Source organism: Primulina eburnea, chromosome 4 (assembly GCF_022965805.1).
Source record: "Primulina eburnea isolate SZY01 chromosome 4, ASM2296580v1, whole genome shotgun sequence".
NCBI classification, from domain to species: domain Eukaryota; kingdom Viridiplantae; phylum Streptophyta; class Magnoliopsida; order Lamiales; family Gesneriaceae; genus Primulina; species Primulina eburnea.
Genome location: NC_133104.1, coordinates 21,327,659 through 21,399,747, shown reverse-complemented (window position 1 = coordinate 21,399,747; position 72,089 = coordinate 21,327,659). Strand labels below are relative to the sequence as shown.

Below are 72,089 nucleotides of genomic sequence, written 5' to 3'. Positions count from 1 at the left end.
TTGAATAACTTGAGATATTGGGTTCTTCTATGCTTAAGGTTTATGTTAGTATATTTGGGATATAAGGTAGTTTGTTGTGCTAACGTCTCTCAGGAAATATTTTCATAAAGAGATTAGCCAACGGCACTGATAGATTCAGGAGCCACTCACTCCTTTATCTCGGAGACTTTTGCTAACCATCTGGACATTAAGTCCATTGGCCTAGACATGAATTTTTCGGTGACAGTCCCATCTGGGGAAGAGCTGTTAGCAACCAGCATGATCAGGGATATCGATATGGAATTGCAGGGCCATCTAGTATATGCTGATTTGATTCTACTGCCGATACCAGAGTTCGACATTATTTTGGGAATGGACTGGCTGACAAAGAACAGGGTTCTGATTGACTTCCAGAAATGATCAGTATTGTTTATGCCGCTGGGCATGGAACAGTTTCTATTTGAGCTAGACAGATGGAGAAGCTTCCCTCTCGCATGATTCCGTGCATGCAGGTGAGGAGGCTGATTTCCAAGGGGTGTCAGGCCTTCTTGTCCAGTATTATTTCAGCGCCTGATGTGCCCACTCCATCTTTATCTGATGTGCTAGTAGTCAGTGAATTCCCAGACGATGTTTCAGGTCTTCCACCAGAGAGAGAGGTGGAGTTTGCTATTGATCTCATGCCAGGCACAATGCCAATCTCTAAGGCACCGTACCGATTAGCTCCAGCTGAGATGTTAGAGCTCAAGCAGCAGATTCTGAGCTCCTCGACAAGGAATTTATTCGCCCCAGTTTCTCACCGTGGGGCGCGCCGGTACTCTTTGTGAAAAAGAAGGATGGAATCATGAGACTTTGCATCGATTACCGTGAGTTGAACAAGGTGACGATCAAGAATAATTACCCACTCCCTAGAATCGAAGACTTGTTTGATCAGTTGCAGGGAGCTACAGTGTTCTCTAAGATAGATCTTCGATCAGGTTATCACCAGCTGAAGGTGAAGGATGCAGATGTTCACAAGACGGCCTTCAGGACCAGGTATGGGCATTACGAGTTCTTAGTAATGCCATTTGGGTTGACGAATGCTCCAGCAATTTTCATGGATTTAATGAATCGAGTATTTCAGCCCTACCTTGATCAGCTCGTCATAGCGTTTATTGACGACATTCTCATTTACTCGAAGAGCCATGAGGAGCATAGCCAGCACTTGAGGACAGTGTTGCAGGTTTTGCAGAGTCTCAAGTTGTTTGCGAAGTTCGGTAAGTGCGAGTTTTGGTTGCAGAAAGTAGAGTTTTTGGGGCATATAGTGTCTAGCAGTGGTATTGAAGTGGATCCAGCAAAGGTAGCAACCGATAAGGAATGGGTTGAGCCAAAGAATGCATCAGAAATCCGCAGTTTTCTGGGTTTAGCAGGTTACTACCGTAAGTTCATTCAGGGATTTTCATCCATAGCAGTGTCACTCACTTCACTGACCAAGAAGAATGCTAAGTTCGTGTGGAGTAAAGAATGCCAGAAGAGCTTCGATACTCTGAAGCAAGCTCTTATTTCGGCGCCAGTTCTAGCCATGCCAACAGGGCAGGGTGAATTTATGCTTTATACCGATGCATCTAAGCTCGGATTAGGCGCAATGTTGATGCAGGAAGGTCGGGTTATAGCTTATGTGTGACACCTCGACCCGTTTATAATAAAATACAGCGGAATTTAAAATTTTCTTACAACTGGAAGGAGTTTCAAAATACATTTCCAAATATCATCAAAAGTATCAACATGATCAACTAAATGATACATCAAAATACAAAACATCATTTTAATGATCATGTCCAAAAATATTGCTTGCAAAACAAACTTCTTCCTTCCAATCTTCGTATGCATATGACTCCGGGCCACAATCAACGTCCTGGTCCGTCACTCTTATCTGCATCACATGAAATAACTGAAATGAGTATAAAACTCAGCAAGTGGAACTCTTACATAGCAATGATACATAGTATACTCTGTAAAACATGGCTTTGAAAAACATTAAATACCATCAACTCTGAAACATGAATATTATAACAATAGCGTAACAATGAGATGGTATTTCTCTTTACTATGGTGGATTGATATCAATAGTAACTCTGTCTGTGGTGCTCGTATCCCATCGATATAAATCTACAACTCTGAGGGATATAAGCCTATGGTCGTTGATCAACTAATTGCCTGCAATCTCTGACTATGTATCTATCAATCCATAAAACATTTAAACTCTTTCTTTGGGACATTTCATCAAACACTTTGATATTCTTTCTCTTTTATATTCCCTTCTCATAGTTGAGACATCAATTGTCTCCACAATATACAACAAAGGTATCAATACATAATAGTGAATCAAATGAAGGGAATAACACAATAAAATCGTTGAAACACAATACATATATAATCATGTGAGCACAAGGGATGAAATTCCACTTACAAACCACTAGAACACCTTGAATCTAACTCATTGGTTGAAATCCGACAACAATAATCCATAAATAACACAATCATCAACTCAATAATCAAGAACCCTTGCCAATTAATCCATAAATCCAACATAAACAACAAACCCATATCATCTCTCCTCCAAAACCAAGAAATAACAACACCAAAAGCTTACCTTAGCTTCTTAGAACCAAGAAGAACTTCAATCTCAACTCCAATCACCAACTAAAAGCTTGAATCAAAGATAGGAATGAAAGGAAATGAGAAAACCCTAGCATCTAGAGAGAAATATCGAAAAGAAGGAGAAAGGAATGAGTAAAGTCAAGTCAACCACCCCAAAAAGCACTTAAAAATCTCGAACATGCGCGACCGCGGGTGCGCTACTCCTTGTACCACGGGTGCGGTAAGCTCACGGCACTCCACCAAAAATTCCGAAATCGACGACCGCGGGTGCGGTCCTGCAATCACCGCGGTTGCGGTGCTACACCGCGGGTGCGGTGTCCTTTATACCGCGGGTGCGGAGTCGCTACGGGAAAAACACCAAAATCCAAGAATTACGACCGCGGGTGCGGTCCTTACACTGAGCGCGGGTGCGGTCTGGTCACGGCCAAGACAAAATCTAAGGCAACCAAAATCGAACCAACACACTGAAACGACGCAACTACCATCAACTAACAATATCAACCACACCTCAAGACAATAATAACCAACAATACTATGGCCCATAATCACAACTCTTAACATCACAACTAAACTTAAACTTAATCAATAAATCCATAACATACGAAAACTTAAACCGTACCGTTCACCAGGCTTGGCTATTACATTCTCCCCTCCTTAGAGGAATTTTGAGACGTCTGCTTATTCGTTTTGCTTAAAAAGTACTAGAATGATTTTTTTTTTCAAACCTCACTAAATTGGCCGAACCCTTACCATTCATAAAAAATATTTTTATAAAATATTTTGCTCCATTTTAAAATAAAACATCAACCAACTAGTATTTGAAAACCAAAGGAAATAGCCCATACTATAACCTCTCAAAAACCACTCATAAATAATTAAAAGTCATAAAAATATTCTTAACATAACTTAAAATCATAAATAATAACTAGTGCGGAAAACTAGCGTCGGTCCTCGGGTTATGTGCACCTTTAGTCCAGTCAGATCAACCATCAAGTCCTCCATTATCATAATTATCATAATCACCTGCATCAATCACACCTAGTGAGTCTAAAGACTCAATACGTCATATTCTTGATAACGAGTAATACGTAATACAATTAACATATAACAGTGAAAAATACTTATACTTAAAATATCGTTTTCATGAAGATGCATAAACATAAACATTTTCGTAAATATTTTCATGATGCAGAAAACTTTAAACAATGACACTTTCGTAAAATTAATCATATCATCCTCAACATATTCATATTATCATCAATATATACGTGTTCTTTTTTCCTTTCGTTGAATTCAGATCGTTAATTGTGACTTTCGTGTTCATCTACGTCTACGTCTACGTGTTGGGCGATGGATCCATCTACATGTAACCACAGTACTGGACGGCGGGGACACCAGCGACACTCTCACCGGTCAACTGGGCCTTGGCCTTACGTATTAACATATCATCATATACATCTACATGTCCGTATCCAAGGAAACACGATCGTCGGGCTCCCACTGGGACCATAACCCTCACGAAATTTCCAACATATCATCGTATTAGTCACAATTACATCACTTCCTTCAACGTTTCATATTCTCATCACTTTAGAAAAAATTAAACATGCGTATAACGTTTTTCTTTTAAACCAAGCATGCAACATCTCTTTTAAATGTCCATAATTAAACCATAAAATCCATAAACGTTTTAAAAATAACATTTTAACATATAAATAACCGAGAACATTTAAAATAACATTTTAAATCATAAACCTTTAAAATAAATCTTTCGTCATAAAAATCCCTAAACATATAAAATTCCATCAACATTTAAAATAATCATTTTAACATATAAAATCCCATAAACATCCATAACCATTGAAAATAATCATATTAGCACATAAAACAGTAATCAGGGCACTGCCATGACGTTTACAAATTTCTAGGTGTAAAAAGACCGATTTACCCCTGGACGTAAAATTTCACGTTTTCGAAATTTTCTTAATAACATTGACTCTAACATGTCTCAAATAATCATTTAAGCCTACCTGAATTTTTTCATATTTTTATTTGACTTAAATCGATGACTTTTAATTTATTCTTTAAATAAGTCGTATTACTGCGTTTTAATCCCGAATTAAACCAAACCTTAATATAAAATTCCCAAATTTAAAACTTAGGCTTCTAATAATTATTTAATCTTAAACCTAAATTTTCATAATTTTACGAAGCCTAAAACTAGACTTTTCAATTAACTCGTTAGTTAGCGTTTCGTGCGGCGATTAAGTCCCGAATAAATCCAAAACTCATTATTTTGATCCCAAATTTTTAACATAACATGTTTAAGATTTATTATACCCTTCCAAGTTATGAGCCACACCCGTGGACCCATGGATTCATTTTTTGTTCTTAAAATCTCGTTTTTGACACGTTATCGAACCACCCGAGCCATCTCTCGATTTACTCGAGTTACCCCCGAACCATGTTGATACAAAACTTGACTAACATCTTAAAGTACCCTACTGGACCCTTAGACCACTAAGAAACCTTCCTAAACAACAAAACCGAAGCCCCCAAATCCCTGACATAAGCTGGCCGAGAGTTTCATAAGGACTAGGACTCTTGTTCTAGCTTCAAGGACTCTACCAACGAACCCAACCACTGAACCCACCTGATGTGCACCCTCTAAGGACCATAAGGACACCCCATGACCCATCCCAGGCCCCCTGTATCGAGCCCACAAGTCTGCGCAAGAGACAGAACCTGTGCGCCCCTCCTAGATTCTCTTGGGTAGGAGTCCTTGCTGTCAAGGACTCCTCCCAAGCCCCTTAGCTCGAGTCCTAGCATGGCTAGGACTCTACCCTGGACTCCCCCATGACCCTGGCTATCCCCTGGACAGGAGCTGCACCAAGCCCAGCCGTGAAGATAAAAAACCGAACCTTTCATGATAAATTTTTGCACAGTAAAGTTTTTTCCCTTCTTGTTTGATTTGGTGCAGCGTGTGTGCGCATGGTTGGTATCCATATTCACGTGATAGCATGATGGTCTGATCCTATATCATGGCAGCCCCTTATTCCATACAAATACATGTTTTTTTGCAAACAAAACTCATGTTAATGCAATTTCGAAAATAATTATCATGGCCCTTGATTTTTCATTCAAAATATGCAATAAATCATAATATGGTGTGATGATGAGTAAAAAGAGAATATGGCGTGCCTTTGCGTTATATATGCACGAAATATCATTGACGTCGAAGAACGGAACGAGGAGACGAAGGCTAGGCGGTTCCTTTGAAGTTATCACAATTTTCCTTCAATATTTGAGTGTGTGGGCGTCGTGTATTGGGGGTGGGGGAAGAGTTTTCTTTTTTACAAATTGAGTGGCCGAGAGTTTACTTGAATTGTGTAGGGTTTTTTGTTTAATAAATACTTTAAATACTAATTAAACAACTAAATAGGCTTTAGGCCTTTTAAGCTTCAAAATTAAGCCCAATAGTCCTACTTAGGATTTAATAAAAATAATTACAAAGTTTTTGTTTAAATAGATTTGTGAATTTATTAGCCGGGTTGCCCGAAAGCTCGTATTTTATTTGAAAATCCAACACCGATAAAAATTACGTCCCGGCGTATAAAATCACCTCAAAACCTCATATTTTCAAAAATGATAAAAAAAAAACAACACCCATAATTTAAATAATTAAAAACAATTATTTAATAAAAACATTTTACAATTTTTCAGCCCTCGGTCTCCGTTCCTCGATCGCAACTCGAATAACCTTTAAAATTACAGTTTTATGCATGATGTAGAAAATATATTTTAAACATGTAAATATGCACAACATAACTAATTCATGCAATTAAAACAGTTATTTAAAATGCAAGAGAATTTAATAATTGCATGCACGTGGTTCGCGTGGACTTTTAAATTTTCGGGGCGTTACAAATTTCGTCCTCGAAATTGACGTCACTGCACGAACAACTCAGGATACTTCTCTCTCATCTCATCCTCTGGTTACCACGTAGCCTCTTCGATCAAATGATTCCTCCAAAGGACTTTAACGATGCCGATCTATTTGTTCCTCAAAACTTTAACTTTGCAGTCCAGTATCTGAACCGGAATCTCTTGGTACGTCAAATTCGGCGTCAAGTCCAATGGCTCGTGGCGAAGAACATGGGAAGGATTCGCAATATACTTCCTGAGCATTGACACATGAAAAATGTTATGGACTCTGTCAAGATTTGGCGGTAGGGCTAACCTGTAGTGTTGGAAACTGAATTCTGGAGTTTGACAAAACATAAACCAATCAACTAAATCAACTAATACATGAAAGCATATTCGGCAGCTGAACATTCAACTAAAATCAGTTGACACAAACTGATCAGTTGAGAACTGATCAGTAAAACATTCAGCCGAATATATTAAAGCTTCTCGACTGAAGATACCTTGGGAAAGATCATTCAAACAGACAAAAAGACATATCAGACAGCAACTGAATGTGGAAAGCCGCACCGCATAGAACAATGTGTTTCGGCTATCAAGATTTATACGCCGTCTTGCAATAAATGATGAAGCAGGCAATCAAGAACATTGTCCAAGAAATAATAAAGTGGCAATCAACGGATACGAGAATTCAAAATTACCGTTGGAAGAGAAGTCTATAAATATGACTAAAGAGCAGTTGACAACGATCATTGACCAATCTTAAACTTGCCATTACTCTGTCAAAATATCTGCTCACTCGTATCAGATCTATTCGTAGCAATCAAGGCTACACATTGAGCAAATTAGCACTGTGAAATATTGAAAATTCAATTAAGTGCTAAGTTTAGTTACTTACAGAGATCATTGTATTATACTAAGAGTTTCAGATTCAGGCAATAGATAAGTCCTAACTGAAGTGGGTCTGTACAAGCGTTGTACTCGATCAAAGTCTTTTAGTAAATATCCTATCTTTGAGATAGAAGGGGTGACGTAGGAGTTATTCAATTCTCCGAACATCCATAAACATACCGTGTTACCTTTACTTCAGCTTTTCATTTTTCAGTTAGATATTCTATCTATCAAACAGTTTATTTTCCGCAACTGCTTATTCAGTTTAACTGGTTGATATTGACTGACGGGATACTTAGTTCAGTTTGTAACAAGACTGAACTATCTTTTTCGAAAAACATTTAAATTCCTATTAGTGTTTATTCAACCCCCCCTTCTAAACACTAATTAGCCAATAACCGATCCTAACAAGTGGTATCAGAGCAAGACATATCCTGTCAAAGATTATCTATTCTCAATCTAATCATTATGTCTTCATTCAATAAGATTCCAATGTTCTCCAGGGAAGATTTTGATAATTGGAAAATCAGAATGCAGGCTCATCTAGCTGCACAAGACGACGACATGTGGTACGTCATAACTGATGGACCCATGAAAATTTTGAAAGCAAACACATCTGTTGCTATTACTGAAGGGGCACCTCACCGAATTGAAAAGCCTCGAGATGAGTGGACTACAGAGGACAAGAGAAAGGCAAATCTAGACAACGTTGCAAAAGACATACTGTATAAGACACTGGACAAAGTAACGTTCAGTAAGATCAAAATGTGCAAAACCGCCAAAGAAATTTGGGAAAAGTTAATTCAACTCTGCGAAGGAAATGATCAAACTAAAGAAAACAAACTTTCAGTTTCTATGCAGAAGTTCGACAACATCAGAATGAAGATGGGTGAAACAATGGATGAGTATGATGAAAGAACAAGCTGTATTATCAACGAACTAAATGCACTTGGAAAGGTGTATACAAATAAAGAAGTAGTGTTGAAAGTAATCAGAGGACTTCCCAAAGAATGGGATGTCAAAACTATGGCAATGAGGGAATCCAAAGATCTTAACAAAGTTGAACTTCATGATTTATTTGCAGATCTAAAAGCATATGAGTTTGAACTTCAAACTCGAGAAGGTGAACCATCCACTCCAGCAGCAACTACTGCCTTGACTGCTGTTAGAAATGAATCAACTGGTTCAGTTGAGAAAACTGCTGATCAGATGAGTAATGATGCCATGTCTCTATTCATTAAGAAATTTGGAAGATTCATGAGGAAAAATCAAGGAAATTTTCAGAAGAATTATCAAAGAAACAACTCCAGAGAAGAATCTAATGTATGTTTCAACTGTGGCAAATCCGGTCACTTTATTGCCAACTGCACAAAGCCTAAAAAGGACAATCAAATCTCAACTGAAAGAAAGAAGAAGATATATGAGCACAAAAGAAGATCTAAAGACGAAAAGAAGCCTTACAAGAAGAAACATGAAGTACTGCTAGCTGAAGACAGCAAAGCCAAATGGGCAGAAACTGACAGTGAAGAGTCAGATCCAGAAAGCTCTTGCAGTTCAAGTGATGAGGAAGAAGTAACATGCTTAATGGCAGATAACATAGAAGATCAATCAAGCTGTGAGCAGGTATTTGATTTTAGCTCTATTGATTTTACACGAGAAGAACTCATTTCCACTCTTCATGACATGGTCAATGAGTATCAAAAGCTTGCTTCATCATTTGAAAAACTCAGAGCAAAGCAAGATGATCCCAAAGACGATAAAACAAAAACTGATGAATCAGTTGAAATCTTGAGTCTAAGAAGGGAGATTGCTGAACTAACTGATGAAAGAAGCAGGAATCAATCAATGATTCAAAAATTGTTGCTTGAAAATACAAAGCTCAATGAGCTCATTCAAGTCTGGAACAAATCATCAAAAGCTCTAACTAATATACAGAATTCTCAGAAATCAGTTGATGATAAAACTGGTTTAGGATTCTGTAGTAACGATTATTTGTCTTCCCAAGATACTCAACCAAAACTGGATACGAACAAAGGGAAATATATTCACTTTGTAAAATCAGTTATGGTACAAAATCAAGAAGAGTCGAGCAAACCGATTGAACAGCCATCTCAGAATATAAATAAAGGCATGAGATGTGGCATTGGATATACTCCAAAGGGTAAGACTGATTCATGGAATCAGCAACCAAAAATTCTCAGCAGAAAATATTCATATGGCTATTCAAACTATCACAACTGTAAGCCGGTTCAGAAAAGATATCGACTGAACAATCAGTTGAAGAAGAACAAAACACATGTAAAATCATCCACACAATATACACCAAGCACACACAGACAGGGAAGGACCATATGGAATACAGCAACAGGACAGTCAGTTAAACTGATTCAAGTCTGGATTCCAAAAGGACTAATCAACTATGGACCCAAATAAAAAAAGGGTACCAGAATCTTATTTTGTGTTTAATTGCAGACAATAGGAACAAGCACTGAATCAATATGGTACCTGGACAGTGGATGCTCTCGACACATGACAGGAGATTCAAACTTATTGTCCCAACTGGTCAAATACAATGGTCCAAACATCAGTTTTGGGGATAACTCCAAAGGTAAAACCGTGGGTAAGGGTAAGCTTATCCATGGTAATTTCACCATTAATGACATTTTATTAGTCGAGAATCTTAAGTATAATCTGATAAGCATTAGTCAGTTATGCGATAATGGATTCTCAGCTCAGTTTGACAAACATTCTTGTTCAGTCAAAAACTCAACTAAAGAGATTATTCTAACTGGCAAAAGGTGTGGAAACACTTACAAAGTCAGTTGGAATGATCAACCTTATACACCAGTATGCTTTATTGCGTCTAAATCATCTCAAAACTGGTTATGGCATAAACGATTAAATCATTTAAATTTTAAATCTCTTGCCTATCTGAGTAGGCATGAACTTGTAACTGGTTTGCCCAAAATAAATTTTTCAAAAGAAAAACTTTGTTCAGCATGTCAGTATGGAAAACAAGTTAGATCCTCTTTTAAAAACAAAGGTTGTAAATCTTCATCCCGATGCTTAGAACTATTGCACATGGATCTCTTTGGTCCAATACCAGTCATGATCTTAGGGGGAATGAAATACACCTTAGTGGTCATAGATGACTTTTCAAGATTTACTTGGGTTATATTTCTCAAATCCAAAGACCATACTGCTGCACAACTGATTAAACTTTTCAAAAGACTTTTAAATGAAAAATCAGTTGGGATTGATCGAATCAGAACTGATCGAGGAACTGAATTCATCAATCAAACACTTTCAAACTTTTTAGAAAATGCCGGAATCAAGCATGAGCTCTCAGCAGCAAGAACACCTCAGCAAAACGGTGTAGCTGAGAGAAGAAATCGAACTCTTAAGGAAGCTGCTAGAACAATGCTTGCTGATTCAGGTATTTCTCAAAGATTTTGGGCAGAAGCAGTAAACACTGCATGCTACACTCAGAACAGATCGATGATTAACAAAAATCACATGAAAACACCATATGAGATCTGGCATGGAAGAAAAAGCGTAATCACTTATTTCAAAATATTTGGCTGTAGATGTTTCATGCACAACAATGGTAAAAATTATCTAAAAGCATTTGATGTCAAATCAGCAGAAGGAATATTCCTTGGATATTCATCAGTTAGCATAGCTTACAGAGTATTTAATAAGAAAACTTTGAATGTTGAAGAATCCGCACATGTTGAGTTTGATGAAACTGCACTAATTGATAAGCCAACTGATCAAGTTGAGCTAGCTGATCGTTTTACAGATATCAGCCTGGAAGATGATGACTCAGACGAAAATCGTAATAATCAGAATATCTTTCATACACCTGAACCTGAGATATTGGATCAACCAGCTGAATTAGAAGCAAATCTTGACAATCAGCTCATGGAACAAACTAATGGAAATCAATTATCAGCTGAATCAGTTCCAAATGAAACTGAGAACATTCAGTTACCCAACGAAGAATTTGCTGGCTGTGAAGAAACAAATGCTGAATATAGATGGAAGAAATCACACCCTCCAGAACTGGTAATAGGTAACCCATCTGATCCAGTAAGAACCAGAAATCAGATGCTCAATCTATTTATTCATTCAGCATTTGTATCTCAATTAGAACCAAAGAAAACTGACGAAGCTCTTGCTGATCCAAATTAGATTAATGCAATGCAAGAAGAGCTAAATCAGTTTGTTCATAACAATGTCTGGAACTTAGTTCCAAGACCAATTTCTAAAACTGTTATAGGTACAAAGTTGGTATACAGGAACAAACTGAACGAAGACGGTTCAGTTGTGCGCAACAAAGCCAGGCTCGTAGCACAAGGCTATAGACAAGAAGAAGGGATCGATTATGATGAGACTTTTGCACCAGTTGCAAGACTGGAGGCAATAAGAATATTTCTTGCTTATGCATCTTTCCAGAACTTTAAAGTCTATCAAATGGATGTGAAAAGTGCATTTCTAAATGGCCAATTGCAAGAAGAAGTTTACGTAGAGCAACCCCCAGGTTTTATCAATCATAATTTTCCTAATCACGTTTATCATTTGAACAAAGCACTATATGGTCTCAAACAAGCCCCACGGGCTTGGTATGACACCCTCTCAAAATTCCTAACTGATCATGATTTTACTGTTGGATCAGTTGATAAGGCTTTGTTTAAATTCTCGAAAAATGATCATATCTTACTTGTTCAAATTTACGTTGATGATATTATATTTGGGTCAACTAACCCCAAATTATGCAAGAAATTTGCTAAGTTGATGCAGGAAAAGTTCGAGATGAGCATGATGGGTGAGCTGACATTTTTTCTTGGTTTGCAAGTGAAACAACTGGATTCAGGAACATTTATTAGTCAAACCAAATACACCAAGGAATTACTAAGAAAATTTGGCATGGAATCTTGTTCAGCAGCAAGCACTCCAATGAGTTCATCAATTAAATTAGACACTGATCAAGGGGGAATATCAGTTGAGACGACACTATACAGAGGATTAATAGGTTCTTTATTGTACCTAACTGCTAGTCGCCCTGATATTATGTTTGCTGTATGTATATGTGCAAGATTTCAAGCTAACCCCAAGCAATCACATTTTTCTGCGGCCAAACGTATTTTAAGATATCTTAAAGGCACAGAAAATGTTGGTTGATGGTATTCAAAAGAATCATCTTTCAACTTAGTTGGCTATTCAGATGCAGATTATGCAGGATGCAAGCTTGATCGGAAAAGCACAAGTGGATCATGTCAGTTTCTAGGAGACAGACTGATCTCTTGGTTTAGTAAGAAGCAAACATCTATAGCAACTTCCACAACTGAAGCAGAATATCTTGCTGCTGGAAGCTGCTGCGCACAACTGCTTTGGATTCAGCAACAACTGAAAGATTATGATGTCGATGCAAAGGAGTCACCGATATTTTGTGACAACACAAGTACAATCGCTATAACATATAACCCAGTTCTTCATTCCAGAACCAAGCACATAGATGTCAGACATCACTTCATCAGGGATCATGCACTGAAGAAGAACATCAGATTGGAGCATGTTTCAACAGAACAGCAAGCAGCAGATATCTTCACAAAATCGCTACCAGAGGCTAAGTTTTCTTATTTTCGAAACATTCTTGGTTTAATTGATATATCTTCTATAACAGAATTAAATACAGAAAATAAGAACACAACAAATTAAGCACAATATTTTATTAAGAATACCATCGTTCCAAATTTGCAGCAGAAATCATAGATCCAACTATATCTAGCCATTCTCTAACCCAATCATTCAACTCATAGATTCGAACTCTGGCAAATGCCCTAGACTTCGAAATCTTGTCAACAACATGCCACTCCTTCCACAGCAGTGCCTCTAAAAGACATTTATCTTCTACCAAATCTCTAACATGGCTAATCTCAAAACGAGCAAGAAATTTTTGTGCTCTTCTTTCCTGAGCACGAGTAGGAATGACACCACTGTCACTCACATTCTTCAAATCTTGAATCTTCTCCCAGGTTGTCAACACCTTGTGAAAGACATATTTCTCCATTTTTATTTTAATCTCAGCTAAACGATGGGCTGACTGTTCAGTCACATGAACATGAGTGCTACTGCCCGTATCAGAATCAGACATATTGAAAGTTTAACTAATAATATATTACATTGTGATCACTACTTATAGGAAAAATGAAGAAGCCGAAGCGTTTTAAGTCATTAAATATGTCTTTCCTATTTACCAATGACTTTAAGTTATTAGTTAATAATTAATAACTTGTAACCAAATTATTAAAATTAATCCTTTATCAGTTTATCTATTTATCACAACTGATATCAGTTAGCGTTTAAGCGTTTATATCTCATACCAGATCATTGTGCTCAAAAACAAAAAGATACATTAATCTAAATAAATATTTCATTTATCCATAAATATTGGACAAGATTACATGATCAATAAGTTTCTTGCACACTATTTATCCACATTCTCATCCAAACAGCTAGTGCTGAGGATGAAGTTTTGCAGAAATTATGAGAAGATGCGATGCTGTTAAGAGTCTCCAACTCCTTACGCAGCATCAACTCATAAAGGTGGCCCTCCTTGAAAGCATCCACCTCAGCAGAAATTTTTAAGTGCTTTCGCACTTCTCTTAACTGGGCCATCCGCCTAAAGGTGGTGACCCTTCCTGAGTTGTACAGGAGCTCTAGCTCCAGTAACTCTTCCCAGTAGGGAAGATTAGCATAGAAGATCTCGTCTTCTATCGCAGCTTTTTGTGCCTCAAGTGTAACTGGAACGACGCTTGAACTACTTGCTCCTGCCATTTCTTCTTAAAAGTTTTCTGCTGATACTTGTGACTAACTTTTCAGTCTTATTTATAGGCCAGGACAAGGAAAACGAAAGGACACTTCTCTTTGTGACGTTTGATATGCCAAGAACTATACTCATCATTACTGTCTACTGCCGTCATTTTTTTATGCATTTATTTAGGGGGAATGATTGTTTAAGAAATTAACTGAGAAGACAGTTGTTAGTGAATTCCTAACTGAAAAGAGTCAGTTTTTCCTAACTGATCGTTCAGTTGAAAATTCTACTAATCTTCTCATCAAAGTTAATAAATTAAACCTATTATATTCCAAATCATATGACGTGACTATCTGCTAAATCATGATGAATATTAAGTTTACAACGTGTACACGTTTTTAACCGCTCAAAATTGCACACACATGGCACGCGTACACTATTTTGAAAAACACAAATTACTTCGGACTAACACGTGTCCAAAAATTTGAATAGTCACAAACATATGTACAATTGCCCGCCTCATTTCAGTTTTACTTTTTGATTATTCACGAACTGCCGAAAGAAAGAACATATATCTTCTCTAAATTTCTCTTTCAGCAAATTACTCAGTACGAAATGACAACTCAGATTCCCGCTTACATGCTTAATGCTATGACAATCAATTTTGGATCCATTTTATCTGTCGGAGATGAAGAGGTCAAAAAGGTGTTTCAAAAACTCGAAAAGGCTGGTCTGAGAAAATTTCTGGGACAATCATTGCAGGATATATCCAAAAGAACTTCAAGATTTCTATTCCTCTGGCAAAGTTGACTCAGAAGGTATCATAAATTCTACTGTCAATAATCAGTCGCTGACTATATCTGAAGATTCTTTTGGGGAATTATTTTCTTTACCTTGTGAGGGATTAGCACAACTGACGGATGTCAAAGCATCTGATATTGATGAAATGCAAATACTTTTATCTGCTGATGGACGGAAAATTAAAGTTTCCGATCCTAAGAAGGAACTGAAACATGAAATTCAGTTGCTTGCTGATATAATTGCTAAAGGGCTCTTAGCAAAAGCAGGATCATTTGCTGCTCTTACATTGGAAAAGTTTCAAGCTATTACCGCTATTATGACTGATCAAAAATTCAACTGGAAACGGATCATCTTCAACATACTGAAGAATATGTTTTTATCGTCAAAACAATCCAAGGGTTTTGCCTTACAAATCAGTTATCTTTTAAAAATAAGAGGTTTAGTTGATGCTGATTCTGAAAGATTATCGAAATTCAAGGTGTTCAATGCAAAGAATACCATGCCACCAAAAATCACCATGGATATTTCTCCTGCCAAATTCGTCAAGATTAAGAAGGAGATTGGAATTGATCAAGCGACTACAAAATCAGAAAAGAAAGTCAAAAATCTACCTCCACGGAAGATCACTAAAAGAAAATTGATTCTGAGTACAACTGATTCAGAGAGAACCCCATCACCTCAGATTGTCAAGAGAACAAGAACTCAAAGAGTGAGGTCACTTGCTGAAGTCACCATTGTTGCTGATCAGTCAATGACCACAGAGAGTCAACAACCGATAGAAGCTGTTCCCTTGAACATCATTCCACCTGATGATTCAGCTAGCACAAAGAGGGAATCAGTTAGGACCAAAGCTCCCTTAACTCAGATATCTCGACCAATTGGTGTCGCACCTGCACGCCCCAAAGTCATCAAGTTTGTAGAAGTGGTGGATTCAACTCGAACTGGATTAGAAATTCCACACCTCATGAGTTCTGACAAAGGAAAAGGGAAGATGATTGAAAAATCCCGACCAACAAATCCGATTCAGACCCACATTGACCTTGTTTGGGCAAAGTTTAATGATTTTGCAGCTTCAAAAATCCAAGTCTATGATGATTGGAAGGCCTACCGAACTGAAATTTTTGCCAAGAAACTGAAGAACAAATCTCAACTGAATAAATTTATTAAACTGGAAGATTATGTTCTGAAGACAGTGAAAGCAGCCTCCATTACTTTGGCTATGCAAAGGAAAAACTACTTATTTGATCAAGTGCGAGCAAAGAAGTTGGCTCAAATTATCAGCAAATTGAAGAACAACTATATTCCCACAAATCCAACTGCCTATGCTGATCAAGCAGTGATCACTCAACTAGATTCTGATCTGGTTGGGTTGCTATCTCAGATAAAATTTTGGGAAATGAATCAGGAATTAGTTATTCATCAAGGAAACTCAGACACTGATGATGAAAACGAAGATGACGAATCACTTACTGAACAGCAGCAACCATCGTCTGAACTGACCCTTGTTACAACTGACGTACCAATTATAGAAAAACTTCCATCACCTCCGACTGAACAACAACTATACACCGAAGCTGAGCTTTCTTTTGCTCCCATTGACGAGATCATTTCAGTAATCGTTCAGGATTCTCACTTGAATAAATCTACACATGATAAAAGTGATCATCCAGTTGATCAAACTGATGAAGAGATCCCTATCTCTGCAAAAGAACCAATTCAGCAAGCTTCATCTGCTGACATGAATACTCCAACGGAAAACCCTCATGCTTGTCAAGATCCTCCGATACAAGAACCAGTGCTCAATTCTCCATCTGCTGTTCTTCAAACCAGTCTTTCTACTGAACAGAATTCATCTCCTCCACTTACAGTTCCAGGAGAAATAATTGAAACTGATGTTTCAATTCAAAATGTTGATGATCCAGTCTCAACTGATCACACACTAGTCGTTTCTGAACAAATCACCAAATAAACAGGATCATCCTATCAATCTCCTCCTCAAAATGCTTCAGATATTGATCTTATTCTGGAAGAAGTCCAGCATTTACACAATAATATGGAGCAAATGATCTCTGCTATCTCTAAAATTCAGAACACCCAATTATCTCATACTTTAAAATTGGATCATCTAAATGAGTCCAATTTAGAGAAAATGAATGCTCTTAGAGTCAAAATGGACTCTCTTGTCACAACTATGGATCAAACAAAGAAGGGGTTACTCGATTCCTTATCTACAGATCAAAATGTAAACAGTCAACGATTTCAGCGACTGGAAACCTTTGTTTCAAAGCAAATGGAGTTACTACAGATCTCCTTCAACACTGTTACTTCAAGCCTCACATCAGACGTCAAAATTCTCTCCCTTCACGTTCAAAAGCTAACGGACAAAATGGAGGTATTTGACAAAAAGGGGGAAAACAGCTAAAGAATTATCAGAACTTATCAGATTATTATCAACTGATGTTATTTTCTTCAACTGATGTTATTCTCTCAGAATTTATATTATCTACAAGGAATTCTGTTATCTTATGATTCAGTCGCACAATCCATTATTAACAAAGAGCTGAGTCAAATCTCTTGGTTTTGTCAAACACCATAAAGGGGGAAATTGTTGGAAACTGAATTCTGGAGTTTGACAAAACATAAACCAATCAACTAAATCAACTAATACAAGAAAGCATATTCGGCAGCTGAACATTCAACTAAAATCAGTTGACACAAACTAATCAGTTGAGAACTGATCAGTAAAACATTCAGCCGAATATATTAAAGCTTCTCGACTGAAGATACCTTGGGAAAGATCATTCAAACAGACAAAAAGACATATCAGACAGCAACTGAATGTGGAAAGCCGCACCGCATAGAACAATGTGTTTCGGCTATCAAGATTTATACGCCGTCTTGCAATAAATGATGAAGCAGGCAATCAAGAACATTGTCCAAGAAATAATAAAGTGGCAATCAACGGATACGAGAATTCAAAATTACCGTTGGAAGAGAAGTCTATAAATATGACTAAAGAGCAGTTGACAACGATCATTGACCAATCTTAAACTTGCCATTACTCTGTCAAAATCTCTGCTCACTCGTATCAGATCTATTCGTAGCAATCAAGGCTACACATTGAGCAAATTAGCACTGTGAAATATTGAAAATTCAATTAAGTGCTAAGTTCAGTTACTTACAGAGATCATTGTATTATACTAAGAGTTTCAGTTCAGGCAATAGATAAGTCCTAACTGAAGTGGGTCTGTACAAGCGTTGTACTCGATCAAAGTCTTTTAGTAAATATCCTATCTTTGAGATAGAAGGGGTGACGTAGGAGTTATTCAATTCTCCGAACATCCATAAACATACCGTGTTACCTTTACTTCAGCTTTTCATTTTTCAGTTAGATATTCTATCTATCAAACAGTTTATTTTCCGCAACTGCTTATTCAGTTTAACTGGTTGATATTGACTGACGGGATACTTAGTTCAGTTTGTAACAAGACTGAACTATCTTTTTCGAAAAACATTTAAATTCATATTAGTGTTTATTCAACCCCCCCTTCTAAACACTAATTAGCCAATAACCGATCCTAACATGTAGGCTCGATCACCAACTCTGTCCAAGATCTCACAGGGGCCAATAAATCTCGGACTCAACTTGCCCTTCTTGCCAAACCGCATCACACCCTTGAGAGGTGCTACCTTCAGAAACACGTGATCGCCAACCTCAAACTGCAACGGCCTACGACACACATCCGCATAGCTCTTTTGTCTCGACTGCGCTGTCTTCATCCTCTCTCTAATAACAGCAACAACATCAGCAGTCTGTTGGACCAACTCTGGACCCAACATCTTCTTCTCGCCAACCTCATCCCAATACAAGGGAGATCTACACTTCCTGCCATAAAGTGCTTCGTACGGTGCCATCCCAATCGTCGCCTGGTAACTGTTATTGTACGTGAAGTCCACAAGAGGAAATTTAGAATCCCAGCTGCTAGAATAGTCAATAGTGCAAGCTCTGAGCATATCCTCTAGAATCTGAATAACTCTCTCTGATTGGCCGTCGCTTTGAGGGTGATAAGCTGTACTAAACGCTAACCGTGAACCCATAGCTCTGTGCAAACTCTTCCAAAACTCTGAAGTAAATATATGGTCACGATCAGACACAATCGACACAGGGACACCGTGAAGTCTAACAATCTCTGCTATATAATCCTCGGCATACTGGTTCATGGAATACGTCGTCTTGACTGGGAGAAAATGTGCTGACTTGGTCAATCGATCAACAATAACCCAAATAGAGTTAAAACCTTTCTGCATTCTGGGAAGACCAGTCACGAAATCCATCGTAATATGCTCCTACTTCCACTGAGGAATCGGCAAAGATAGCAATGTCCCAGCAGGGCTCTGGTGCTCAATCTTCACCTGCTAACAAGTTAGGCACTGAGAAATAAACATGGCAATATCTTTCTTCATACCTGGCCACCAGTAGAGTCTACGAAGATCCTGATACATCTTAGTGCTGCCTGGATGTATCGAATATTGCGCGGTATGAGCCTTTGTCAAGACGTCTCGCCGAATATCATCACCAGCGGGAACACAAATACAGCCTCTGAAAGTCACCAAACCATCTCTATTCGATCCAAACTCTGAGTTACCTCTCTCCTCTGCTCTGGCTCTCAACTCTGTCAACTGAACATCGTCAGTCTGCTCTCTACGGATCTTGTCCGTCAATGTAGCCCGAATGACCAGCGCTGAAAGGCGAGCAATGGTTCCAGGGACTAGCAAAGAAATCTCCTCTCGCTGCAATTCCATCAACAATGGCTTCTGAATCATCGAACTCAAGGAAGAACTCGGCTTACGGCTCAAAGCATCCGCTACAACATTCGCTTTCCCTGGGTGGTAAATAATCGTCACATCATAGTCTTTGACAAGCTCTAACCACCGTCTCTGTCGCATGTTGAGCACTTTCTGGGAAAACAGATACTTCAAACTCTTGTGGTCCGTGAAAATTGATGAAACTTAAAATTAATAATTTATTATATGTTAAAACCTGTATTTTAAAATTTTAAGTTTCATTAAAATTATAAATTATGTTATTTTAGTATTGTTTGTTTATATTTAAATGTCTTACTAAATTTGTTTTATTTTCAGGTTTTTTTACGTGTTGGTAAAATAATGATAACTCAACCTAGAAAATTCAAATGGAGGTGACTCAAACATGGTTGGAATCATTGAGAAGTTATCTACAACTTTGCAGAAGACATGATTGCCTAAAAAGCTCATTAAGATGATCAAATATTGCAAAGATCAAAAGGAAGACACATTTACTTTTACTATGACCATCATTTAGTAAAAAATTCATAACTATTTCAATATTTATCCAAATGAGGTGAATCAAGTGGCCAAACTCATCTACACAAAATTCCCCACATGTTTGTGGCCTTAATCAGAGTCAAAGTTGTGACACCTCTGACCTCTTTAAATAAAATACACAGCGGAAATTAAAATTTTCTTTAAAATACGGAAGGAGTTTCAAAATACATTTCTTTAAACATCTTTACAAAATAACAATACATGATCATTTGAATGACATAACAAAATACAAAACATCATTCCTATGATCATGCCAAAATCTTCCTTCCAACGGTGTATGCATATGACCCCCTGTCCCCAGTCAACGTCCCGGGCCGCCACTCTGATCTGCATCACAAGAAATAACTTAAATGAGAATAAATCTCAGCAAGTGGAACTCTTACATAGCAATGACAATAAACTCTGTAAAACATAGCTTTGAAATCATAAATACCATCCACTTTGAATCATAAACTCTGAACATGAATATCATAGCAATAGCATATAAATGAGATGGTATTTCTCTTTACTCTGGTTGGATTGATATCAATAGTATCTCTGCTCTGGGGTGCTCGTATCCCAAATCGATATAAACCGATAACTCTGAGGGATATAAGCCTATGGTCGTTGATCAACTAATTGCATGCAATCTCTGACTTTGTATCTATCAATCCAATAAAACATTTAAACTCTTTCTCTTTGGCATTTAAACAAAACTTTAGAAACTATACTCTTTGTATTCCCTTTGAACAATTGAGACATCAAATGCCTCCAATATATATAACAATTGAATCAATACAAACTATGGATCAAATGGAAGGGAAAATCACAATAAAACCTTTGAAACACAATACATATTTATACATGTGAGCACAAGGGATGAAATTCCACTTACAAACCAATAGAACACCTCAATCAAAGCTCTTGAACACCACCTACAACAATAATCCATAAATAACACCAACATCAACTCTATATCCAAGGATCCAAGCTAAATAATCTATAAATCCACAAGAACAACAAACCCAAGTCAACTCTTAACTCAAAACCTTAAAAGAATCGCACCAAAAGCTTACCTTAGCTTCCTAGCACCAAGGAGAACCACGATCTCAAGTGGAAACGCAAACTAAACGCTTGAATCGAAGATAGAAAGTGAAAGAAATGGATGAAAACCCTTGCTAGAAGAGAGAAAATCGGAAATGAGAAGAAAGGAAAAGGGAAAGTATGGCCAACCACTCCCAAAAAGTAACTAAATATCTCGCCCATACCTAGACCGCGGGTGCGCTGCCACAAGCACCGCGGGTGCTCCTAGCTCACGGCACAACACAAAATTCTGGAACACTCGGACCGCGGGTGCGGCGCTGCAGACACCGTGGGTGCGGCCCTTGCACTACCGCAGGTGCGGTCCTGCCACGGCTTCCCAACTCCAAAATCATGAATAGTACACCGCGGGGGCACTCCTCTAATAGCGCGGGTGCACTCTGGTCACGGCCAAGATCAAAACTCAACCAAATAAAATCGATCCGAAACTCTGAAACGAACAACCAACAACAACTAATACCTCATGACAATAATAACCAATAATACTATGGCCCAAAACACAACTCTAAACATCTAATCACATAACCCAAATAACAAGCAAAGCTTAAACCGTACCGTACACCGGGCTCAGCTATTACAATCTCCCCTCCTTAGAGGAATTTCGTCCGCGAAATTGACGTCACAGAACGAACAACTCAGGATACTTCTCTCTCATCTCATCCTCTGGTTCCCACGTAGCCTCTTCGATCAAATGGTTCCTCCAAAGGACTTTAACGATGCCGATCTCTTTGTTCCTCAAAACACTAACTCTGCGATCCAGAATCTGAATCGGAATCTCTTGGTAAGTCAAATTCGGCGTCAAGTCCAATGGCTCGTGGTGAAGAACATGGGAAGGATTCGCAATATACTTCCTGAGCATCGAAACATGAAACACATTGTGAACTCTGTCAAGATTTGGCGGTAAGGCTAACCTGTAGGCTCGATCACCAACTCTGTCCAAAATCTCAAATGGACCAATAAACCTCGGACTCAGCTTACCCTTCTTGCCAAACCTCATCACACCCTTGAGAGGTGCTATCTTCAGAAACACATGATCGCCAACCTCGAACTGCAATGGCCTACGACGAACATCTGCATAGCTCTTCTGTCTCGACTGCGCTGTCTTCATCCTCTCTCGGATCACAGCAACAACATCAGCAGTCTGCTGGACCAACTCTGGTCCTAAAATCTTCCTCTCGCCAATCTCATCCCAATACAAGGGAGATCTGCACTTCCTGCCATAAAGTGCCTCATACGGTGCCATGCCAATCGTCACCTGGTAACTGTTATTATACGTGAACTCAACCAAAGGAAACTTAGAATCCCAGCTACCTGGATAATCGATAGTACAAGCTCTGAGCATATCCTCAAGAATCTGAATGACTCTCTCTGACTGACCGTCGCTCTGAGGGTGATAAGCTGTACTAAATGCTAACCGCGAACCCATAGCTCTGTGCAAACTCTTCCAAAACTCTGAAGTAAACCTGGGGTCACGATCAGACACGATCGACACAGGAACACCATGAAGTCTAACAATCTCTGCAATATAGTCCTCAGCATACTGGTTCATGGAATACGTCGTCTTGACTGGAAGAAAGTGCGCTGACTTGGTCAATCGATCAACGATAACCCAAATGGAATTGAAACCTCTCTGCACTCTGGGAAGACCAGTCACGAAATCCATAGTAATATGCTCCCACTTCCACTGAGGAATCGGCAATGATAGCAATGTCCCAGCAGGTCTCTGATGCTCGATCTTCACCTGCTGACAAGTAAGGCACTGAGAAATGAACATGGCAATATCTTTCTTCATACCTGGCCACCAGTAAAGTCGACGAAGATCCTGATACATCTTCGTACTGCCTGGATGAATCGAATATGGCGCAGTATGAGCCTCTGTCAGAATGTCTCGTCGAATATCATCGCCAATAGGAACACAGATACGGCCTCTGAAAGTCACCAAACCCTCTCCATTCAGCCCAAACTCTGAGTTACCTCTCTCCTCTGCTCTAGCTCTCATCTCTGTCAACTGAACATCAACAGTCTGCTCTCTACGGATCCTGTCCGTCAATGTAGCCCGAATAACCAACGCTGAAAGGCGAGCAATGGTCCCCGGAACTACCAAAGCAATCTCCTCTCTCTGCAAATCCATCAACAATGGCCTCTGAATCAAAGAATTCAAGGAAGAACTCGACTTACGACTCAACGCATCAGCACAACGTTCGCCTTCCCTGGGTGGTAACTGATAGCCACATCATAATCTTTGACAAGTTCTAACCACCTCCTCTGCCGCATGTTGAGCTCTCTCTGAGAAAACAGATACTTCAAACTCTTGTGGTCCGTGAAGATCTCACATTTTTTGCCATACAAATAATGTCTCCAGATTTTCAGGGCGAAAACCACAGCTGCCAGCTCTAAATCATGCGTCGGATAATTCCTCTCGTAATCCTTCAACTGGCGAGAAGCATAAGCAATGACCTTACCTCGCTGCATCAGCACTGCACCAAGGCCTTTCTTCGACGCATCTGTATAGACAACAAAATCCTCAGAACCACTGGGCAATGAAAGAACAGGAGCTGTCGTCAATCTATCCTTCAACTCCTGAAATCCACTCTGGCAATCAATGGACCACTCGAACTTCACAGTCTTCCTCATCAATTTGGACAATGGCAGGGCAATCTTGGAAAAATCTGAAATGAAACGACTATAATAACCCGCCAAACCAAGGAAACTGCGTACCTCTGAGACAGTGGTAGGAATAGGCCACTTCTGAATTGCCTCAATCTTCACTGGATCAACGGCAATGCCATCTTTCGAAACAACATGGCCTAAGAAAGAAATCTGATCCAGCCAAAACTCACACTTCTTCAACTTGGCAAACAACCTCTTCTCCCTCAACAAACGGAGAACAACTCTGAGATGCTCTGCATGAAGCTCTCTGGTCTTGGAATAGATCAAGATGTCGTCGATGAAAACAATGACGAAGCTATCCAAGAACGGCTTGAACACACGGTTCATCAGGTCCATGAAAACTGAAGGGGCATTGGTCAGACCAAAAGACATCACAAGAAACTCATAGTGACCATACCTGGTCCTGAATGCCGTCTTAGGGATATCGGACTCCCTAACCTTCAACTGATAATAGCCAGACCGAAGATCAATCTTTGAAAAGACAGTAGCACCATGCAATTGGTCAAACAAATCATCAATCCGTGGCAACGGATACTTATTCTTGACAGTCACTTTGTTAAGCTCTCGGTAGTCGATACACAGCCGCAACGACCCATCTTTCTTCTTGACAAATAGAACCGGAGCTCCCCAAGGCGAAGAACTCGGACGAATAAAACCCTTGTCCAAAAGATCCTGCAACTGCGTCTTCAACTCCTTCATCTCGGTAGGGGCCATTCGGTACGGAGCCTTAGAAATAGGAACCGTACCTGGAGCTAAATCAATAACGAACTCAACATCTCTGTCCGGCGGCAAACCCGGAACATCATCCTCAAACACATCGGCAAACTCCCTCACAACATCAATATCATCAATATTCAACTTAACCACACCATCCACATCCACAATAGAAGCAAGAAACCCATCGCAACCTCTACACAGCAATCTCTCAGCCTCAAGACATGAAATAAAAGGAAGGACCAGCGAAGTACCTGCACTGGCGAGCGAACCTCCCTTATTGCTATCATCTGCAAAACTCACCGTCTTAGCAACGCAATCGATCACTGCACGATAAGTCGATAGCCAATCCATGCCAAGAATAACATCAAAATCAACCATCGGGATCACAATCAAATCAGCAAAGATCTCTCTATCATCAATACGAACAGGGCATGCATACACAATAGACGTCGGGCACAACACGTCCCCCGAAGGCAATAAGACATTCAACTGGAGGGGAAGAATAGAAGGAACTATACCCAAAGATCTCAAAAACAATTCAGACATAAAAGAATGAGTAGCACCAGTATCAATCAAAGTCGTAGCTACTCTGCCTGAAATTAAAATAGTGCTAGAGATCACAGAAGAATCATGATTAATACCTTCCTTGGTCATCGCAAAGATGCGACCCTGAACCTTCTCTTGGCTAGCTCCTCTTGGACAATCTCGGGCAATGTGGCCTGCCGTGTCACAACGATAGCACGAATGAGTGCCAAATCTGCACTCTCCCCTATGATGTCTCCCACACTTGGGACATAAAGGCTTCTCGGGATCAGATGGAGCAACTGGAACTGTCGGTGGTCTAGGATTCGAGTCCATCTTACCTTTCCCCTTGAATCGATCTCTGCCACGCTGACTCGAACTCTGTCCCCTCTGAGCAATGGCCTGATGCCTCGCCTGCCTCTCCCTACCAATGTCCTTCTCGTCCTGCTCGGCCAACTAAGCCTTGGACATGATCTCCTTGAAAGTCACAGCCTTGGACATATTGATATCTCGACGAATCTCAGCTCTAAGGCCTCGAATGAAATGAGCACCTTTGTCTTTGTCGTTGGAAGCAATGTACGGAGCAAACAAGCAACCCTCTTCAAACTTCCGAATATACTCATCCACATTCAAGCTCCCCTGTCGAAGCTCCAAGAACTCCGAAACCTTCCTCGCTCGAAGCGCGTCGGGGAAATACTTGTCATAGAACAACTCATTAAACTCTGACCACTTCAATGTCGAGACATCAACTCCAACCTTGGTCGCGTTCCACCATATGCGAGCAGCTTTAACCAACATGAATACAGCACAGCTGATACGGTCTCTGTCCTCGTAGTGGAGATGATCGAAGATCGCCTCTAAAGCCTTGACCCACTCGATTGCAACTAAAGGATCGGTGCTCCCTGAAAATTCCGGCGGATCCATCCTCTTAAAAGCAGAAATTATGGCATCAGTGCCAACAACCTGAGCAAATTGCCCTCTTGCTTGACCTCTGCCCTGACCTGCTCCTTGCAATCGGAGCAACTGCTGGATCTGCTCACTATGGACCTTGGCCTGCTCTTTCAATAACTTGCCGAACTCATCGACAACTCTCGAGGAAGAACTATCCTCACCCTCTACTGCTTTCCTCTTAGGTGGCATCCTCTACTCTACAATGGGCTCACAAAAGACATATCAATATATAACAATGGATAGATGCAAGAAAACATACCCGGACAGTTGAAAGTAGACGAAGTCATATGAATTGGTCCGAAGAACACCGCTCTGATACCACTAAATGTGACACCTCTGACCTCTTTAAATAAAATACACAGCGGAAATTAAAATTTTCTTTAAAATACGGAAGGAGTTTCAAAATACATTTCTTTTAACATCTTTACAAAATAACAATACATGATCATTTGAATGACATAACAAAATACAAAACATCATTCCTATGATCATGCCAAAATCTTCCTTCCAACGGTGTATGCATATGACCCCATGTCCACAGTCAACGTCCCGGGCCGCCACTCTGATCTGCATCACAAGAAATAACTGAAATGAGAATAAATCTCAACAAGTGGAACTCTTAGATAGCAATGACAATAAACTCTGTAAAACATAGCTTTGAAATCATAAATACCATCCACTTTGAATCATAAACTCTGAACATGAATATCATAGTAATAGCATATAAATGAGATGGTATTTCTCTTTACTCTGGTTGGATTGATATCAATAGTATCTCTGCTCTGGGGTGCTCGTATCCCAAATCGATATAAACCGATAACTCTGAGGGATATAAGCCTATGGTCGTTGATCAACTAATTGCATGCAATCTCTGACTATGTATCTATCAATCCAATAAAATATTTAAACTCTTTCTCTTTGGCATTTAAACAACACTTTAGAAACTATACTCTTTGTATTCCCTTTGAACAATTGAGACATCAAATGCCTCCAATATATATAACAATTGAATCAATACATACTATGGATCAAATGGAAAGGAATATCACAATAAAACCTTTGAAACACAATACATATATATACATGTGAGCACAAGGGATGAAATTCCACTTACAAACCAATAGAACACCTCAATCAAAGCTCTTGAACACCACCTACAACAATAATCCATAAATAACACCAACATCAACTCTATATCCAAGGATCTAAGCTAAATAATCCATAAATCTGTTAGAGTAGGTGCCCGTCGAGCCAAGTGTTGGCCGAGTGTTCACAATGAAACTCTATGTATAAGCAATCTTTATTTTAGTAATATTTGATATAATTATTTTGGCACATCTTTATCTGTATACCCATGCTAGTTGCATAGATAAAGCCCTTGAATATACAAATAGTAGAAAGAATATGAGATGCTCATATGATGAGTATCATGAAACTCATATTTGTAATACTGTATATTCTAAACGGTTCCTAGTCGATTCAGCCGCCACTAAGAAGGATATAGGCCGCTCGAGTTAGAGACTAGTATCTGCGATGTGAGTACCATGTTTCATTGGTAGGGAACATTGTGATGTCCGAGCATGCAGATAGGTGCTCCTGGTAGAGTGCACTGAACAACCCTCCATTAAAGGACTTTCCAAGTGGTTCTCACTTATCGAGTGGAAACGTCCTAGTTTATGGTTGTACACCATTAGTCCTTATGACCCGGGACAACATTGAGACTCTATGTGCTAGCATTTCATTTTGACTTGTTTACCGACTCTTATGGGGTCATCAGGTGGCAAGGTTGGGTGTCATGTCGAAACATATAGGAGTCGATGCATTGTCGTCGGGGATTCACCGCTTACCTTCGGGTATGGATATTCTATGTGTTATCATGTGTATGTAGGTTGAAATCTCTGGCCAGAGTATGGTGGTAATTATGAAAGGGGTTTCATAGATTACACCATCGATGCAACTACGACATGTGACATTGTATCGATTCAATGACAACTCTCGATAAACCAATGGTTGTCGAATCGATCGGGATATATGAGTTGAAGGGACCGTACTGTACGCTAACCATAATTGAATGGTTCTTGCAGGCACTATCATTTGATACCTAGGGAATCATGTAAGCGATGCTGCTAGGCGTTTAACATGATTGGTTGGGTACTATCAGACTTGAGTTCTGACGTTCTTATTATCAAGGAGTTGATAAGTAAGAATGGAGCAATTGGGGTATGCTCATATAAGGATATGTTTAGTCCGAATCACATAGAGATGTGAACCCACGGCTAGTTGTATCAATGAACCATTGAGGGCCACACAAGTACTAGCTTTCTAGATCCCGTTGAGAAGTAAAATAGTTCAATGTGTTGAACGGCTTATAAAGGAGTTTATAAGCGTAAGGAAAATTAGAAGTATGACTTCTATAAAGGAGAAAATAGTTCAATGTGTTGAACGACTTATAAATGAGTTTATAAGTGTAAAGAAAAATAGAAGTATGACTTCTATGAGAGAAATGTAAATTTTGATTTATGGAAGTGTTCCTAAATTAAAATTTGGCCAAGTGAATAATATATTTGAAAATTGTGATTTTCATAAGCATTATGATGGACTAAATTAAATTAATTCAAGTGTTGAATTAATTAAACACTAGTGGACCTAGTAGAGTCCAAATAATTAAAGTAATTCAAGTGTTGAATTAATTAAATTATATTGAGTCTTGTAGAGCTCAATTTAAATTAATTATTGAACTAGTGGGACTTGGGTAAATTCAAGTAATGTTTAATTAGTCTCAAATATGTTTGAGATAATTAAATTTAGTCCATGGTTTTTAATTTGTTAAAAACCATATAATATGCATGCATGGGAGGTGAAAGGTTGGGAGACTACTTTTTGATTTTTCAAGGCATAGCATGCACCTTTTTGACTCTACTTTTCCTACAACCAAAAAAATGTCTCTCCTTCTCTCCAAGGATGAATAGTGCCGAAAATACTATTCACTTTCTCTCCAATTTTTCTTTCTTCAATGGTTGAAGAAAAACTCTCTTCTCAAATGAAAAATCCTCATATTTTTCTAGTGCAAAATATGAGGGGATCTACCTAGTTGGTGGTGGGCTTAATTTGAAGGAAAGATTCAAGGTAGGAGGAAGCTTGTAGATTTCTTCATGCCATTCAAGAGCTTTGTTGTTTAACAACAAAGTTGGAGCCATACATCAATCCTTGTGATTGATAGGTAAAACTTCTAAACACCCTATGTATGACATTATTTGGTGTTTGTTGTATTTGCTACACATTATCATGAGGTGGCCGAATTTTTGATGAAAAATTAAAATTTTTAAACTTCCGTTGCGCTTCCGGTCACCGTAACCGATCCCCTTTCAAGTGGTATCCGAGCTATGGTTACGTTTTTGTGTAGCAATTACAAGATATTATATTGAGGTCGATTTCTAACCGCATGAGAATGAAATTTTGCAACAAAATTCAAGGTTTGATGGGGATTTTTTCGTCGGGCAGCTCGGGCTGCCCGAGGGGCTGCTTGTTTCGGGCAGCAAGGGCAGCCCGAGGGGCTGCCCGAACAGCCCCATAAATTTAATAAAAAAAAAATTTTTTTTTGCATGTTGGCCGGAATCCGTCGACGGAGATCCGGCGACGGCGATGACGACTAGGGTTTCCAAAAGTGTTTTGGAATATCAAAGTGTCATGGGCCTTGAGTTGTTGGGCCATTAGATGGCTAACATGTTTGTGAATTTTAAATGGGCCAAAATATTTTTGGTGAAAAATAAGTTTTTGGGCCCTTAAGTTTAAAATTACAAAAGTTGCAAATTTTTCTCATGAAATAAATAATCGAAGTTGGACTTTAATTATTTATAGTAAATTGTGATTTACAAGAAATTCGGTTATAAATAAATTAATTTGAAAGTAGACAAAGGTGTTTGTATACTTTGTTAATTTAGTTTATAATCGTGGCGGTTAGTGATTGGATCAAGATATATAATATTGGATCAATTAATTATTGTGATAATTAATTGATGGTGTATGATATGTGATATTATGCATGAAGGATGATCAAAAGCCCAAGCCCAATTTGCTAGGTGTATGCTAGGATATTTTGTGTTGAATGATTGTTATAATTATCTAATTTAAAGTGGGCTTGGTTTATGGCCCGTTCCCACCTCATGAGATGTATCCCTATTTGCCATGGATATTTATTTGTAAATATTAGTATAGTGGATGATCAAGATTGGAAGATGGTGGCCATGATGATTATGAAGATCGAAGACATGTAAATATTGGAAGCTTATGTAATAGTTGCATTTGCATCCCATGCATTTCCCTAGGATTGGACCTAGGCCCGTGTTTAGCTTACACGGTCCATTAGTATTGGGGCGATTGATCATTCTTGTTTGTTTACTGTTTATAATATATGGATGATATGTTATAAATAATGAGTATGTGCGTTATTATTATGATAATAACAAAGTTGCATGAATCCGGCAAACATACGATCAAACATGGCGAGCTTTTAAAATAAAATTAATTATGAGACCTTTCAAAATTAAAAACCCTCATTTTGAATAAGATTCAAAATTAATATCAAGCCCGAAAAGGGGAATTATAAATTTGTTTATAATTTTCTTGTCTTCCATCGAAAATGGGTGCATGATGAACGCTACCCGTACTCGGGGCTCGGCTCATATTATTGGGGGAGCTTTGGGTGCCGGAAAGCTGTGACATCCATTGACATGGTGATGTGAACTACGTGGAACTCCCATGATTTCGGCTCATATTATTGGGGGAACTCATGGCGACCGTCCATTAAGGTTCAACATCGATGGGTAAGGCTTGACACGTGAAGATGAACGACGTCATATTATTGGGTCCTAATCAAACGTGAGACAAAAGTTTACGTAGAGGGTTGCATTGTGATGCAATTGGAAACTACCTTTTATGAATTGTGATTGGCTGATATTATTCGGGATCATAATTCGCTAATTGGACCTTACGTACCTACTGAGGAAAGGAGTTTCCCGTTTTCACTAGAGGGTAGTGAAAAATGTCAAAACAGTGGGAGCACATATTTATGAAGTAAAAGTCCAAACTTCATATCTTACTAAATATTTAAAATAGTCATCAACATTTATCTGTTTTACTTTTCAATACAAATTGACAATGTCTTCAATGCGCAATCCGATATCTGTAATACTCGACAAACACATATTAACTGGACCTAATTACTTCACTTGGCTAAGAAACCTGAAAATCGTCTTGAATTCGGAAAGGGTAGCATATACACTGACTGAGTCGCCCCCTGTTGAGGCTCCGACTGACTGCACTCCTGAGGAATTGTAGACTTACAAGGAATGGTGTGACCATGACTTGATAGCCAGGTGTTATATGCTGACTTCTATGAATGATGAGCTGCAGAGGCGTTTTGAGGATGCAAAGAATGCTGCTGACATTCATAAGCACCTCAAATAGCTGTTTTGTGAGCAGGCTCGGCCTCTTAGGCATGCTACCGTCAAGGAGCTGATCACTATGCGCATGCGAAATGGGGCCTCGGTCCATGAGCATGGCCTGAAGATGATTGGGCTTGTAGACAAGCTCGTTGGCATGGATATGATCTTGCCTTCGGAGTTGACCACCGACGTGTTGCTCTTATCGCAGCCTAGCTCATTTGATTCTTTTGTGGTGAACTTCAACATGAACAAGATGGAGCCGATTCTTGAGGAGTTGGTGAATATGCTTGTTACGTTTGAATCAACCAACAAGAAAGAGAAGTTGGTTCTTTATGTGGGTTCTTCATCTGGTACGAAGATTGATTTATATGGGAAGGGAAAGAAGCGTTCTTTCCAACGTCCCAAGAAGAACATGCCCTTGTTGAGGCAATCTCCGAATCCCGTTGAGGCAGCCATACCAGTTAGGGCTGACAAGACTAGTGATGTTTGTCATCACTGCAAGAAGCCTGGACATTGGAGGCGTAATTGCAAAGAATATCTTGCCCAGAAAAGTTCTGGAAATGGTATGTTCTACATTGAAGTAAACATTTCAGTTAACTCTACTTCTTGGATATTGGATACCAAATGTTGATCACATCTCTGTAATGAGTTACAGGTGATGGGAAGAAGTAAGAGGATTTGAGAAGGTGAGACCTTATTGGGAATGGCTATGGAGCAAGAGTTGCTGCCAAGACCTTAAGAAATGTTTACTTATTGTTGAACAATGATTTTAAGTTAATTTTAAGAGATGTTTTGTTTGTACCTTTTTGGTGAAAAACAATGTTTCCATTTCTATGGTGATAAAAATGGATATTCTTGTTTATTGAGCAAAGGTGTTTGCAACATTTACAAGAATGAATGTTTAATTGGTACTTGAGAACTTGAAAACGATCTCTATAACTTAAAATTGAAAGATATTCCATTAAATGTCCATTCAAAGGCATACACCATATGAGATATGGATGGGTAAACCTCCTAAGTATTCTTATCTTAGAATATGGGAGTGCCCTGCTTATGAAGCAGGTAGTGGGAGATAAATTGGATAGTCGATCCATTTTATGTTACTTTGTGGGATATCCAAGGAATTCAGTTGGATATCACTTCTATCATCCCCAAGACACAAAGGTGTTTGTTTCTAGGAATGCAACCTTTTTGGAAAAGAAATTTCTATTGGATAGAAAATGGGAGATGATAGAACTCGAAGAGGTTCAAGAGACACCCACAATTATAGAACCCACACCCGAAGAGACAAGTGAGGAGATACAAGCTCCTAAAAGATCCGAGAGAGTCTCGAGACCACCTATGAGGTATGGTCTGCTTCTTGAAGAGGGCCATGATGAGCCTATCCATGGATGTGATCCAAGGACCTTCAAGGAAGCATTATCTGATGCCGATTCATCCTAAATGGCTTGAAGCAATGGAATCTGAGATGAATTCCATGCATTCGAACCAAGTGTGGAATCTCGTGGATCCACCTGAGGGAAAGGTTCCCATAGGGACTTGGGACGGATGGGAAGGTATTGACCTTCAAGGCGCGATTGGTGGCAAAAGGATATACTCAAAGACAAGGAGTTGACTTTGAGGAAACCTTTTCACCAGTTGCAATGTTCAAGTCCATAAGGATTTTGCTAGCCATAGCTGCATGGTATGACTATGAGATATGGCAGATGGATGTCAAGAAAGCCTTTCTTAATGGGGATATTAAGGAAGAGATTTACATGTATCAAACCTGGAGGGTTTACATCTATCGGAAGTGAGCATATGGTATGCAAACTTCAGAGATCTATTTATGGTCTAAAGCAGGCATCTAGGAGTTGAAACCTTAGATTCGATAGTACAATCAAAGAGTTGATTTACTAAGAATCCTGAGAAACTCTGTGTATAAGAAGGTTAGTGGGAGTGTTGTGACATTCCTGGTGTTTTATGTTGATGACATTCTAATAATTGGGAATGATGTAGGAATGTTGCAATCAACTAAGATATGGTTAGCGAGTAAGTTCTCGATGCAGGACTTGGGTGAAACATCTTTTGTATTGGGATACAGATCTATAGAGATAGATCGAAAAGATTGCTTGGTCTCACCCAGTCCACATACATTGATACCATCGTGAAGCGGTGCTCGATGGATAAGTCCAAGAGAGGACATCTACCAATGTGTCATTGCGTGTCCCTATCCAAGTCTGTCTTTCAAGACTGATGCAGAGATAGCGGCGATGACAAAGCATTCCTTATGCATCTGCGATTGGTAGCATCATGTATGAGATGATATCTACACGTCCTGACGTGGTTTTCGCACTAAGTGTAGTGAGTAGACATCAATCGAACCCTGGTCTTCCACACCTGAAAGCTGTGAAAGACATCCTCAAGTAGTTGAGAAGGACCAATAAATTGTTCTTGGTCTATGGGGTGGAGAACTAAAATTGGAAGGCTATACCGACTCTAGCTTCCATAGCGATATCGATGACTCGAAGTCAACCTCTGGGTTTGTATTCATGCTCAATGGTGCTGCTGTCGCTTGGAAGAGTTCCAAGCAAGACAATACTGCGGATTCCAGCACAGAGGCCGAATACATTGTTGCATCAGATGCAACAAGGGAGGCTGTTTGGATAAGGAATTTCGTCTAAGAGTTGGACGTCATTCCTAATGGAGTTGCTCCTGTCCCGGTGTTGTGTGACAACACGGGAGCTTTAGCTCAAGCAAAGGAGCCAAGGTCTCATCAGAAGTCCAAACATGTATTGAGAAAGTACCACTTCCTCGAAGAGATTGTGGAAAGTAGAGAAGTGTCTTTTGACATAGTCGGCTCCGCAGATAATGTTGTTGATCCACTAGCTAAGCCTTTACCTGGACCATTATTCGACAAGCATCGCGAATCAATGGGTTTAAAGCATATGGGTAGTTGGCTCTAGTGCAAGTGGGAGATTGTTAGAGTAGGTGCCCGTCGAGCCAAGTGTTGGCCGAGTGTTCACAATGAAACTCTATGTATAAGCAATCTTTATTTTAGTAATATTTGATATAATTATTTTGGCACATCTTTATCTGTATACCCATGCTAGTTGCATAGATAAAGCCCTTGAATATACAAATAGTAGAAAGAATATGAGATGCTCATATGATGATTATCTTGAAACTCATATTTGTAATACTGTATATTCTAAACGGTTCCTAGTCGATTCAGCCGCCACTAAGAAGGATATAGGCCGCTCGAGTTAGAGACTAGTATCTGCGATGTGAGTACCATGTTTCATTGGTAGGGGACATTGTGATGTCCGAGCATGCAGATAGGTGCTCCTGGTAGAGTGCACTGAACAACCCTCCATTAAAGGACTTTCCAAGTGGTTCTCACTTATCGAGTGGAAACGTCCTAGTTTATGGTTGTACACCATTAGTCTTTATGACCCGGGACAACATTGAGACTCTATGTGCTAGCATTTCATTTTGACTTGTTTACCGACTCTTATGGGGTCATCAGGTGGCAAGGTTGGATGTCATGTCGAAACATATAGGAGTCGATGCATTGTAGTCGGGGATTCACCGCTTACCTTCGGGTATGGATATCCTATGTGTTATCATGTGTATGTAGGTTGAAATCTCTGGCCAGAGTATGGTGGTAATTATGAAAGGGGTTTCATAGATTACACCATCGATGCAACTACGACATGACACATAGTATCGATTCAATGACAACTCTCGATAAACCAATGGTTGTCGAATCGATCGGGATATATGAGTTGAAGAGACCGTACTGTACGCTAACCATAATTGAATGGTTCTTGCAGGCACTATCATTTGATACCTAGGGAATCATGTAAGCGATGCTGCTAGGCATTTAACATGATTGGTTGGGTACTATCAGACTTGAGTTCTGACGTTCTTATTATCAAGGAGTTGATAAGTAAGAATGGAGCAATTGGGGTATGCTCATATAAGGATATGTTTAGTCCGAATCACATAGAGATGTGAACCCACGGCTAGTTGTATCAATGAACCATTGAGGGCCACACAAGTACTAGCTTTCTAGATCCCGTTGAGAAGTAAAATAGTTCAATGTGTTGAACGGCTTATAAAGGAGTTTATAAGCGTAAGGAAAATTAGAAGTATGACTTCTATAAAGGAGAAAATAGTTCAATGTGTTGAACGACTTATAAATGAGTTTATAAGTGTAAAGAAAAATAGAAGTATGACTTCTATGAGAGAAATGTAAATTTTGATTTATGGAAGTGTTCCTAAATTAAAATTTGGCCAAGTGAATAATATATTTGAAAATTGTGATTTTCATAAGCATTATGATGGACTAAATTAAATTAATTCAATTGTTGAATTAATTAAACACTGGTGGACCTAGTAGAGTCCAAATAATTAAAGTAATTCAAGTGTTGAATTAATTAAATTATATTGAGTCTTGTAGAGCTCAATTTAAATTAATTATTGAACTAGTGGGACTTGGGTAAATTCAAGTAATGTTTAATTAGTCTCAAATATGTTTGAGATAATTAAATTTAGTCCATGGTTTTTAATTTGTTAAAAACCATATAATATGCATGCATGGGAGGTGAAAGGTTGGGAGACTACTTTTTGATTTTTCAAGGCATAGCATGCACCTTTTTGACTCTACTTTTCCCACAACCAAAAAAATGTCTCTCCTTCTCTCCAAGGATGAATAGTGCCGAAAATACTATTCACTTTCTCTCCAATTTTTCTTTCTTCAATGGTTGAAGAAAAACTCTCTTCTCAAATGAAAAATCCTCATATTTTTCTAGTGCAAAATATGAGGGGATCTACCTAGTTGGTGGTGGGCTTAATTTGAAGGAAAGATTCAAGGTAGGAGGAAGCTTGTAGATTTCTTCATGCCATTCAAGAGCTTTGTTGTTTAACAACAAAGTTGGAGCCATACATCAATCCTTGTGATTGATAGGTAAAACTTCTAAACACCCTATGTATGACATTATTTGGTGTTTGTTGTATTTGCTACGCATTATCATGAGGTGGCCGAATTTTTGATGAAAAATTAAAATTTTTAAACTTCCGTTGCGCTTCCGGTCACCATAACCGATCCCCTTTCAAAATCCACAAGAACAACAAACCCAAGTCAACTCTTAACTCAAAACCTTAAAAGAATCGCACAAAAGCTTACCATAGCTTCCTAGCAACAAGGAGAACCACGATCGAAAAGTCGAAACGCAAACTAAACGCTTGAATCGAAGATAGGAAGTGAAAGAAATGGATGAAAACCCTTGCTAGAAGAGAGAAAATCGGAAATGAGAAGAAAGGAAAAGGGAAAGTATGGCCAACCACTCCTAAGAAGTAACTACATATCTCGCCCATACCTAGACCGCGGGTGCGCTGCCACAAGCACCGCGGGTGCGCCTAGCTCACGGCACAACACAAAATTCTGGAACACTCGGACCGCGGGTGCGGCGCTGCAGACACCGCGGGTGCGGTCATCACCACGGGTGCGGCCCTTGCACTACCGCAGGTGCGGTCCTGCCACGGCTTCCCAACTCCAAAATCATGAATAGTACACCGCGGGGGCACTCCTCTAAGAGCGCGGGTGCACTCTGGTCACGGCCAAGATCAAAACTCAACCAACTAAAATCGATCCGAAACTCTGAAACGAACAACCAACAACAACTAATACCTCAAGACAATAATAACCAATAATACTATGGCCCAAAACACAACTCTAAACATCTAATCACATAACCCAAATAACAAGCAAAGCTTAAACCGTACCGTACACCGGGCTCGGCTATTACAAAAGTGGTGAGAAAAGTCGTGGAACAAGGCATTGAAAGAAGGGACATGGAATTGGAGTTGAGGAGACAAAGAATACTATTACAACTACATGGCATTAATAGAATTTTTGACCCTTTCTCTCATTTGGCCTATAAATAGAGGCCTTGTGCTACCTTGAGAATCATTCTATTTCATTGTAAAATATAGTGTGAGTGTGTGTCAAAGTTCTAAGTTCCAATATATTTTCTTTCATGTTCTCAACTATGAGTGATATTTTAGTATTGATCAAAAGTAAACTTATGGCAAGCTAAATCTATTATGTCAAGGTGAAGAGGATGCATTCTTGGTGAAGTAAGATTGTTTATATTTTGTATATTCTTTCTTTATTTCTTTTCATTTAGCTAACTTATTTTTATTGTAGGTATAAAAATGAATTATTTGTTGTTATCAATTTACATCAAATGCTTGATACCATTAAAGTGGTTATCTTGATTTGTTGTTTAATTTTGATACAATAAATATTTCATCACTTATTATTATATATATAGATATATATATATATTTATATAATAATATCATAATATTTCATTTAGACGATAGCGTGGCTCTGCCGGTTGTTTTAAATGAAATATAATGATTTAATACTAACATCTAACAATCTAACATTTACTTTATCGCAACTAACTTTTATTTTTCGCATCTAACTTTTACTTTCTCGCAACTAACTTTTACTTTTCCGCAACTAACATTTACTTTATCGCAACTAACTTTTACTTTACTGCAATTAACTTATTAAATCAATATATTTCATTTAGGCAATAGCGTGGCTCTGCCGGTTGTTCTAAATGAAATATAATGATTTAATCTAACATTTACTTTATCGCAACTAACTTTTACTTTACTGCAATTAACTTATTAAATAAATATATTTCATTTAGGCAATAGTGTGGCTCTGCCGGTTGTCCTAAATGAAATATAATGATTTAATCTAACATTTACTTTATGCAATTATTTATTTATATAGTTATAATATAATCATAGGTACCATATATACAATATAGGTTAATTCGGTATTTTCTATAGTGGGAACTATATTATATTATGTATGTGTTTAATTTTCTTGGAACCATTATTTATGGTGGTTTCTTTTGTTTTACTTTTAGTTAAACAATATTATATAAACCAAGAATAAATCCTCAAGCCTTGACAATATTTATAATTTGTAAACTTCAGTCTTGCATTTGGTAATCTATAAATTAATAAATTTAAACTCAAAATAACCTCTTTGTGGATCGATCTCGTACTTACGAAATATATTACTTTCAGACAACCTACACTTGGGTGAATTATTATTTAAGTAGTAGCAAGTTTTTGGCGCCGTTGCCGGGGAGGTATAAATTAAGTTTATATTTTTTATTTATGTTTTATTTATAAGTATTGTGTGTTTTTACTTGTATGAGTGTTTGGAGTCGAAAAAAAAGTGGTAGACTTATTCGAGTATCTGAAAATAATTTAAATATGGATGATAATTCAAATAATCAAGATAATGATAATAATAACAATAATAATAATAATAATCAAGAACATGATCAATTAAGAACACTTAGGCACCATATGAACCCTATTAGAACTAGTGACCCATCTTGTTTAGTTTTTCCTCCCGATGCATCTAATTTCAATTTTAAACCTCAAATTATTCAACTTTTACCAAATTTTCATGGCTTAGATTCTGAAAATCCATATTTACATCTAAGAGAATTTGAGGAAGTTTGTAACACTTATAATGATCAAAATTGTAGCATGGATATAGTTCGATTAAAGCTTTTCCCTTTTTCTTTAAAAGATAAAGCTAAAACATGGCTACAAAATTTAAGATCAAGTTCAATAAGATCATGGGAAGAAATGCAACAACAATTTCTCAAAAAGTTTTTCCCTTCCCATAGAACAAACTCTTTTAAAAGACAAATTACAACTTTTTCTCAAAAACAAGGAGAAACGTTTTATCAATGTTGGGATAGATATAAAGAATTACTTAATACATGCCCACATCATGGTTTTGAAACATGGAGAATAGTTTCTCACTTTTATGAAGGTCTAATACCTAAAGATAGGCAAATGATAGAATTCATGTGTAATGGAACTTTTGAAGATAAAAACCCAAATGAAGCTATGGAATATTTGGATTCATTAGCAGAAAATGCTCAAAATTGGGATAATATAGGTACAATAGAACCACCAACAACTAAAATCAATAATTCAACAAATGGGGGTGGTATCTATAATCTTAAAGATGATACAGATATTCAAGCTAAACTTGCATCTTTAGCAAGAAAAATTGAGTCATTAGAAATGAAAAAGAGTGGTCAATTAAAAAGTATTCAAGAAATTGTTTGTCATATATGTGATACACATGATCATGCTACAAAAGATTGTCCAACATTACCTTCATTTAAAGAATGTCTCCATGAACAAGCAAACTATGTTAACAATTATAAAAAACCAATACTAGATCCTTTTTCACCATCATATAATCCGGGATGGAAAAATCATCCTAATTTTAGTTGGAGAAATGATAATAATGCACAACCGTCACAACAATATTTTCAAAATAACCAAAATCATCAAGGTTATATTCCTTATGTTACACCTCCAAGAAAAAACTTTGAAGAAGTAATTCATGCATTTATCCAAAAGCAAGAGTCTATCAATATTCAAAACAGTCAATCTATGAGTGATTTGAAAGAAACTCTTGCAAAATTTGCATCAGCACTTAATATTCATGAAAAAGGAAAATTTCCATCTTAACCTCAACCTTATCCTAAAAATCAAAATCAAGAATTAAAAAATGAAAAAATTGATCAAATAAAATCTGTTATTACCCTTAGAAGTGGTAAAATAGTTAATGATCCATATAGTAATGAAAACAAGGATCATTTAAAATCAAAGAGTAAGGATGATAATTCTGATACTTTTGAGAATGATGATACCTTAAATTTTAAGAATAATATGGTGAATGATAAATCATCTGAAATAGTAAATAAGTCAAATAAACCTCCACCATTTCCTCATGCATTAACAAATTATAAAAAACAAAAAAGTGATTCTGATATCTATGAAGTTTTTAAACAAGTAAAGATAAATATTCCATTATTAGATGCTATTAAACAAGTACCTTCCTATGCAAAATTTTTAAAAGACTTATGTACTGTGAAGATAAAATTGCATGTGTAGAAGAAAGCATTCTTGGCTGAACAAGTAAGTTCTATTCTTCAAAACAATTCTAGTTTAAAATATAAAGATCCTGGTTGTCCAACAATTTCATGTATTATTGGAGAAAATAAAATTAAAAAAGCTTTGTTGGATTTGGGAGCAAGTGTGAATTTACTTCCTTATTCAGTTTATGAAAAACTTAATTTAGGAGAATTAAAACCCACTTCTGTTACTCTCTTACTGGCGGATAGGTCAATCAAAATACCTAGAGGTATTGTAGAAGATGTGTTGGTTCAAGTTGATAAATTCATATATCCTGTAGATTTTATTGTTTTAGATACACAACCAATAGAAGTACATAATGAAATTCCAGTAGTATTGGGACGACCATTTCTAGCAACTTCAAATGTTTTAATTAATTGTCGAAATGGAATAATGAAATTGTCTTTTGGAAATATGACTCTAGAACTTAATGTGTTTAATTTATGTAAACAACCAAGTATTAATGAAAATGAAAATGAAGATGATAATGAAATTTAAACAATTGTGGAATAAAATATACAAGAAGAAAACTTAAATAAACAATGTGAAGTTTTTTCAGTAGAAAGTTTGGAGTCTGAAAATAATTTTAAAGAAGATGATAATACAAAACTTGAATTAAAAGCTTTACCATTAGAATTGAAATATGTATTTCTTGGTCAAAATAAAACATTTCCTGTTGTAATTTCTTCCACTCTTCTACCAAATCAAGAAGAATATTTAATTCAATTACTTAAAAAATATAAAAATGCAATTGGATGGACTTTGAAAGATATAAAAGGTATGAATCCTTTAATTTGTAAACATAAAATTCACTTGGAAGAAAATGCTAAAACGTATCAGCAACCGCAAAGAAGGTTAAATCCACATATGAAAGAAGTTGTTAAGAATGAAGTATTAAAACTATTAGACGCTGGAATTATCTATCCAATCTCAGATAGTAAATGGGTAAGTCCAACACAAGTAGTACCTAAAAAGTCAGGCATCGCTGTTATAAAAAATGAAAAAGGAGAGTTATTACAAACTAGGATTCCATCTAGTTGGCGTATGTGTATTGATTATAGAAAATTAAATGATGCAACTAGAAAAAATCATTTCCCACTACCATTTTTAGATCAAATTCTAGAAAAAGTAGTAGGAAATTCTTATTACTGTTTTCTTGATGGGTATTCGTGGTATTATCAAATACCTATATCATTAGAAGATCAAGAAAAAACTACTTTTACTTGTCCTTTCGGAACTTTTGCATTTAAAAGAATGCCATTTGGTTTATGTAATGCTCCGGCTACTTTTCAAAGATGCATGTTAAGTATTTTCAGTGATATGATTGAAGAATATGTAGAAGTTTTTATGGATGATATAACTGTTTTTGGAAACTCATTTGAAAATTGTCTTAAAAATCTAGAAGAAGTATTAAAAAGATGTGAAGAAAAAAATCTTGTTTTAAATTGGGAAAAATGTCATTATATGGTTAAATCTGGGATTGTCTTAGGACATGTGATATCTGAAAAAGGAATTGAAGTTGATAAAGCCAAAGTTGATGTTATTTCTAATTTAACATCACCAAAAACAGTCAAAGAAGTTCGATCATTTTTGGGTCATGCAGGATTTTATAGAAGGTTTATAAAAAATTTCAGCATAATATCTAAACCAATGTCAAATCTTTTAACAAAAGATACACAATTCGAATGGACTCAAAAATGTGAAAATGATTTTAAAAAAATAATAATCTTTTAATTACATCACCTATTTTACAACCTCCAGATTGGTCTTTACCATTTGGATTAATGTGTGATGCAAGTGATTATGCTATAGGAGCTGTGTTAGGACAAAGAAAAGAAGGAAAACCTTATGCAATCTATTATGCTAGTAGAACCTTAAATAGTGCCCAAATAAATTATTCAACTACTGAAAAAGAATTACTTTCAGTAGTATTTGCATTAGATAAGTTTCGATCTTATTTAATTGGTTCTACTACTATTGTTTACACCGATCATTCTGCCATAAAATATTTATCAAATAAACAAGATGCTAAGCCAAGATTAATACGGTGGATTTTATTGTTACAAGAATTTGATATTATAATTAAAGATAAAAAAGGAAAAGAAAATGTTGTAGCCGATCATTTATCTAGAATAATGACTGAATCATCTCATAATGAAATACCAATAAATGAAAATTTTCCAGATGATCAGTTGTTTTATGCTACTATTATGCCATGGTTTGCTAACATTGTAAATTTTCTTGTGACAAATAAAATGCCTTCTCATTGGAATTCACAGGATAAGAATAAATTCTTGATAGAAGTTAAAAAATTTTATTGGGATGATCCTTACTTATTTAAGTATTGTCCTGACCAAAATTTTCGACGATGCATACCCGACAATGAAGTAAGTAATGTTATTAAATTTTGTCATTCTGAAGCATGTGGAGGTCATTTTTCATCCAATAAAACAGCTACAAAAATCTTACAATGTGGATTTTATTGGCCGTCTTTATTCAAAGATACGCATTTATTTTGCAAATCTTGTGAAAATTGTCAGAAGATGGGATCAATTTCAAAACGAAACATGATGCCTTTAAATCCAATCATAATTATTGAAATATTTGATAGTTGGGGGATAGATTTTATGGGTTCATTTCCATTATCTTTTGGATATACGTACATTTTAGTCGCTGTTGATTATGTTTCAAAATGGATTGAAGCGATTGCATGTAGAACTAATGATCATAACGTTGTTATAAAATTTTTAAAAGAAAATATTTTTAGTCGATTTGGAATACCTAGGGCAATAATTAGTGATGGGGGAAGTCATTTTATAAATAAATCATTTTCTTCTTTATTAAGAAAATATGGCATTACACATAAAGTTTCTACCCCATATCACCCTCAAAGTAATGGTCAAGTTGAACTTGCAAATAGAGAAATAAAACAAATTTTAGAAAAAACAGTTAATCCAAATCGAAAAGATTGGTCTTTAAGATTAACTGATGCATTATGGGCATATAGAACTGCATTTAAAACATCATTAGGGATGTCACCATATAGGTTAGTTTTTGGCAAGCATTGTCATTTACCGGTTGAACTTAAACATAAAGCTTATTGGGCAATTAAAGCATTTAATATTAATTTAGATGATGTATCTAAATTAAGAAAATTGCAAATAAATGAACTTGAAGAATTAAGAAATGATGCATATGAAAATTCAAAGATTTATAAAGATAAAACAAAAGCCTTTCATGATAAAAATATTATGAGAAAGTCATTTGTAATTGGACAAAAAGTTTTACTTTATAATTCTCGTTTGCATTTATTTCCAGGTAAACTAAGATCGAGGTGGTCAGGACCATTTATAGTCAAATTTGTTTATCCTCATGGTGCTGTTGATATTGAAAATCCCAAAAATAGTTATGTGTTTAAAGTTAATGGGAAAAGACTTAAGCCTTTTATAGAAAATGAAATTCTTAATGGTGAGTTTATGCCTTTATATGATCCACAATAGTTGTTGATATTTTCATTTTGTTTTTGCAGATTCTAGTTCATTTCCCGGTTAAGTGGCGGATAACGGTACTCCGTGACTGTCTAAGTCGGTTTCTTCAGTTTTTCCAAAATAATTGAAATATATATATATATATATAATAATAATAATAATAATAATAATAATAATAATAATATGGATGCGTGTATCATGAATCTTCGTAAATATTTTGCTTGTTTACCTGATAATGCGTTGAAGAAAATTTATAAAGCTAGATGTGAGCGGCTAAGGTTGATGATGTCATATGGCATACCGAGTGATGTCCATTTGATAATTGAAGCAAAAGTCCGATTGGTTGGGGAAGCAAGTGAAATAATAATAAAACATATGTCAGGATTTGGTAAAAGAACATATGCTAAAAAGCGAAGAGCTAAACGTATAGGTGGATGTTATAAATGTGCAAGGTGGACTTGTAATGGGAAATACAAAAATGTTGGAATGACGTCAATGAAAGGGAAGATAAAATTTTATTCATTAAGAATGGTCTGAGTAAAGAGTCTTTGGATAATTTTCTAGAGGTTCTTGATACGCATTCTAGTGGATACGTGCAAAATGAACTTCTTAAACTATGGTGGCAATTTCAACATGAGGAATATCAATATGGACGGTGGAATCAGCTTTACAAAGATCCTACTGTAGTAACGCATGTCTATTTAGATAAGTAAATATATATATATATATATATATATATATATATATATATATATATATATATATATATATATATAATCTCGTCTTGGGAATCTGACGTTAAAAGACCCTGTTTGCCAATTTATAAGAAAATTGGATGGGAAGCATATCCTCGACTCATAGAAGGCGTTGAAGCCGTTACTGAACGTAAAATCAGAGGAAGATGTGAGCCACAATCACAACTACGCTTTATATATTTGTTTTAATTTTGTCATTTTTATTTTCTTTTAATAATAATAATTTCCTGTTCAAATATTGACTTTTGGCATGTTACGCTTATAAATTCATATGCTGTGATCTAACAATTACAGAAAACATATTTCTCAACATGTCAACGTCCACGGTAAGTAAAATCAAAAATATTTGTGTATTTTGTGGATCTAGTGCATGAAAAGATTCAATTTATGAAGAAGTAGCAGAAAAGCTTGGAATAGCACTTGCTAAAAACAAGATTCATTTGGTATATGGTGGTGGTGAAGTTGGCCTCATGGGAAAAGTTGCAAAAGCTGCGCATGCAGGTGGAAGTGAAGTCTTAGGCATTATTCCGATTACTTTAGCCAATCTTACAGGACCAACAATAGGAGAAGAAATGAAAGTGGACAACATGTATGAAAGAATTACTCAAATGATTGAACATTCAGATGCTTTCATTGCTTTACCAGGAGGTTTCGGTACTTTGGAAGAAATATTTCATACTGTTTGTTGGGCACAATTAAATATCCACAATAAGCCAATTGGTTTGTTAAATGTTAACAATTATTATGATAAATTGTTATCGTTTCTTGATGATGTTGTGGATCAGGGATTTATTTCATTAGCTTCGCAAAGGATGTTACTTTCTGCTACAAGTGAAGGTGAACTTATTGATTTACTGCAAGGATTTAGTCATGAACCAGATCCATTCTTATCTCAACTTAATTGGCCAACATCCAAGAGTAAGAAAAGAAAATTCATGTGATGCTAAACTTGCGATTCAACGGTATGTTTTTAATGTTTTTTTTTTTTTAAGGTATGAATAATTTCTTCTTCTTCTTCTTCTTCTTCTTCTGTTTAATTTTTTTTATATAAAAATAAAAATATGTAGTAATAATAATAATACGTTTTAGTTCAATGTCGAGTAAGGTGTCAGTAAAATGCACCTGAGACGCATTAGTTAATAATTATCGGAAAATCACAATACACTAGATTTTAATATTCATTATATTCAAATTACAGACTACAAGAAAAATTAGTTTTCATATGTACCAATTTATATACATATATATTTTGATCAATTAATATAAAATATATAATAGATGTGTTTATTTATTTACATATATGTATATATTTGTGTGTGTGTTTTCAAATAAATAATTTCTAAAATTTTTATAAGAATATAGTTAAAAGATATGATTTGTATGGTTGTTAACATGTATAATTGAAAGAATTTTTTGTAAAAGTATAATATATACTCACACATCTTTTGTGAGTAAGTGGTGAGAAATGAGAAAACAATTAATAAACTTTTATTGATTATTAAAAAATGGTTAATTACAAGAATATAATTCCCCTAAAAAAAATATTTATTGAAAAAAAAAGAAAGAAAAGATGTAAATAAATAACGGACTGCAAAATACTTTATTCATTGTAATATTTGTTTTTTTTCAAGATTTGATTGATGTACTATCAATGTGTTCTTAATAAAAAAAAAAAACAAAAACAAAAACAAACAAAAAGATTTGTTTGTGCTAGATAAGTTTCAAAGATAGTCGAATGTATCTGTTATATAAATGTTTATATATATATATATATATATATATATATATATTTATATATATATATATATAGATATTTTTGGTAAAATGTTTGGGAAAAAAAAAGTTTATGTTATTGTAAAATTTTGCAGTCACATTATTAAAAAAAATATAAAAAAAAAGATAAAAAAAAAAGATAAAAAAAAGAAAAGAAAGGGGATTTTATTCTTTGTAAATTTTCCTATTTTGTTTTCAATATTAGTTTATTTAATTGTCTGCTTTAATACTTAGTCTTTTTCAATGAGAGTTAATATTCATTCCAACTCCATGAGTGAAAACTAGCTATTCATAAAATATTTTGACCTGAAAGAATATTTCAATATTTATCCAAATGAGGTGAATCAAGTGGCCAAACTCATCTACACAAAATTCCCCACATGTTTGTGGCCTTAATCAGAGTCAAAGCGGTGAGAAAAGTCGTGGAACAAGGCATTGAAAAAAGGGACATGGAATTGGAGTTGAGGAGACAAAGAATACTATTACAACTACATGGCATTAATAGAATTTTTGACCCTTTCTCTCATTTGGCCTATAAATAGAGGCCTTGTGCTAGCTTGAAAATCATTCTATTTCATTGTAAAATATAGTGTGAGTGTGTGTCAAAGTTTTAAGTTCCAATATATTTTCTTTCATGTTCTCAACTATGAGTGATATTTTAGTATTGATCAAAAGTAAACTTATGGCAAGCTAAATCTATTATGTCAAGGTGAAGAGGATGCATTCTTGGTGAAGTAAGATTGTTTATATTTTGTATATTCTTTCTTTATTTCTTTTCATTTAGCTAACTTATTTTTATTGTAGGTATAAAAATGAATTATTTGTTGTTATTAATTTACATCAAATGCTTGATACCATTAAAGTGGTTATCTTGATTTGTTGTTTAATTTTGATACAATAAATATTTCATCACTTATTATTATATATATAGATATATATATATATATATATATATATATATATATATATATTTATATAATAATATCATAATATTTCATTTAGACGATAGCGTGGCTCTGCCGGTTGTTTTAAATGAAATATTATGATTTAATACTAACATCTAACAATCTAACATTTACTTTATCGCAACTAACTTTTATTTTTCGCATCTAACTTTTACTTTCTCGCAACTAACTTTTATTTTTCCGCAACTAACATTTACTTTATCGCAACTAACTTTTACTTTACTGCAATTAACTTATTAAATCAATATATTTCATTTAGGCAATAGCGTGGCTCTGCCGGTTGTTCTAAATGAAATATAATGATTTAATCTAACATTTACTTTATCGCAACTAACTTTTACTTTACTGCAATTAACTTATTAAATCAATATATTTCATTTAGGCAATAGCGTGGCTCTGCCGGTTGTCCTAAATGAAATATAATGATTTAATCTAACATTTATTATGCAATTATTTATTTATATAGTTATAATATAATCATAGGTACCATATATAAAATATCGGTTAATTCGGTATTTTCTATAGTGGGAACTATATTATATTATGTATGTGTTTAATTTTCTTGGAACCATTATTTATGGTGGTTTCTTTTGTTTTACTTTTAGTTAAACAATATTATATAAACCAAGAATAAATCCTCAAGCCTTGACAATATTTATAATTTGTAAACTTCAGTCTTGCATTTGGTAATCTATAAATTAATAAATTTAAACTCAAAATAACCTCTCTGTGGATCGATCTCGTACTTACGAAATATATTACTTGCAGACAACCTACACTTGGGTGAATTATTATTTAAGTAGTAGCAAAAATCTCACACTTTTCGCCATACAAATAATGTCTCCAAATCTCCAAGGCGAAAACAACAGCTGCTAGCTCCAAATCATGCGTCGGATAATTCTTCTCATAGTCTTTCAACTGGCGAGAAGCATAGGCGATAACCTTACCTCGCTGCATCAGTACTGCACCAAGACCCTTCTTCGATGCATCGGTATACACAACAAAATCCTCTGAACCACTGGGCAATGAAAGAATAGGAGCTGTCGTCAACTTATCCTTCAACTCTTGGAATGAACTTTGGCAATCATTGGACCACTCGAACTTCACAGTCTTCCTCATCAGATTGGTTAATGGCAGGGCAATCTTAGAGAAATCTGAGATGAAACGACGATAATAACCTGCCAACCCAAGAAAACTGCGTACCTCTGGTACAGTAGTAGGAATAGGCCACTTCTGAATCACCTCTATCTTTGCTGGATCAACAGCTATACCATCCTTCGAAACAACATGGCCTAGAAAAGAAATCTGCTCCAACCAGAACTCGCACTTCTTCAGCTTAGCAAACAGTCTCCTCTCTCTCAACAATTGAAGAACCACTCTAAGATGCTCTGCATGAAGCTCTCTGGTCTTGGAATAGATCAATATTTCGTCGATGAAAACAATGTCGAAGCTATCCAAAAACGGCTTGAACACACGGTTCATCAGATCCATGAAGACCGAAGGAGCATTGGTCAGACCAAAAGACATCACAAGAAACTCATAGTGACCATACCTGGTCCGGAACGCTGTCTTAGGGATATCACACTCCCTAACCTTCAACTGACAGTAGCCAGACCGAAGATCAATATTTGAAAATACAGTAGCACCTTGCAGCTGATCAAACAAATCATCTATCCGTGGCAACGGATACTTGTTCTTGATAGTCACTTTGTTGAGCTCCCTATAGTCGATACACAGCCGCAACGACCCATCTTTCTTCTTGACAAAAAGAACCGGAGCTCCCCAAGGCGGAGAACTCGGTCGAATAAAACCCTTGTCTAAAAGATCCTGCAACTGCGTCTTCAACTCCTTCATCTCGGTAGGAGCCATCCTATACGGAGCCTTAGAAATAGGAACCGCACCTGGAGCTAGAACAATCACAAACTCAACATCCCTATCCGGCGGCAAACCCGGCACATCATCCTCAAACACATCAGCAAACTCCCTCACAACATCGATATCATCTTTATTCAACTTAATCATTCTATCCACATCCATAATAGTAGCCAGAAATACATCACAAACTCTACACATCAACTTCTCAGCTTCAAGACAAGAAATAAAAGGAAGGACCAGCGAAGTACCTGCACTGGCGAGCATACCTTCCCTATTGCCAGCATCTGCAAAAGTTACCGTCTTAGCAACGCAATCAATCACTGGACGATAGGTCGATAGCCAATCCATGCCAAGTATAACATCAAATGCAACCATAGGGATAACAATCAAATCAGCAAAGACCACTCGCTCAACAATACGAACAGAGCACGCATACACAATCGACATCGGGCACAACACATCCCCCGAAGGCAAAACAATATTGAACTGGAGGGGAAGAACAGAAGGAACTATACCCAAAGATCTCAAAAACAATTCAGACATAAAAGAATGAGTAGCACCTATATCAATCAAAGTCGTAGCTACTCTGCCTGAAATTAAAATAGTGCTAGAGATCACAGAAGAATCATGGTTTATACCTTCCTTGGTCATCGTAAAGATGCGACCTTGCACCTTATCCTTGCTCGCTCCCCTTGGACAATCTTTAGCAATGTGGCCGGCAGTGCCACAACGATAACAAATATGAGTGCCAAATCTGCACTCTCCTCGATGATGTCTGCTGCATTTAGGACACAGCGGCTTCTCATGATCAACTGGAACTGGCGGTGGTCTAGGTCTCGATTCCATCTTGCCCTTCCCTTTGAAACGATCCTTGCCTCTCTGATTCGAGCCCTGGCCTCTCTGAGCAATAGCTTGATGCCTCTCCTGCCTCTCTCTGGCGATATCCTTCTCGTCTTGTTCAGCCAACAACGCCTTAGACACGATCTCTTTGAATGTCACGGCCTTGGACATGTTGATATCCCTTCTGATCTCTGCTCTAAGGCCTCGAATGAAATGAACACCTTTATCCTTGTCGTTGGAAGCAATATACGGGGCAAACAGACAGCCCTCCTCGAACTTCAAAATGTATTCATCAACATTCATACCTCCCTGTCGAATCTCCAAGAACTCAGTCACCTTCCTAGCTCGAAGTGCATCTGGGAAATACTTGTCATAGAACAGGTCTGTGAACTCTTGCCACTTCAAAGCTGAAACATCAACACCAACCTTAGTGGCATTCCACCAGATACGTGCAGTATTTACCAACATGAATACTGCACAGCTGATCCTGTCTTTATCCTCATACTGGAGATGGTCGAAGATTGGTTCAAGCGCTTTGATCCACTCGACAGCCACTAACGGATCAGTGCTACCTGCGAATTCCGGTGGATCCATTATCTTAAAAGCAGAAAAGACGGCATCAGTGCCAACTGCCTGAGCTACTTGGCCTCTACCCAGTCCTGTTCCTTTCAATCGAAGCAGCTGCTGAATCTGCTCGCTATGGACTTTGGCCTGCTTTTTAAGCAACTTGCCTAACTCGTCGACAACTCTCGAGGAAGAACTATCCTCACCCTCTGACGCCTTACGCTTAGGAGGCATACTCTACAATGTGCTCACAAAAGACATATCAATAGATAACAATGGATAGATGCAAATAAAACATACCCGGACAGTTGAAAGTAGACGAAGTCATATGCATTGGTCCGAAGAACGGTGCTCTGATACCACTAAATGTGACACCTCGACCCGTTTATAATAAAATACAGCGGAATTTAAAATTTTCTTACAAATAGAAGGAGTTTCAAAATACATTTCCAAATATCATCAAAAGTATCAACATGATCAACTAAATGATACATCAAAATACAAAACATCATTTTAATGATCATGTCCAAAAATATTGCTTGCAAAACAAACTTCTTCCTTCCAATCTTCGTATGCATATGACTCCGGGCCACAATCAACATCCTGGTCCGTCACTTTTATCTGCATCACATGAAATAACTGAAATGAGTATAAAACTCAGCAAGTGGAACTCTTACATAGTATACTCTTTAAAACATGGCTTTGAAAAACATTAAATACCATCAACTCTGAAACATAAATATTATAACAATAGCATAACAATGAGTTGGTATTTCTCTTTACTATGGTGGATTGATATCAATAGTAACTCTGTCTGTGGTGCTCGTATCCCATCGATATAAATCGACAACTCTGAGGGATATAAGCATATGGTCGTTGATCAACTAATTGCATGCAATCTCTAACTATGTATCTATCAATCCATAAAACATTTAAACTCTTTCTTTGGGACATTTCATCAAACACTTTGATATTATTTCTCTTTTATATTCCCTTCTCATAATTGAGACATCAATTGTCTCCACAATATACAACAAAGGTATCAATACATAATAGTGAATCAAATGAAGGGAATAACACAATAAAACCTTTGAAACACAATACATATATAATCATGTGAGCACATGGGATGAAATTCCACTTAGAAACCACTAGAACACCTTGAATCTAACACCTTGGTTGAAATCCTACAACAATAATCCATAAATAACACCATCATCAACTAAATAATCAAGAACCCATGCCAATTAACCCATAAATCCAACATAAACAACAAACCCATATCATCTCTCCTCCAAAACCAAGAAATAACAACACCAAAAGCTTACCTTAGCTTCTTAGAACCAAGAAGAACTTCAATCTCAACTCCAATCACCAACTAAAAGCTTGAATCAAATATAGGAAGTGAAAGGAAATGAGAAAACCCTAGCCTCTAGAGATAAATATCGAAAAGAAGGAAAAAGGAATGAGTAAAGTGAAGTCAACCACCCCAAAAAGCACTTAAAAATCTCAAACATGCGCGACCGCGGGTGCGCTACTCCTTGTACCGCGGGTGCGGTAAGCTCACGGCACTCCACCAAATATTCCGAAATCGACGACCGCGGGTGCGGTCCTGCAATCACCGCGGGTGCGGTGCTACACCGTGGGTGCGGTGTCCTCTACACCGCGGGTGCGGTGTCGCTACGGGAAAAACACCAAAATCCAAGAATTACGACCGCGGGTGCGGTCCTTACACTGAGCGCGGGTGCGGTCTGGTCACGGCCAAGACAAAATCTAAGGCAACCAAAATCGAACCAAAACACTGAAACGACGCAACTACCATCAACTAACAATATCAACCACACCTCAAGACAATAATAACCAACAATACTATGGCCCATAATCACAACTCTTAACATCACAACTAAACTTAAACTTAATCAATAAATCCATAACATACGAAAACTTAAACCGTACCGTTCACCAGGCTCGGCTATTACATTATGCTTCCAGGCAGTTGAAGGTGCATGAGAAGAACTACCATACACATGATTTAGAATTAGCCGCAGTCGTCTTTGCGTTGAAGATTTGGAGACACTACTTGTACAGCGAGAGGTGTCAGATTTTCACTGACCACAAAAGTCTGAAATATTTCTTCACGCAGAAGGAACAAAACATGAGGCAGAGGTGATGGTTGGAGTTGGTGAAAGACTACGACTACGAGATTAGCTACCTTCCAGGAAAGGCTAACGTGGTCGCAGACGCCTTGAGCAGGAAGGTGGCAGTTGTAGCACAGTTGTCTGTGCAGAAACCTCTTCAATCCGAGATCCAGAGGTTTGATTTAGAGGTTTATCGTAAGGACAGAGCTCCTAGACTGTCTAATCTGACAGTCAAGTCCGATTTGCTAGACCGCATCCGTGCAGGTCAGTCTTTAGATGAGCAATTGCAGAAATGGATTCTGAAGGATGAAGCTAAGGGTAGTCTACTGTACACAGTGTCAGATGGTATTGTGAGATACAGGGGTAGAATGTGGGTGCCTAGTGTTGATTCGATCAGACAGGATATTCTGACACAGGCACATGCATCTCCGTATTCTATCCACCCAGGAGGTACCAAGATGTATAAGTGATATGAATCTTGACACGAATAAATAGCAAACACGATTAAAAATAAATCGCACCCTCTATTCAATTACGATATTAAGATCCGTGTGTTTTCCCGATCTTTTGATTCAAGTATTGTGTGATATTCAACTCTAAACTAGCAAGAGTTTAGCAACAAATAAACACGAGGATAAACAATCGAAAACTATACGAACCTTCGAAGAACTTTGCCTACGACAATCCGCACAAGCAACGATCGACAAACGCCACAAAGTTAAAAACTTTGATAAGTTTGATTTGATTTGACAAAGCTTGGCTTTGAAAAGTTGAGAGAAAATTCTCAAAAGTTTTGATAAACTCAAAATAAAATATTTATTGTGTGTAATTTTTCGTCCAACATAGTCAATATATCAAAAGATACCATGCAATCTAGTCTCCCAAAATAATAAAACTCTAGAAAAGGAAACAAATCCGCGCAGAAAACAGAGGACACGGACCCCGTGCAGACGTCCGTAGACGGGTCCGTGTACATACTGTAAAACTCTTCAATCGGGATCAAGCGACACGGACCCCGTGCTCACCTCCGTGTACGGGTCCGTGTAGGCACTGTATTTGCCAACTTCAAAGGGCACGGACCCCGTGCCTGGGTCCGTCTCCAGGTCCGTGGAGCCACTGTAAAAACCCTCCCCAGCTTGTGAAGGACACGGACCCCGCGTGCAGGTCCGTGTACTGGTCCGTCCAGACTCGGTAAGCAACACCAATGTTTGAACGACTTTCCGTTGGCCTCCAAACGTACTCCCATGCATCGCGACCTCTTCAGGCTTACTCATGACTCCTTGTAGCGCCTCCTTGAATCTCTTTAGTCGACCCCTCGTGATTGGTCCCTCCGGCAACTGCAAAGGATCCCATGCTTTCCTTGGGACGTCCACGTTCGCATCATCCTCCCCTTCTTGAAAAGGATTTGTCCTCAAATCTTGCTCATCACCTACATCAAACAACGACAAATCACTAACATTAAATGTAGAACTTACGTTGTACTTACCTGGCAAGTCGAGTTTGTAGGCGTTGTCATTGATCCTCTCAAGTACTTGAAATGGTCCATCGCCCCTAGGTAATAGCTTTGAGCGTCGCTTCTCCGGAAACCTCTCCTTCCTCAAGTGTAGCCACACCCAATCACCCTTCTCGAATACCACCTTCTTTTTCCCCTTGTTAGCTTGCTTGGCATATTGCTCATTCTTCTTCTCAATGTTGGCTTTGGCCTTTTCATGCAACCCCCTAACAAATTCAGCCTTCTTTTTGCCATCCATGTTTAACCTTTCACTCACAGGTAAAGACATCAAATCCAACGGAGTCAAAGGATTAAAACCGTATACAATTTCAAATGGTGAATAGTTAGTAGTAGAATGCACACAACGATTATAAGCAAACTCAACAAATGGCAAGCAATTCTCCCAATTCTTTAAGTTCTTCTTGAGAATAGCACGTAATAAAGTTCCTAACGTCTTATTAACTACCTCGGTTTGACCATCAGTCTGAGGATGACAGGTCGTAGAAAACAGTAATTTAGTGCCAAGTTTAGCCCACAGTGTTTTCCAGAAATAACTTAGGAATTTAACATCACGGTCCGACACAATGGTCCTAGACATGCCATGTAGCCTAACAACTTCTCTAAAGAATAGGTCCGCAATATTAGATGCATCATCAGTCTTGTGACAAGCAATGAAGTGTGCCATTTTAGAAAACCTATCCACAACAACAAATATAGAGTCCCTCCCCTTCTTTGTCCTAGGTAATCCCAAAACAAAGTCCATAGATATATCAACCCAAGGTTCACTAGGGACGGGAAGTGGTGTATATAATCCATGTGGTAGTGTTCTAGACTTAGCTTGTCTACAAGTTACGCACCTCTCACAAATACGCTCAACATCACGTTTCATGTGTGGCCAAAAAAAATGTTCATGCAATGCACTTAAAGTTTTAGCCACCCCAAAGTGTCCCATTAGTCCACCCCCATGTGCCTCCCTAACAAGTAATTCACGAATCGATGACTTGGGAATGCACAATCTATCCTCTCTAAACAAGAAACCTTTATGCAAGTAGAATTTATCATGTGGACCATGCATACAAGTTTCAAACACTTCCTTAAAATCATCATCTAGCACATACAACTCTTTAACAAGTTCAAACCCCAATATTTTAGATTCCAAAGTAGAGAAAAGTACATACCTCCGTGATAGTGCGTCGGCCACTACATTTTCCTTACCTTGCTTATACTTGATCATGTAGGGGAATGTCTCTATGAAGGCCACCCACTTAGCATGCCTCTTGTTCAGCTTTTGTTGCCCCTTAAGGTGCTTAAGAGACTCATGATCCGTGTGAATCACAAACTCTTTAGGCCTCAAGTAGTGCTGCCACGTCTCTAGGGTCCTCACAAGTGCGTAGAACTCCTTATCATACGTGGGATAGTTCAATGCCGCTCCATTGAGCTTCTCACTAAAGTATGCCACCGGCCGCCCTCCTTGCATCAACACTCCACCAATACCTACACCTGATGCATCACATTCAATTTCAAAAGTATTAGTAAAATCAGGTAAGACAAGTAAAGGAGCATTAATCAACTTTTGCGTAATGATATTAAAGGACTTCTCTTGCTCCTCGCCCCAATAGAATGGAACGTTCTTCTTGATCACCGCCGTCATTGGTGCCGCCAATGTGCTAAAATCCTTGACAAACCTCCTATAGAAGCTTGCAAGACCATGAAAGCTTCGGACTTGACCAACAGTAGTAGGCGATGGCCAATCTCGAATAGCACTTACCTTGTCTTCATCCACTTGTATCCCTTGTGAACTCACAACGAAACCAAGAAACACAAGTTTGTTTGTACAAAAATCACACTTCTTTAAGTTAGCATACAAATTTTCAGCCCTTAATGTGATTAGCACAAGTTTCAAGTGTTTAACATGCTCTTCAAGATTCTTGCTATACACTAGGATATCATCAAAGTAAACCACAACAAATTTACCTATATGTGCACGCAAGACATGATTCATTAACCTCATAAAGGTGCTAGGTGCATTAGTTAAACCAAAAGGCATAACCATCCACTCATACTGTAGTAGCCCGAATTCCAAATTGGGTAATTAACGGAGTAATGGTGATTAATCATGATCGGAAGGTCCGAAGATGGTTCGGAAGCACCGAAGCGTTCGGAAGGTCCGAAGTGAGTTCGTTGGATCCGATCATTAGGTGTCAAGAGTTGATCGACACGTGGGAGTTCGGACGTTCCGAAGTGTAGGTTCGGTGGATCCGATCATGAGGTGTCAAGAGCAGCTGGACACGTGCATGTTCGGACGGTCCGAAGTGTATGATCGGAGGATCCGATCATGAGCTGTCAAGAGCCAATGGACACGTAGCGTTCGGACGTTCCGAAGTGTTGTTCGGAGGATCCGAACATGGCCTATAAATAGTGCTCGGATTTCCCATTTGTGACTTGCCATTCCTTGAGATAAGTCTTCTCTTTGAGAGTTTTGGAAGGATTCTAGGGCTAGTTGTTGTTCGAGCGATAGCCAAGAGCTGCCGGGATTGGTAGCATAGCAGCGCCGGAGTTTCGAGGCAATCGACATCAAAGGGCTGTCGACGGACGAAGGTTTGGAATTTTATCAGTATTTATCTCAGGATTATCTAGTTAAGTCTGGTAGATAAGTTTAGTGATGGTTTTCACTTGATGAATAGGCTTGGTTTAGACCTGTTGTCTGGTTGTTCCAGTGAATTAGGATTGCTGTGATAGAGGTACGAAAGTACTATCCGAGATATCCTGGTTGAGTATACATTCTTATATGTGTTGCATGATTATGTGGTGCATTGATATATGTCATATGATACATGCTATTATGTCACGTTTATTACTGCACGTTGCATTTCATGTTGAGCCGTACCTCCTTCGAGATAGCCTTTGCTGTTGAGCTGTATCTCTTTCGAGATAAGCTATATCTTGGGGCCGCTCAGCCCTGTCTTGTGGACGCATGGACACCGAGAGTACACAGTGGCCGACGGGTCGGGAGGGCTTCGGTGGTCCGGGACATTTTAGGTCCACGTCTGTCTTGTAGTGGATGCAGTGACCCAGAGGTTGGACCGCGCGGCACTATCCACTTGGCGCCTCTAGACTGAGCATTGTTGAGATCCTTTTGTGATTCCTGTTTCTTGACTACCCCGGTATCATGATCATAGCATGTGCATTTCATATAGGTCTGTATACTCATACTTTTGTACTGGGCGTTCTTATCGCTCACGTCCTCGGTTTTGTTTATTCTTGGACACCCCATTCCCACGGGGCAGGCCTCAGGTTGGACAGCTCAGGAGGAGCAGGAGGAGGACGTTGAGTAGCTGGTTGGTTTAGTTTATCGGTATTGTTTTGATTCGATTTGGTTGTATTGGATATTTTATTTTGAGTTATTCTAGACTTCGATTGGGTTGTATAACCATTATTTTGTTGACTTTTTCCGCTGTTATCTCTGATTATTGTTAATTAGGTTAATTGCATGCTTAGTTCGTGATTAGTAGGTGATTCTGGAACGGGTCACTACATTTATGGTATCAGAGCATGCATGCGATTTTGGGATATAGATTTCTGTTTTGGGAATTCCGTTGACCAATTTACTAGTTTCCCCATTCTATGTTGTAGCAATGGCTGACCACTTTGGTGATGAGAGTAGTCAGGGAAGTGTAGGTCGTTGGGGTGACCAGGACGATTTGTTAAGCGTCATAAGTTACCGCATGTTTCTCTAGACGTCATTCTTTCTGTTTCTACTCCGATGGGTCATTCGGTTTTAGCCAAGCATCTAGTGATGGGTTGTCCCTTAGATTTTGAGGGTAATGATGTTGTTATTTTCGTTTTGTTCATTCTCTTGCCTTGATTTCGAGGACGAAATCTTTTTTAAGGGGGGGAGAATGTAGTAGCCCGAATTCCAAATTGGGTAATTAACGGAGTAATGGTGATTAATCATGATCGGAAGGTCCGAAGATGGTTCGGAAGCACCGAAGAGTTCGGAAGGTCCGAAGTGAGTTCGTTGGATCCGATCATTAGGTGTCAAGAGTTGATCGACACGTGGGAGTTCGGACGTTCCGAAGTGTAGGTTCGGTGGATCCGATCATGAGGTGTCAAGAGCAGCTGGACACGTGCATGTTCGGACGGTCCGAAGTGTATGATCGGAGGATCCGATCATGAGCTGTCAAGAGCCAATGGACACGTAGCGTTCGGACGTTCCGAAGTGTTGTTCGGAGGATCCGAACATGGCCTATAAATAGTGCTCGGATTTCCCATTTGTGACTTGCCATTCCTTGAGATAAGTCTTCTCTTTGAGAGTTTTGGAAGGATTCTAGGGCTAGTTGTTGTTCGAGCGATAGCCAAGAGCTGCCGGGATTGGTAGCATAGCAGCGCCGGAGTTTCGAGGCAATCGACATCAAAGGGCTGTCGACGGACGAAGGTTTGGAATTTTATCAGTATTTATCTCAGGATTATCTAGTTAAGTCTGGTAGATAAGTTTAGTGATGGTTTTCACTTGATGAATAGGCTTGGTTTAGACCTGTTGTCTGGTTGTTCCAGTGAATTAGGATTGCTGTGATAGAGGTACGAAAGTACTATCCGAGATATCCTGGTTGAGTATACATTCTTATATGTGTTGCATGATTATGTGGTGCATTGATATATGTCATATGATACATGCTATTATGTCACGTTTATTACTGCACGTTGCATTTCATGTTGAGCCGTACCTCCTTCGAGATAGCCTTTGCTGTTGAGCTGTATCTCTTTCGAGATAAGCTATATCTTGGGGCCGCTCAGCCCTGTCTTGTGGACGCATGGACACCGAGAGTACACAGTGGCCGACGGGTCGGGAGGGCTTCGGTGGTCCGGGACATTTTAGGTCCACGTCTGTCTTGTAGTGGATGCAGTGACCCAGAGGTTGGACCGCGCGGCACTATCCACTTGGCGCCTCTAGACTGAGCATTGTTGAGATCCTTTTGTGATTCCTGTTTCTTGACTACCCCGGTATCATGATCATAGCATGTGCATTTCATATAGGTCTGTATACTCATACTTTTGTACTGGGCGTTCTTATCGCTCACGTCCTCGGTTTTGTTTATTCTTGGACACCCCATTCCCACGGGGCAGGCCTCAGGTTGGACAGCTCAGGAGGAGCAGGAGGAGGACGTTGAGTAGCTGGTTGGTTTAGTTTATCGGTATTGTTTTGATTCGATTTGGTTGTATTGGATATTTTATTTTGAGTTATTCTAGACTTCGATTGGGTTGTATAACCATTATTTTGTTGACTTTTTCCGCTGTTATCTCTGATTATTGTTAATTAGGTTAATTGCATGCTTAGTTCGTGATTAGTAGGTGATTCTGGAACGGGTCACTACACATACAACCCATACTTAGTTTTAAAAGCAGTTTTCCACTCATCACCTTCCCTCATCCTAATTTGATGGTAGCCACTTCTTAAGTCAATTTTGCTAAAGATGCAAGATCCATGCAATTCATCTAACATATCATCTAGTCTAGGTATGGGATGCCTATACTTAATGGTTATGTTATTGATTGCCCTACAGTCGACACACATACGCCATGAGCCATCTTTCTTAGGGACTAGCAAAACAGGCACCGCACAAGGTGACATGGACTCACGCACATAACCTTTATCTAATAACTCACTTACCTGCCTTTGCAGCTCCTTAGTCTCCTCCGGATTGCTCCTATAAGCTGGACGGTTCGGCAAGGCACTCCCGGGCACCAAGTCAATTTGGTGCTCAATTCCCTTCAATGGTGGTAAGCCTTGAGGTAGCTCCTCCGGAAATACATCGTCAAATTCCTGCAATAGTGAAACAACAATGCTCGGAAGGGATCCGGCTATATCACTTGTGTTAAGGAGGATCTCCTTGTAAAGAATTAACACAAGTGGCTCATGTGTGTGCAACAAGTGTTTTACCTCACCTTTTTGGGCCATATAAGAATTCTTTTTGGCCTCTTTCCTCTCTTTTTCTTTTCCCTCATTTTCTTTCCTCTCTTTTTTTATTTTTGTGGCTATCTCACTCTTTTGTTCACTCTTTTTTTCAGCCACTTCATGTTTGTTTTCAAATGCCATCTCACTTTTTAGTTCACTCTTTTTTTCGGCCTCATCTCTCTTTTTCTTTTTCAAGTGGTCCTCCAATACTTGCTTTGGGGACAATGGAAGTAGGACAACAGTTTCTTTTTTCAAGACAAACGAGTACTTATTTTTGAACCCATCGTGAGTCACTCGCCTATCAAATTGCCATGGCCTACCCAACAAAATATGACAAGCATGCATAGGTACCATGTCACACAAAACCTCATCCACATACTTCCCAATTGAAAAGGACACTAGAACTTGCCTATTCACTCTCACCTCCGCACAATCGTTCAACCATTGAAGCTTATATGGTTGAGGATGTTTTATTGTAGGCAATCCCAATTTCTCAACCATCTCAATGCTAGCCACATTGGTGCAACTTCCCCCATCTATGATTACATTACACACCTTACCACTCACAAAACATCTAGTGTGAAACAAGTTTTCCCTTTGGTTAATCTCCTCATCTTTGACTTGGGCACTCAGGATTCGCCTAGTCACTAGAGCTTCTCCTACAACCGCCCCATATCCCTCATCGGGATCCTCCAACTCCGGCATATCATCATCACTACCCTCGCCATCCCCCTCACTTTGAGACTCATACTCACCATAATCATTCAAAAACATGACTCTCTTATTAGGACACTCACTAGCAATATGGCCCAACCCTTGACACCTAAAACATCTAACATCTCTAGAGCGATTAGAAGGAGTTTCAGATTTACCTTGGACTCCTTGCTTAGGCGCTTCTTGTTTGGTCTCAAATTTGGGCTTGGCCACCACTTTGTTCTCCTCACGCTTCCCCACATTTGATCTCCAAGAAGATGATGCACCTCCGGTTTGATTGGTGCGGCCAACTCCTCGCCTCTTGAGTTGTTGCTCCACCTTTATGGCCATTTGCACCATCTCGTCTAGTTCTAAGTAGTGCCGAAGCTCCACTTGATCTTGGATCTCCCTGTTCAAACCACAAAGAAAACGAGCCATAGTTGCTTCATTATCCTCCTCAATATTTGCCCTAATCATGAGTACTTCCATCTCCTTATAGTAGTCCTCAACACTCTTCAACCCTTGCCTCAAAGTTTGTAACCTCTTAAACATCTCCCTATAGTAATGGTTAGGCACAAACCTCTTCCTCATTACACTCTTCATCTCATCCCAAGATTCAATAGGTCTCTCATTATACTTTCTTTTAGTGGTCACTAATTGATCCCACCAAATGAGAGCATAGTCTAAGAATTCAACCACCGCCAACCTCACCTTCTTTTGTTCGGAGTAGTGGTGGCATGCAAATACGAACTCTACCCTCTTTTCCCATTCTAGGTACGCCTCCGGGTCAGATTTCCCATGGAATGAAGGGATTTTCATCTTAATGCTACCCATGTGACCATCTTCCCTAGTCTCCTCATACCTACCCCTCATAGCTTCTCTTCTTCCTCTTCCAAATCCTCTATCTCTCCCATTCCTACCCCAATTCTCATTTTGACTCTCATCGCCTCCTCCTAGATCATACTCCTCGTCATCTCTACCCAAATCCCTAGGCTTAGGTTTACCCCCACTAACACTAACCTCAAGTTTATCCAACCTCTCATTCAACGACTCCATTTGGGTTGTCATCATTCTACCAAAATCCCCAAACATCGCATCTAGTTGGGCCTTAGACACCCCCGAATTCGAACTATCTCCTACCCCCCTCTCCATTTAATTTCAAATTTGTACCTGCAAGAAAAGGTTAGTAGAAAAAAATAATCCTCACCCAAATGCTCACGGTCACTCCAAAGAAATTCACTCGTCTTTTCTCACAATTTTTTTTTTGCTCACAACAAATACTCACTATTCACTCCAAAGAAATATCACTCACACTCAAGTAAGGTCACTCAAATTTGAGAGTTTCCTCAAGAGCTTCAAGTTTTGTATTTTGAGTAAATCAAACAATCAAGTTTCAACTTGTGAACAATTGCAACCGACTCACTTGGACTGTGTAAACACGAAATTCGAATATGATATATATATATATATTTTTTTTTTGACTGTGAGAGACAATTAAATATGACTCTCTAAAGAAAATAGAACAAGATATCAAAATGAAATAATGGTGAATTTTCGGAATTTTTGTACTCTTTTTTTTTTTTTTTTTTTTTTTTTTTTTTTTTTTTTTTTTACTCGAAAATCCCAAAAAAAATCACCAACAAATTTTCGAGAATCACAGATTCACGAAAAAAAATTTACGAATAACGAAAGAACAAAAACAGATATGAAAATACGTGAAGAAGTAATACAGATCTGCAATTTAAAAACAAGATATGTACTTGAATTCAATAAACCTGGCTCTGATACCAAATGATATGAATCTTGACACGAATAAATAGCAAACACGATTAAAAATAAATCGCACCCTCTATTCAATTACGATATTAAGATCCGTGTGTTTTCCCGATCTTTTGATTCAAGTATTGTGTGATATTCACCTCTAAACTAGCAAGAGTTTAGCAACAAATAAACACGATGATAAACAATCGAAAACTATACGAACCTTCGAAGAACTTTGCCTACGACAATCCGCACAAGCAACGATCGACAAACGCCACAAAGTTAAAAACTTTGATAAGTTTGATTTGATTTGACAAAGCTTGGCTTTGAAAAGTTGAGAGAAAATTCTCAAAAGTTTTGATAAACTCAAAATAAAATATGTATTGTGTGTAATTTTTCGTCCAACATAGTCAATATATCAAAAGATACCATGCAATCTAGTCTCCCAAAATAATAAAACTCTAGAAAAGGAAACAAATCCGCGCAGAAAACAGAGGACACGGACCCCGTGCAGACGTCCGTAGACGGGTCCGTGTACATACTGTAAAACTCTTCAATCGGGATCAAGCGACACGGACCCCGTGCTCACCTCCGTGTACGGGTCCGTGTAGGCACTGTATTTGCCAACTTCAAAGGGCACGGACCCCGTGCCTGGGTCCGTCTCCAGGTCCGTGGAGCCACTGTAAAAACCCTCCCCAGTTTGTGAAGGACACGGACCCCGCGTGCAGGTCTGTGTACTGGTCCGTCCAGACTCGGTAAGCAACACCAATGTTTGAACGACTTTCCGTTGGCCTCCAAACGTACTCCCATGCATCGCGACCTCTTCAGGCTTACTCATGACTCCTTGTAGCGCCTCCTTGAATCTCTTTAGTCGACCTGTAGTGACCCGTTCCAGAATCACCTACTAATCAAGAACTAAGCATGCGATTAACTTAATTAAAAACAATCAGAAATAAAGGCGGAAAATTGTCACCAAAAGATAGTTATACAACCCAATCGAAAATCCAGGACAACTAAACTAAAATGAAATATACGGTACAACCATATCGAATCAAAAAGATACCGAAGAACTAAACCAACCAGCTACTCAACGTCCTCCTCCTCCTCCTCCTGAGCTGTCCAACCTGAGGCCTGCCCCGTGGGAATGGGGTGTCCAAGATAAACAAAACCGAGGACGTGAGCGATAAGAACGCCCAGTACAAAAGCATGAGTATACAAGCCTATAAGAAATGCACATGCTATGATATGATACCAGGGTAGTCAAGAAACAGGAGTAACAAAGGATCTCAAAATGCTCAGTCTAGAGGCGCCAAGTGGATAGTGCCGCGCGGTACTCCTCTGGGTCACTGCATCCACTACAAGAACAGACGTGGACCTAAAATGTCCCGGATCACCGAAGCCCTCCGGACCCGTCGGCCACTGTGTACTCTCGGTGTCCATGCGTCCACAAGACAAGACAGGGCTGAGCGGCCCCACAAGATATAGCTTATCTCGAAAGAGATACAGCTCAACAGTAAAGGCTATCTCGAAGGAGATACGGCTCAACATGAAATGCAACATGCATCATAAAACGTGACATAATAGCATGCATCATATGACATATATCAATGCATCACATAATCATGCAACACATATAAGGATGTATACTCGACCAGGATATCTCGGATAGTACTTTCGTACCTCTATCACAGCAAGCCTAGCCTTACGCAACACCGCTAATCAGGTCTAGAACAAGCCTACGCATCAAAAGCATACCCAATGAACAATACTACCATGCTCGACTAGCAAAACCAGTACTACCAAAGGTTTAGGGTTTACCTTCGTCCGTCGACAGCCCTTTGATGTCGATTGCCTCGTAACTCAGGCGTCGCTACGCTACCAATCCTGGCAGCTCTTGGCTAACGCTCGACCGACAACTAACCCTAGAAACCTTCCAAACTTCTCAAATATGAGACACAACTCAAGAATTTGCAATGCCAAATGAGGAAATCCGAGAACTATTTATAGGCTATGTTCGGATCCACCGAACCCACTTCGGAACGTCCGAACTCCTACGTGTCCATCGGCTCTTGACACCTCATGATCGGATCCACCGAACCTACACTTCGGATCATCCGAACTTGCATGTAAACTGACGTGTCGATCAACTCTTGACACCTCATGATCGGATCCACCGAACCCACTTCGGATCGTCCGAACTCTTCGGTGCTACCGAACCATCTTCGGTCCGTCCGATCATGACCACGGTCAAAATTACACATTAAACCTTTCTTAATCACCATTAATCCGTTAATTACCCAATTTGGAATTCGGGCTACTACATTCTCCCCCCCTTAAAAGATTTCGTCCTCGAAATCAGGCTTAGAGGATGAACAAAACGAAATAACATCGTTATTACATCTCGATGGTTGTAGAATACAACTGATATTTCGATTACAACTGAGAACACAAACATATACAAAGCATAACTCAAAAGAGCTCTGGATGCTCCGAACGCATACGACTCTCTAGCTCCCAAGTGGCTTCTTCAGTGCCTCTGCGCTGCCACTGAACTAAGACAAGAGGAATGATCTTATTCCGCAACACCTTGTCTTTGCGATCGAGGATCCGCACTGGTCGTTCCACGTAAGACAAATCTGAATTTAGTTGAACTTCAGAGGGATGCAAAATGTGAGACTCATCTGCTACGTATCGTCTCAACAAAGATACGTGGAACACATCATGAATACTTGATAGGTACGGCGGCAAAGCAAGTCTGTAAGCCAAATCTCCCACGCTTTCCAATATTTCAAATGGACCAATAAATCTTGGAGACAGCTTACCCTTGAGACCAAATCTCAAAATCCTGCGAAAAGGCGAAACTCGGAGAAACACTTTCTCACCTGGCTGAAAATAAAGAGGTCGCCGCTTGGTGTTCGCATAACTAGCCTGTCGATCCTGAGCGATCTTAATCCGTTTCTTGATTACTGCAACCTTATCAATAGCCTGCTGGACTAACTCCGGTCCCTCAACATGTCGTTCCCCAACTTCATCCCAAAATAATGGAGTACGACAACGTCGCCCATACAACGCCTCAAATGGTGCCATACCAATACTACGATGATAGCTGTTGTTGTACGCGAACTCAATCAAAGGCAAATGATCCTGCCAAGCGGTTCCGAAATCCATCACACAAGCTCGCATCATATCCTCAAGTGTACGGATAGTCCTCTCCGTCTGACCGTCGGTCTCTGGATGATAAGCTGTACTTAAACTTAGGGACGTACCCAATACTGCCTGGAAACTACTCCAAAATCGTGAGGTAAAACGAGGATCTCTGTCACTGACAATACTAACTGGCACCCCATGCAAACGTACAATCTCTTGAATGTACAATCGAGCCATACGATCGAAAGTGAAATCACGGTTATATGGCAGAAAATGAGCAGACTTGGTGAGTCGATCCACCACTACCCAAATAGCATCACTATTCCTCGAAGACAATGGTAAGTGAGTAATGAAATCCATCGCGATATGCTCCCACTTCCATTCGGGAATAGGTAAGTTCAACAATAATCCTCCCGGTCGACGGTGCTCTGCCTTAACCTGCTGACAAACAAGACACTTGGAAACAAACTGATAAACGCTGCGCTTCATCCCTTTCCACCAAAATCGTGTCCTCAAATCTTTATACATCTTGTTGCTTCCCGGATGGACACTCAACTTGCTTCGATGAGCCTGAGCCAAGATCTCTTCCCTCAAAGTATCATCCTTTGGTACCACAACCCGATTAGACAAACACAGAAGACCATTAGACTGATAATGGAAATTGCTATCTCCACCAACCAATCGGGCTAATCTCTGAGTCTTGAGATCAGACATCTGTGCATCTCGAATCCGAGCGAACAAAGCTGGCTCAGATAAAATGGTAGCAACACGAATGCTCTCCATACCTTTCCGATGTTTGAAATTAAATCCCAATGAACAACAATCCTGGATAGTACTAATCATAGCACTGGTCTGGAGTGCAGAGGTTCTCACCTTGCGACTAAGAGCATCGGCTGTGAGATTCGCAGAACCTGGATGGTATTTGATCTCGCAGTCATAATCTTTAAGTAGATCCATCCAACGACGTTGTCTCATGTTCAACTCAGCCTGAGTGAACAGATACTTCAGACTCTTATGATCAGTAAAAATTTCAAACTTAACTCCGTACAAGTAATGACGCCAGATCTTCAGCGCGAACACAATAGCAGCTAATTCTAGATCATGAATAGGGTACTTCTCCTCGTGAGGTTTTAACTGCCTGGATGCGTAAGCGATCACATGATCATTCTGCGTCAACACACACCCTAAGCCTTGAAAAGAGGCATCGGTGTAAACACTGAAACCATCAGATCCTGACGGTAACGCCAAAACAGGTGCAGAAGTCAGAAGTCGACGAAGCTCTCTGAAACTATCTTCGCACTCAGATGACCACTCAAATGGAACATCCTTCCGAGTAAGTTGCGTCAATGGTCTAGCTACCTGAGAGAAATTCACGATGAAGCGACGATAATACCCTGCCAGACCTAGAAAACTACGGATCTCAGCCACCGTCGTCGGACGTGACCAATTCAGCACTGCCTCAATCTTGCTAGGATCCACAGAAATTCCTTCCTTGGAAATCACATGACCAAGAAATACTACACGATCAATCCAGAACTCGCACTTACTCAGCTTAGCATACAATTGCTTCTCGCGAAGAATCTGCAACACAATCCTCAAGTGCTGGATATGCTCTTCCACACTGTGAGAATAAATCAAGATATCTTCGATGAAAACCACAACAAACTGATCTAGAAAATCCCGAAAGACTCGATTCATCAGATCCATGAACACTGCTGGCGCATTCGTCAATCCAAATGGCATAACTAGAAACTCGTAATGCCCATATCGAGTACGAAATGCAGTCTTGGAAATATCATCATCTCTAACTCTCATCTGATGATAACCCGATCGCAAGTCAATCTTGGAGTAAACAGAGGTACCCTGAAGCTGATAGAACAAATCATCGATACGAGGTAATGGATACTTGTTTTTGATCGTCACACGATTCAACTGGCGATAATCAATGCACAATCGCATAGATCCATCTTTCTTCTTGACAAACAAGACTGGAGCTCCCCAGGGTGAAACACTCGGGCGAATATAACCTTTATCAAGAAGATCCTGCAATTGCTGCTTCAATTCTCTCATCTCTGACGGAGCAAGACGATAGGGGGCACGAGAAATCGGTGCAGTCCCTGGCATTAACTCAATGCCAAATTCCACCTCTCTAACCGGAGGGAAACCAGGAATCTCATCTGGAAAAACATCAGGAAATTCACAAACCACTGGAATATCATCTATACCAACACTACCTGTGGAGGAATCAATCGCATAGATGAGGTAGCCTTCCCCGCCCGCCTCTAAAGCACGACAGGCTTTCAGAGCAGATACCACTGGCATCGGAGGTCGTGCTCCCTCACCATAGAAAAACCAACTAGAGCTCTCAGTCGTACGAAACTGAACAAGCTTCTGGTAACAATCCACGGTAGCTCGGTAGGTAGTCAATAGGTCTATACCTAGAATACAATCAAAATCTTCCATCTCTAGGATCATAAGATTCGCAATCAATTCGTTACCCTCAAAATCTAAGGGACAACCCATCACTAGACGCTTCGCTAACACCGAAAGACCCATCGGAGTAGAAACAGAAAGAATGACGTCTAGAGAAACATACGGTAACTTATGATGCTTAACAAATCGTGCAGAAATGAATGAATGTGATGCTCCGGTATCAATAAGAACAAAAGCAGGAATACCACATAAACGAAAAGTACCTGCTATGACTCTCTCTGTTTCATCTGCAGCCTGATCCTGGTTCAGCGCAAAAACCTGACCTTGGGCACGAGGTCGAAGATTTGAACTACCCACTGCCTGACCCTGCCTCCTCTGCTGAACAGTCGTCTGAGATCCGGAACCAGATCCTGCTCCACCTCGCAACTGAGGACAATTTTTCTTGAGATGACCCATCTCTCCGCACTGAAAACAAGCTCCCGCGGCTGATCGGCATTGCTCCGATGGATGGTTCTTCCCACAATGCACACAAGAAACCTTCTTCTTACCAAAGCGGAAAACACCGCTAGACCGTGATCCAGATCCAGAAGAAGAAGAACCTGACTTCTTGAAAGACTGAGATCGAGGGCTCAAAGTACTCGGAGGTCTAGAAGAAAGAATAGCCCTACCACGCTGGAGACTGATCTCTGCCTGGCGACACCGGTTCACTAACCCATCATACGAAGTAGGATTATCACAGACAGTGACTCGATCAAAAATCTCCTGGTTAAGACCCTGGAGGAAATGGTCATACTTGGCCTCAGAACTGCCACTGATATGAGGGGCAAAGGGTAACAACTCGAAGAACTTCTGCTGATATTCATCAACAGACATACTCCCCTGCTTAAGATTCAGGAGCTCAATCGTCTTTGCCTGGCGAAGGGCTGGAGGAAAATACAGCTGCATGAAAGCTGCACGGAAATCGGCCCAAGTCACCCTACCCTGAGACTGGACTATCGGCGCAGAAGTCGATCGCCACCACTTACGCGCACGACCCTCGAGAAGAAAACTAAGGGTCTCTATCTTCTGCTCCTCGGTGCACTGGAATGCACGGAAACAGCTCTCCATGCGCTCTAACCAATCCTCAGCATCATCGGGAGTCTCACCGCCGACTAAAGGCTTAGGCCCCATCTGAATGAAACGGTGCAAATCAAAACGCCTAGGTCCATCCCGACGATGACGATGTTCACGATGACGCCTACGATCGTCCTGGTCACCCCAACGACCTACACTTCCCTGACTACTCTCATCACCAAAGTGGTCAGCCATCGCTACAAGATAGAATGGGGAAAAAATGGTAAAATGGTCAACGGAAATCCTAAAACAGAATCTATATCCCAAAATCGTAAGCATGCTCTGATACCATAAATGTAGTGACCCGTTCCAGAATCACCTACTAATCAAGAACTAAGCATGCGATTAACTTAATTAAAAACAATCAGAAATAAAGGCGGAAAACTGTCACCAAAAGATAGTTATACAACCCAATCGAAAATCCAGGACAACTAAACTAAAATGAAATATACGGTACAACCATATCGAATCAAAAAGATACCGAAGAACTAAACCAACCAGCTACTCAACGTCCTCCTCCTCCTCCTCCTGAGCTGTCCAACCTGAGGCCTGCCCCGTGGGAATGGGGTGTCCAAGATAAACAAAACCGAGGACGTGAGCGATAAGAACGCCCAGTACAAAAGCATGAGTATACAAGCCTATAAGAAATGCACATGCTATGATATGATACCAGGGTAGTCAAGAAACAGGAGTAACAAAGGATCTCAAAATGCTCAGTCTAGAGGCGCCAAGTGGATAGTGCCGCGCGGTACTCCTCTGGGTCACTGCATCCACTACAAGAACAGACGTGGACCTAAAATGTCCCGGATCACCGAAGCCCTCCGGACCCGTCGGCCACTGTGTACTCTCGGTGTCCATGCGTCCACAAGACAAGACAGGGCTGAGCGGCCCCACAAGATATAGCTTATCTCGAAAGAGATACAGCTCAACAGTAAAGGCTATCTCAAAGGAGATACGGCTCAACATGAAATGCAACATGCATCATAAAACGTGACATAATAGCATGCATCATATGACATATATCAATGCATCACATAATCATGCAACACATATAAGGATGTATACTCGACCAGGATATCTCGGATAGTACTTTCGTACCTCTATCACAGCAAGCCTAGCCTTACGCAACACCGCTAATCAGGTCTAGAACAAGCCTACGCATCAAAAGCATACCCAATGAACAATACTACCATGCTCGACTAGCAAAACCAGTACTACCAAAGGTTTAGGGTTTACCTTCGTCCGTCGACAGCCCTTTGATGTCGATTGCCTCGTAACTCAGGCGTCGCTACGCTACCAATCCTGGCAGCTCTTGGCTATCGCTCGACCGACAACTAACCCTAGAAACCTTCCAAACTTCTCAAATATGAGACACAACTCAAGAATTTTCAATGCCAAATGAGGAAATCCGAGCACTATTTATAGGCTATGTTCGGATCCACCGAACCCACTTCGGAACGTCCGAACTCCTACGTGTCCATCGGCTCTTGACACCTCATGATCGGATCCACCGAACCTACACTTCGGATCATCCGAACTTGCATGTAAACTGACGTGTCGATCAACTCTTGACACCTCATGATCGGATCCACCGAACCCACTTCGGATCGTCCGAACTCTTCGGTGCTACCGAACCATCTTCGGTCCGTCCGATCATGACCACGGTCAAAATTACACATTAAACCTTTCTTAATCACCATTAATCCGTTAATTACCCAATTTGGAATTCGGGCTACTACACGACCCCTCGTGATTGGTCCCTCCGGCAACTGCAAAGGTTCCCATGCTTTCCTTGGGACGTCCACGTTCGCATCAATAAGGACCTACAGATTCTGTATTGGTGGCCAGGGATGAAGAGAGACATCCGCAGGTTTGTGTCTGAATGTCTCACTTGTCAGCAGGTGAAGGCAGAACATCAGAGGCCATCGGGATTGGTTAAGCCCCTCCCCATCCCAGAGTGGAAATGGGAGAACATCAAGATGGACTTCGTAGTTGGATTGCCTAGCTCAGTCAGAGGTTTTAATTCCATTTGGGTTATTGTGGATCGACTCAAGAAGTCCGCACACTTTTCGCCAGTGAAGATGACTTTCTCCATGACGCAGTATGCGGAGCTTTACATCAGGGAGATATTCCGTTTACATGGGTTCCCAGTTTCGATTGTGTCCGACAGGGACCCGAGGTTTACGTCGTCCTTCTGGAAGAGCTTACATGCAGCCATGGGGAAAAATTGTTGTTCAGTACAGCTTTTCACCCATAGACAGATGGCCAGTCTGAG

General features: G+C 38.9%; 2 protein-coding genes and 1 non-coding gene across 3 annotated transcripts; 1 reads left to right on the top strand and 2 right to left on the bottom strand.

Moving 5' to 3' along the window:
- Positions 1-39,518: 39,518 nt before the first annotated feature.
- On the bottom strand, positions 39,519-39,629 carry LOC140831253 (small nucleolar RNA R71). Its single transcript, XR_012117829.1, has one exon. It is a non-coding gene; the product is annotated as a small nucleolar RNA R71 (small nucleolar RNA).
- A 2,136-nt stretch (positions 39,630-41,765) lies between these two features.
- On the top strand, positions 41,766-46,282 carry LOC140830118 (probable cytokinin riboside 5'-monophosphate phosphoribohydrolase LOG6). Its single transcript, XM_073193401.1, has 4 exons — positions 41,766-41,769; positions 44,143-44,292; positions 45,446-45,904; positions 46,266-46,282. Exons 1-4 carry the CDS (start codon positions 41,766-41,768, stop codon positions 46,280-46,282), a joined length of 630 nt encoding a protein of 209 aa, XP_073049502.1.
- A 5,397-nt stretch (positions 46,283-51,679) lies between these two features.
- On the bottom strand, positions 51,680-62,221 carry LOC140830117 (uncharacterized). Its single transcript, XM_073193400.1, has 7 exons — positions 60,962-62,221; positions 60,289-60,535; positions 55,893-56,526; positions 54,992-55,760; positions 54,709-54,844; positions 54,535-54,651; positions 51,680-51,705 (listed from the first exon to the last, which is right to left on the bottom strand). The coding sequence occupies exons 1-7, from the start codon at positions 62,192-62,194 to the stop codon at positions 51,680-51,682; spliced, it is 3,162 nt and encodes a 1,053-aa protein (XP_073049501.1). The 5' UTR covers positions 62,195-62,221.
- Between the last annotated feature and the right edge of the window lie 9,868 nt (positions 62,222-72,089).

Excerpts from the sequence above, each read along its gene's own strand:
- LOC140830118 (XM_073193401.1), top strand. Across the intron at positions 44,293-45,445 it reads AGAAAATGAAATTCTTAATG|ATTCAATTTATGAAGAAGTA; the intron begins GTGAGTTTATGC and ends GTGCATGAAAAG.
- LOC140830117 (XM_073193400.1), bottom strand. The coding sequence starts at position 62,194 with ATGGGTAGCATTAAGATGAAAATCCCTTCATTCCATGGGAAATCTGAC. Across the intron at positions 54,845-54,991 it reads TGGATTTGATGTCTTTACCT|GGTGATTGGGTGTGGCTACA; the intron begins GTGAGTGAAAGG and ends GTATTCGAGAAG. Across the intron at positions 54,652-54,708 it reads CTACAAACTCGACTTGCCAG|GTGATGAGCAAGATTTGAGG; the intron begins GTAAGTACAACG and ends TGTTTGATGTAG.